General features: G+C 52.4%; 1 protein-coding gene across 2 annotated transcripts; it reads right to left on the bottom strand.

Moving 5' to 3' along the window:
* Positions 1-3,602: 3,602 nt before the first annotated feature.
* Positions 3,603-30,210, bottom strand: VSTM2B (V-set and transmembrane domain containing 2B). Of its 2 annotated transcripts, XM_057712057.1 has the most exons (6): positions 29,997-30,210; positions 28,961-29,583; positions 28,221-28,405; positions 27,181-27,210; positions 25,377-25,848; positions 3,603-4,308 (listed from the first exon to the last, which is right to left on the bottom strand). In XM_057712057.1, the coding sequence occupies exons 2-6, from the start codon at positions 29,040-29,042 to the stop codon at positions 4,220-4,222; spliced, it is 858 nt and encodes a 285-aa protein (XP_057568040.1). In that variant the 5' UTR covers positions 29,043-29,583; positions 29,997-30,210; the 3' UTR covers positions 3,603-4,219. The 2 variants fall into 2 exon arrangements, with proteins under 2 accessions (XP_057568040.1, XP_057568041.1); XM_057712058.1 differs by lacking the exon at positions 27,181-27,210.
* Positions 30,211-63,716: the final 33,506 nt, after the last annotated feature.

Genomic DNA, 63,716 nt, shown 5'->3' with positions numbered 1-63,716 from the left:
TACATTTTCTCTTCCCTGATGTGATGTCTCCTTTCTAATTTCCCATTATATTATTTGTGCTTTTCTTATTGATTTCTAGGAGTTCATTATGCATGCTCGATATTCATCTTTTGTTGGTTGTATTTGATGAATTCTTTCCACTTTCTTTATGGTGGCTTTTGATAAATGTTCTTAATTATAATGTGGTCAAAATTATCCATCTTTTCTTTTATAGTGACCACTTTTGATGTCTTATTTAAGAAATCCTCCCTGACTTCAAAATCTAAAAAATATCATCTGTATTTTCTAAGAGTATTACTTAGTGATAAGAGTTATCACATCACTTTTCCCTTAAAAAATCAGATTCAGGGAACAAATATGATTTTTGTTGTTTTTTTGCTAGTTGCTGGCAGATTAGACTTGGCAGAAAGCAATGAAGTCATGTTTTCTGACTTGACATGTATTTTTAGTGCTCCATGGGTCTTTGTCATTTAATAGGGGTCACCACCAGTGTTATTTCCAGACTTTACCTCATATTGTGTCTACAGCCACAAAAGAGGATGGGTTTCTCCTAAAGGACATGGGTTTCCCATGCATTCTAAGGCCCCTGGAGTCCCAGAGATGAGATCAAGTTTCTTCTGGGCTGAGGAAGGCAGGGAGCTCTGCAGGGCAGCAGCAGCTCCGTGCGGCCAGGTTGGCTGAATTGGCACATGGCCTCATTCACTCCGCTGCTGCATCCTTTCCTTCCTTCACCTGGAGGGAAAGTATTTAGAACAGCGGACCGCTAAGCCGACACACTCATGGACACAGGGAGGCAAATTCATTCAGCATCTTGTTGCTCGTTATCCAGGAAAAGAAGGGGTTGCACCCTCTGAACCCTGGCAAAATGGATGCCGATGTTGTCTGATGTGGAGGTGGGAGGCAATGCAAAAATAGGTAAGAATGAGAACGCCTGCCTGCCTGTGTGAGAAGCACCTTAGCTACAAGCTCAGCTCACAAATGGCTTAATTTGTTATAGTCCAACCAAGGCCAGTCTGGAATCAGTCAGATGGAGCTCTTTTTTCTGACTCAGAGCTGTAACTAAGATTGTGGGGTTGAGACAGAATCAAAACTCAGAATGCCACTGGCTCTGGTCACATCACCTCCTGTCAGAGGAGAATTCCTGTCCTTCCCTCAAGGCTGTGCCCTGAAACACTGCCTGCTGCCTGAAGGGCCCCCGTGGGTCAGCAACATGAGGTGCTGTCAACCAGGGCAGCCCTTATCACAGCTGCAGATGTGGGGGCTGCTCCCCGACATGCCTGGCCCCCCCCACCTCCCCTACTGCTCTCCTCTACCCTTTCGCTCCGCCTCCGGCTGGGGTGGAGTTTGCCCTGCCATCACCTCCCTCCTCGTCCCTCTCTCCTTTGCGCCTTCGTTTTGGTGTTGGGTGCAATGCTGACAGTGCCTTCCATAGTCCCTTAAAGCAGAGCGGGTAGTCCTCACAGGCTGGGACCAGAGCCCCTGAATCACCCGCAATGCGTTCTTCCCAAATTGAAACAAATTGTCTTGTCCTTGGATGCCTATCTGATCTGGGCTGGAACCAAAGGAAAAGGCAGTTTGGGTGGTGAGTCCAATCCCACATTTTCCCTTTTTGGTGGGTGCTTGGACCTCCTGGTTGGTATGCATCCCATAAAATTCAGCACAGGCTACTCAGTCTTTGTCCTTAGCTTGGAGGGCGGCATAAAGAACCCCAGGGAGCATGCGCCCAGATCCCCATCAGTCTGCTTTGAGGGTCTGCAGGGGCACACTTCTCCCTCCTTTGAGTCCAGGGTACTGAACCAGCAGGGATGCAGGTCCATGGGGGTCCCAGGGTCAGACGGATTTGCTGTTGCCTTGTATGGACCCTCATTCCTCTTTGATCTGACTTCCATTTTCATCTGCTGTGGGGGGCTTAAGCTCCCACTTGAGGGAACTTGCCAAGCTTCATCCACAACTTCCTTCCCAGAAGTCCTTGACCCCCAGGGAGAGACTTAAGGGTTTGTTCCTCTGGGTGTGAGGCGCTGCCTGTCTGTGCTGAAAAGGGCCAGCCCATGGGAGCAGTTCCCCAAAGCAAACCTGCCTCCTCTTCCCCACACACATCACGCCAGGGCCAGTTTCTTCCTGGCAGGAGGAACCTGGCTGATTGCACGTAGGCAGAGAGGTCTGGTATTGGTGATGGGAAACGGCTCCCTGGCTCCTGCCCCCTAGAGTGATGTGGCACAACGTCAGTCCATTACTGACACATTGTTTCCATTCACCATGGCATCCAGGAAGTTCCTTTTTCTTTTTAAGCACTGATGGTCTGTATTTAACATGACAGCCCGCTGCAGTATTGCATTGACTGTAAACAGAGATGATCCTTCTGGACAGAATCACTATCCACCAGACAAAATGATTAAATTTACCACTCGATTGGTGCTGATCGATATAAATGAAATGTGAAACAGCTTAACGTAGCCACCAGAGACAGCTGGCCCAAGGTCGTCTTCCTACAGGTATTCCAGTCTGTCAGCTCCACACTGGGGCTCTCTGTGCACGTGGGATTGTCCAAACACAATTTTATTTTCTCCTTCCTCTCAAATAAACATAGCAATACCTTGCCGAATCAGTAGGGATAGGCTAGATTATGCTGCAATAACAAATAACCCCAAAGTTCAGTGGCTTGAAACAGCAAAGGTTGATTTCTCATGATGCTGCATTGCTGCATTTCCAGCGCTGGCCAGCAGAGGAGGCTCTGCCCAGCATAGAAACTCGGGACCTAGGCTGGCAGAGCATTTACTGCCTTGAAGGTTGCCAGTCATCCTATCAGGGGAAAAGAATGCTTCTTGCATTAGCAAAACAACGTCTGGGACTGGAAATCATGCATGCCCCTCTGTTCACAACTCACTGGCCCGAGCTGGTGACAGGGCCCCACCTGCCGCAGGATGCCAGGAAGCACAGTCCTAGTCACGTGCCAGCCAGCAAAGAGATAGAAATGTTTGGTAAGCAACATCAGTGACAAGCACATTTGTTTAAAAACTGGCTAGATTTTAAACGAATCCATGAGATCTGGTGATTTAATGTAATCTTGTCATGGAATGAAGAATAACAGCCCCCACGGCTTATCTATTTCTTTAAGACATGTGTAACCTGCCCCAAACACATGCATTTCAGAGCCTCACAGCAATCTCTGGATGCATGAAGAGTGTGGAATGCCCCACCTTTCCCCCAAATTCTCTCCTCAAACTAGCATCCAACAACAGTAATCACACCTGGATGCATAATCTCTAACTGGGCGAACGCACTGCACAAGACATTAAGCCAAAAGGGGAAATCATGCTTCTTGATTTATATAGTACCTCTTCCCAGGAACTCCTTTCTTTCAGGACCCAGGCTAGGGTTGCCTTTCACTCCTGGTTCCATGAGGTTCCCTGTCCCTAGCAGAGGCTGGGTGAACACTCTGATCTACTCAGTGTGGCCTTGGCCGGGTGCCCTGGGCTGTCCTCCAGGCTGGGCTGCTGCCAGCCAAGGGGGCAGCTGGCATCAAAGACCAGGAGGTTGCACCATTCAGCATTCTGGCTGCTCTGGGCACTGAGGCTTCACATTCATACGTGTCTGTAGAAAGGTTATTTCAAAGTTGTTTTTTATTCAACTGTTATTCAGCAATATACAATACAGTTTATAAACAAGTGTCTGACCTTGTTTGCAGTCTTTATTTAAAAATAAATATTATTAACAGTGAATTTTAATTATGATAAGATGTATCTTTTTTTAATCAAAATGTGTCAAAAGAAATAATTTACCTTAATAAAAAAAGAAAAGCCCCCAAAGGAAAAAGTAAATTAAAAAATTTCCTAAACACAATAACCTACTAAAAATATTTTGCTTTGTCAGAAAGGCTTTGACCCAACATTTTTACACAGTATCCTAAAGATAACTGTTCAACAGTTCGTGCAAAATAAAGACTTGGAGGAAAAGTTTAGAAAAGAAAAATACGTTAAAATAGAGAAATCACTGATCCCATGCATACTGCATGGTCCAAACTCCATCTTATTTGGAAACTAGATGCATTATTTTAGGTGGTCTACATTTGTGTAACTTCCCCAAAAATATGATTTATTTATTTTCCACGTGGACTTGGTCATGCTTCTCTGAGTCTGTCTGTGTCCGTCTGGTGACGCAGTCCTCAGCCAGCGACTGGGCAGCCGTGTGGCCCGCTCAGGAGCAAAGGATGGCGAGTCTGTCAGGGCCCCACCAGCAGGCGGAGGAACTTATGCAGGGCTAACAGGAGCAGGGACAGGAGCGGGTCTGTGGCATCGTGAGGGCCGGTGCCTACAGGGGACGAGAGAAGGACAGGGTCAACACCTGACTCGCCAGAGCCCAGCGACCTGTGCGCAGACGGGGGAGGATGAGGCCTCCCGGCTGGGCTCTTGATGTCAGTGCCCTGCTGGTACTCAGCCTGCAAGCAGCTGCTCTGCGGCCGCTTCCTGTTTAGTGACCACACAGGAGCCCACCCTCGTCAGACATGGGGCGCCCCTGCCGGAAGGGCGTGCACGAGACAGTAGATCCAAAGTCCAAGCATTATTTTTGTTGAATAGGAAGACAATGTGCTCGCTCTCCACGCCTGCCCCCAAGACTATGCGGCAAAGTGCCCTCAGTGTGTAAGGCCCAGCTCCCTCCCTCCTCCAGAGAGACTCCATGGTTGCACACAACTCCAGCCCCTCCAGCTCCTGCCTGAACTGCCCAGCTTTACATTCACAAGCACCCCGCCCGAGGCATCCTGATGTCTGTGCGTGAGTCTTCTTTCCACAGACTGTCGGTCCAGCCCTTGGGGTCCCAGGGGGGTGCTCAGGAATCACCGGCGGGTGGAGGTGGGTGGGCTGGGGCCCCCCGGGAGTGACCTTCACACTATGCTGGTGGGAAGTCACTCCCATCTGCTCCTTCAGTGTGACTTCCAACCCAAACCCCTGGCCCGCGACTGGGAAGTAACATCATGCCTTCACCCTCCTCCCCTGGCTGCCTGCCCCCGCTCCCCGTCTGTCTGTCTCCTGGTCTTCATCTGTTTGGAAGTCCTTTTGTGCAACTAGGCAAAAGCCCACCCATGAACCCCAGGCTTCTCACCTGGGGGTAGGATGCTCCCTCCAGGGTTGCTGAGAGGAGCCAACACAGAAGCACTGTGTGTGCCCCAGGTACTGCCCAGACTCCGGCAGTTTCCAGCCCCACCCTGCTCACCTGCACCGTATGGAGGCCTCTCCTCCCTTCACCCCACCGAGCCAGCTGGGCTGGAGCTCCGCGCCTGGGAGGAGAGATGCAGACGGCCCTTCCCTGTGCCAAGCAGATGGTACAGAGGCTGTGGCCACCTCCACTTAGCTGCCTGCAGGAGCTGCTGCCAGGCCAGCCAGGTCTGTGGCTTCCCTGACAAGGCTGGGCCTGAACACATGACTTCCTCCCCTTCCCAGGTGGAAAAGCCATTTGTCTTTTCTATCCAAGGTGTTTCCCTCAGTTCCCAATCACATTGTGTCCTGGGCCCCAGTATCTCCTCTGTACAAGGAGGGGGTTGGACAAATGATCCAGGGCCATTCTGGAGATGCCAGAATTCCACCTGTTCATTTTCAGAAACGAGGGCTGTGTTCAAAGATCTGAAAAAAAAAAAGAGGGCAGAGGCCATCCGCTGTGCCCGTCTTATCCAAGGTCAATTGTTTCTAAGCATAGTTCTGAGCCTCCACTGAGAAGCACAAGAACAGGAGAATCCGAGCATGTTAACCTTCCCTTGGGGTATAAATTTTTCACACAGTTATCACTCCTGGCCCTCGTTGCAGCTTGGCCCCAGTTGACATCCTGCCTCTTGCCATCCATCATCGAGGAGGACCACTGTCTGGTCACTCCAAAGACTTGGGTCTTCTTTTGCTGCTCCTCACTGCCACGTGTCTCTGGGAAGGATGAGGTTGGATGCAGTGACAGACTAGTTGATGGATGGCCAGATGCCTGGGTGGATTCACTGAGGCTCAGATGCATGGAAACAGGGATGCAGCCGGCAGAGCACTGGCTCCTGGGCACACAAGGCTCATGTGGCCAGGTGCTCAGGCCCGTGCAGGCGGGACAGAAACAAGCATATGAGGCATTTAAAAGCAGATATGTGTGCAATAAAACTCCAGATCCTCAAGGCACGCAGGGGCAGGAGGCATGGCAAATGAGCTGTGGGCCAGGCAAGGAGAACAGTGCAGAACCGTGGGCACAGGAGCTGGGAGGAGAAGTTTTAATTTGCCTCCAAATACCGTTGACTTGTCTTTTCCACTAGTACGGTCTCATCTACTCACATCTGAAAGTTTTAAAATTGCACAAGACTTTCAAAAGACCCTGGACTGAAACAACCAGCCTGCTACTGTGCTGGGCCAAGGCGGGGAGCAGCAGGGGTTGGAGGGGCAGGCGTGGTGGCTCCCAGAGGCCAATACCTGGGGAGGGCGGACACCAGGGTCTTCGGTGTCTCTGCTGGTGGATGTCTGGGGGTGGGTGGAGTCAGGTTTGGCTCCTGGGTGGCACTCCCTGACCCAGCATCACCACAGAGGGGACTAAGGGAGGTGGTATGGGGCAGTGGGCTGGCACCAGGACAGCTTCCAGGCGAGGTTGCCGTGTGACCCAGGCAACACCCTTCACCTCTCTGGGCCCTGCAGCTCACTCCATAAAATGGGGACGTGCGTACGCGTGGCTCCATGAAATGAGTATGTGCAGGGCATGTCTCCCCAGGTTGGGGTCCCGATCAGCAAGATCGTAGTGGCAGATGGCAAAAATGGCTACAAATACCTCTGCGCCCTCATCTTCCTGCCCCCAGTGTCCACACCCTCTGATGGTGCCCTCGCACGCTGGCGCTGGGGCTGGCCACAGGACGTGCTTTGACCAACGAATAGTATCAAGTGTGAAGCAAGCAAAGGCTTGAAAAGTGCACTGAGGCGTCCCTTTCTCTGCAGCACTCGGAAACCATTGCCATGTGAAGAAGATGGCTGGCCTGCTGCAGGATGAGAGCCAGGAGATGTCCTAGCTGAGGTCCCTCCAGATCAACCAGGCCCCAAATGAAAGGGCAGATGACCACAGATGCATCAGTGAGCCTGACAGACACCAGCAGGAGGAACACCTAGCTGACCCACAGGGTCATGACCTAAATAGATGGCTGTGGTGTCACACCAAAGACACCAAGTTTTAGGGTCCTGTGTTATACAACAAAAGCTCACTGATAGACACAATCATGTAAACAAAAGTGCCTCAAACACAGTAAGTGCCATGTGAATAAAATGTTAATGAAAAGGGCAACATAGTTACTTTTCTGAAAGGTGAAGGAGAAGAACCAATTTTGAGGGTTGTCCTTCTCTTAAGAGAAACATTTTCCCAGATAGAATAAGCAGGGGAAACTATCTCCCCAAGCATTTGTTTTCAAGACAGACAGACGTCCCTGGATCTCTAGGGAAAGGAGGACTCAGGTCCTGGAACCCCTTCCTACATCACTCATCGGATACCCAAATAAGCCAGGGCAGACCAAGGAAGACTGGCTTCCAGGCTGCTCCCAGAGGGAGAGGGGTCGTCACACTGGAATGGGTTAGAAAAAACGAGTCTGGCAGCCCAGTGTCCCCTCTCCCCACGTACTGTCCACCTGGAGGGACGCTGACAGTTTTCTAGCACCTGGCTGCCCACCCCCCCAACATCTGCTGCCCTAGTCCCGTTCTCACTGTTCCCTGGAGCAAGCTGGGACTGCCCACCGCTGCCTGGGCGGGGCTCACCTCAACCCTCCAGGGCAGGGGCTAGGAGAGAGCCTTCGCGCAGTTGAGGCAGGACCTCCTATCCTGGCTTCTTTTATCATGTGGCGTGTAGAGATCGGTGTTCCTGAGGACGTGGAGGCTGCTGTGATGACAGGTTGCTAACAGTCTATTTTCGCCTTTCCTAAGGAGTATTAGGAACAGCTCTACAACATGCAGAAGTTTATGTCTTGGTTAAGCTGGAAAATCAGGCTGCTGGGGAGGTGAGGGAAGCACCTGATGGAGTAGGAGCTGATTCACTCTTTATATGAAACAAATATCACCATTTTGTTAATCATTCTTAAAGAAATCAAAGCTGCTCTGTGAATATTAACTTCTATCGTTTGGATGGTGAGTGGGTAAGACTCACGTCAGGGTCATTTAAAAGGGACTCCCAAAACTGTGGGCTCACCCAGACCCGTGGGCACAGCAAAGGCACCAGGCCAAGCAGCCACCACTGGAAAATCCTGCTTCTCTATTTACCCAGCAATGGCAGAAATCCAGAGGCCATGTCAGAGAACAGCGGGGAACCTCCGGGGCCATTTATCACCTCATAATGAAAGTGAAGGAGGAGGCTTGGCTCTGGCCACCCTCTGGGATCCTTACTTTGCCTACACTGTCTGGAGGCCAAGCCTGTATGTCTGGTTCCTGGGGGGGATGCAGAGGTGGTAGCTGGACACCCCCACTCTGGCCTGGACTCCTACAGGCCTGGGGGCACTGAGGGGACCACCCCCACTCTGCAGGCTTCGGTATTATGGTGGGCTGCTCCCCAGCTGACCAGCGGGGGCGGCTAGCCAGGACAGCCACCGCCCTCCCTCTACCTGCCCTGCCCACGCTTCCAGGATCATGGGTGGTTCTCTTGGTCTCAGGGGTAACTTCTCTCCCTGCAGTGGTCTGCAGCACCTGTCATGCTGGCTGTGGAGAGGAGAGAGCTGCAGCCCCTCCCCTTCCCCATTGCAGGCCTGCTCGTCGCCTGGGAGCTGCAGCGTCTGGGTCAGGAGTTTGCAAACAATGCCCCTCAGAGCCTGGTGTTTGTTTTGTTTGTTTCGGCTATAGCTTAAAAACTAAAAATTCATTTCAGGTTTGAGAAACGTAAGTAAATCTCAGACACATTCAAGGTCTGGTTTTACACACAAAAATGGCTAATAGGCTGGTTCTGGCTCTTGTGACCTGAGCAAAGTTAGAGGTTCACTCTGTGGGTTGACACTGCAATGCGTGGCCTTTCCCCCTGCAGCACTGCACTAGAAGATTCCCATGTTGAGTACAGCTAGCCAGAAAAGAACCAGTCCAGTCTCAGTGGGCAGAGCCACTCCACCAGTAAGCATGGATATGCCAACTTCAGGACTAGGAGGGTCTGGAAGACAAGTCCCTCCTCTGCGTCAAGCAGAGCAAGCCCACTTATGTCCGTTCAGCATTTTGTGCTGTCATGACATGTGCTTTGAATATGGGCTTTTTGGCTAAAAAAGTTAGAAAACCAACTGGAGTGCCCTGGATGAAGTTCTTTCAGCGTGGATGTTTGATTCTATTCCTTTTCCCCTTTGCTGCTATCTGAGAATGAGAGAAGAGGGCCACCTCCCAGGTGGCAACAGTCTGAGCTTGGCTGGCATTTATGGGCTAGACTTGGACATCCACTTACCATGGAGACCGAGGTTTGTCTGCCTGGGACAGCTGGGAACAGATCGGCTCTTACCCCCTGTTCCCATCACTGGCCCTGCACCCCGGCCCTGACCCAACACCCACACAGTAAACATGGTGATGGACAAACCCAGCCAAAGAGGAAGGCTCCCCTTGCAGTGCAAGGAGTCTCTGTGCATTTGCAGGGGCCTGTGGAGTAGAGCAAAGAGAACACTTAGGGGCCATCCAGGTCATGGCTAAGCAGCGAGCCGTTATCTGCAGGGGAGATGCATAAGGTCACAGAGCCCAGGGGCAACAGAAAGGCACCCGGTCACCACTTGAGGACTCAGTCTGGACTGCAGAAGGGTCTAACTTGGTGCACACAGAGCTCTAAAAATTATAAATTATAATCCAACATGTAAAACACCGGAGCATGCTACATAAAAGCACAGATCCGAATGTCTACTGGAAAGGCCCAAGACCCAGCAGTTCTGGGTCTGCTTAGTCACCAAGCTACACTACTGGCAGCTGCCTTCTCAGCAGGAATCTCCTTCTCACTGCTCTCTCCTGACCCCCAACTGCCAGTTACCTCCCCAGCCCCCTGTGCAGTCAGGCCTCCCTTCCCAACCCGCCTCACTCGCCTCCATCCCCCACACCTGGCCCTTTGCCATCTCTGAGCCAGCCCTGGTGTGGGATCCAGGGGGACTGGCTTTCAAGCCGCCTTCATCCCTACATCACTGTGTGACGATGGGGGGTTAGCCCTCCTTGCCCTGACATTCCTGGCTTCCTGATGGTCACCTGGACCCATTCTACTCTGGCTCTCTGCCCTCCTCTGGGTGCTTTGCTGGTTAGGCCAGGCAGCCCAACCAGCAAGAGGCTGCTTCCACTGTAGATATTTTCATTAAAGCCTCTTCATGGATATTTATTCAAAGGGAGTCAGCAAGGAATAATCAAGCACTAACGGAACTGGATAGAATTAATTTCTGCCATAAAATTAATGTGCACTGGTTAACCAGGGCAAAAGTGTGGGATGTGGAGATGCAAGAGAAGGGACGCGATGTGGGTCCCTCGGTCCTGCGTGGACCCTGCCCTGCTGGCCGGTCCTCCCCAGCCTCAGGCAGCTGGCTCCTGGGTTTGAGAACAAGCTGTCTTCCTGCTGGGTGACAGCACGTCCGCCGGGGCTGAAGCCCATGCGCGTGCAGCCTCCTTGTCCGGGCAGTGGGAGGAGCCTGGGTGGCCGGGGCGAAACGGGGGCAGACACAGGGGTCGAGCCTACTTTAGCCATGCCTCGTCGTGCCCTCGCCCCTGCCATGGCCCCAGTGCAGCAGTGACCTCCTGAAGTGTTTTCCTGCCTCCACTGCCACCCCGTGCCTACCTCCCGCCTTCCGATGCACCTGGATAACTCTCCCTAAGGGGCAAAACCTTTGCTGGGTGCCCTCCGCCCTGAGGAGAAAGTGCCACTGTGTCAGTGCCACAGCTAGGGCTGCTTCCTAATCCTCCCCAGCAACCTCACCCTTATCGCTCCTCTGCCACCAGTCCTGAACTCTGGTCCACTGTTCCCTGCCAGCACCTCGAGTGAACTCCAGACTCACCCTGCAGAACCACTGACTCCTCCTTTTCCTTTGTCTGGGTCTGACCAGTACCTCAAGGCTGGAACAAGTGCTGCCTCCTCCAGGAAGCCCTCTCTGAGCACCCAGGTACAGAGGGCTTGGCACAAATGAATGTCTCTGTTCATGCGGCCCTTGCCTGTGTCCCCTTCTCCCGCACCCCCATAAACAGCTTCTTCACACATCCTACCTTCTCCAGCCATGGTGGACCCCATGTGCCAGAGGGCTGGCCCCAGGCCTCCTCCCCTCCTCTGCTCCCAGCAAGCGGCCCCACCCACATCCGGGGCTCAAGCAGACAAAGCTGAGCTAGCGAACCTGGCTAGCTCCTGCTGGGGCCAGGCACTGTGGCAAGCACAGTACTTTAAATCCTGTCCTCTTAACTGCAGGAGTTACTATTTTGTTCCTATTTTACAGCTGGGAAAACTGAGATCCAGAGAGGTAAAGTGACTTGCCCAGAGCCTTAGGTTGATAGATAAAATACAGGATGTCCAGTTACATTTGAATTTCAGATAAACAATGGATAATTTTAAGTATATGTTAATCCCAAATATTGCATGGGCCATACTTACACTAAAATGCTATTGATTGTTTATCTGAAATTCAAATTTAACTGGGTGTTCTATATCTTCATTTGCTAAATCTAGCTCCTACCAAGGCCACACTAAAATAAATGGCATTACTTATAAGAAAAAAAAAATCAAATTGTATACTTTAAATACATGCAGTTTACTGTATGTCAATTATATCTCAATAACAGCTCTTAAAAAAATAAAATAAAATAAATGGCATATCTGGGACATGAACCCAGACCATCTGGCTTCTGTCTACATACCTAACCACCACACACACCAATTCTCAGGGCCGGAGAGCAGGAACTCTCCTTCCGCCAGTGCCTGGACTTAACCCAGCCCCAGGCTGCTTCTAAGGGAGAGAGCATGGCTTGTTTCTTTGTGTTTTTTTTGTATTTTAACATTTATAATGGCTTTTTAATGTGGCCAACTTTGCTGCTAGCTCCTTTCCAGCTTCTTAATTCTTTTGAAATGAAATCTTGCCCCAAACGATCCTTTAATGGTGCCACTTAATGAAAATGGTAAACAGATCTTTCCCTATGGTCAGGCGATTGGTGTCTGCAGGGCCAGGGGCAGCCCTGACCACAGTGTTAGGGTTCTTCCCAGGCAGGGATGGTGGGGGGCCTCCCTCAGTGCTGGGCCTAGTCTTTAGGGGAGGATCTCCCACCCGCCCATTCAGATTCTATAAACTTTGAGACTGTGGGGTGTTAATAGGCCTCTGGTTTTTGGTTCTTGGTGCCAAGAAAATTCTTTCATTTAAGCCTCTCAGGAGGCTTTGGGAGGTAGGAACCACTGTGCCTTTCCACAGGTGAGACACAGAGAGGTTAAGAGACTTACCTAAGGTTGCACAGCTGGTAGGTAGTAGAGAAGTAAGCTCTAGTTTACTCCCTGGTATTTTTGAATCAAGTCCAGGATTGACTCAGGGCCTTCCTGACTCTACCCCGAGGGAATGTTCTGCTTCACCTGTCTCCACACTGCTTCGGGTGCCCCAAGCTCCAGGCAAACTGAGCTGCTGCACAAGCCACATGTGCCCTCACTTTCCTGCCCCCAGGCCTTCGCTCCTGCTGTTAGCCCTTCCCTGTTCCCTCCTGCCCAGAGCCCACCCATCCTCTGTGGCTCAGCCCAGAGCCACCTACAAGGTGACCTCCAAGACAGCTCTTAATCCGTCTGCTTTTCACCCCCGACCCCCATTGCCTCAGGCCCACCCCTGCCCTGGTCCTTTAACCCTCTCACCGCATCAGCGCTCAGGTGGGCAGCAGTGGGGAGTGCAGTGTTCCTGACTGGCTTCTCCACATCCAGGAATCCAGCTAGCCAGGCACTGCCTAGCCTGAGGCCAGAGTGCCCTTTTCAAATGTAAAGTACACATCACCCCCCTCCCCCCACCCCCAACCCCCAGAGGCTTCACCTAGGCTGAAGACCTAATTCCTCACTGGGCCCCACCTCACCCCCCTGTACCCCCACTTCTCCCTTCTATGTCCAGCATCTGTCCACACTGCTCATCCCACGTCCTCTCACTCACCACCTCCCCTCCACGGGGCTCCCTCAGACATCATGTCCTCCTTGGCCCAGCTGGAGGCTCCCTTTGTCCCATGGGCTCCAGAGCAAGTCACATCTATGCCAGCCTGTGTTTGGGCGACCACAGCTGTTTACCTTTCGACCCCTGTCTCCTTTGCCAGTGAGTAAACCCATCATCACCTAGCACCCTGCCCAAGCATGCAGTCTCACAGAGTATTTGTTGAATGAATGAATGGGAGTCTTTCTTAGACGCCCCCAGCAGTCTAAGCAGGCATGATGCACCAGGCATTGGCCAGATGCTTCACATTTGTCATCTTAAACACAAGCTGTATCTTCAAATACACACTGGGTCTGGAGGCCTGTCGCTATCTGACCTTTCAACTGCCCAAGACTGTGTGCACACATCTCTGTCTACCTTTTCTCAAATTAATTTCACCATTTTACCTTCATTTTCCCTTTATTCCAATTTTTCATTAAAGAATTTTTGTCCTATTATGTTACATGCAGCTTTATAAACCATTTCAAAATTTTCCCTTAGGGGAAAATTTTTATATATATAAAAATATAAAAATGTATTAGTATAATTTTTATATTTTGAATAGTTTATATATTTATATATTTGTGTATGTGTGTATACACACACACACACACACACACATATATTTGTACTAAATCAGTTGTTTTAAAATCTTTTAAAGCAGTAGAACACTTTTTTAAGCTAATTGCTGCATAGAACCCCACTGTTTAAAATCTCTAGTGGGAGAACTTCCCTGGTGGTCCAGTGGTTAGGACTCTGTGCTTCCAGTGCAGGGGGCGCAGGTTTGATCCTTGGTTGAGGAATTAAGATCCCACATGCCAGGCGGTGTGGCAACCCCCCTCCCCCCGAAAAAAAAAATTAGAGGTAGAACTGAAGCTGGAGGTAGGGCTGGGGGCCCAGGGTTCCAAGGAACAAAGTTTGGGAACCACTCATTAGAGACTCTCTAGGGCCCCTTTCAGACCTAAAACTCATGGCCTTGTAGGTGCTGGTGTACCCATTACACAGATGGGAAAGGGAGACCTGTCAGGGCTTCAAGTGAGTGGTCCCTACTCCTCTTTGGGGCATTCTAGCCCCGTTTAAATCCCACTTGTCCCCTCCATAGCCTTTACGTCCCTTGAGGCAGAGTGTGCCCCAGATTCCCCAGGTCAGGCAAACAGTGGGCACTCAATTAATGCCTGGTCAGTGAAGTCTGCTCACTGTGTGGGTCCAGGCCTCAGTCTCCTCGTCCTACTCAGTGGAGCCGGGCCTGGCCAAGAAAAAGCAGGAATGACAGACCCAAAGCCCAAGGCCAGGGGAGAAGGGCTGCAGGTCCCCGAGGCCAGCACAGCCAGGACACAACAGCAGTTCCTTCCTCTAGATTCCGCCTTGGTGACACCTGGATATTTCTTTCTATTTCACACTGAGGACTTTTCTTCAGAAACACAATTTAACTGAAAAGGTTAACATTTTAATTGCCCAGGGATAGTGCTCTGAAAATTCTATAACATATGCTCATTAAATAAAATTAGCACAGAGGAACTGCCCAGCATATGTCACACATGAAAATATGACTCCATAGAATAGAATGCATTATGAATTATTGCCTTGTGTATTTTTTGTTACATTAGTCTCTAACTTGAATACAGTTATTCATCTGTCTACCTGGAGATTTGATTTTTTAAACACTTGAAAAAATGTAACTTTTACATGGGCAATAATCATCAAGCCTTGGCTAGGCTGCATCCACCAGGGTGCCCAGTGTCCAGCAGAAGGAGAGGTCCCCTGCTCCTGCCTGTCACCAGCGAGTGACAGAGGTACCTTCTGAAGATTGAGGGGTTAAGGGAGCTGGGGCAGGCTGGGGACTGGCTGTGTCCCCTTGCTCTACCTGTCCTTTTTGTGGCCCAGGACGGCAGGCAGAAGCATGAGCTGGCGTGAAATTCTGGGCCAGTCTGTGCCATGCCACAACCTGGGACTCTCTCCTTGTGGCCCCCCCCCCGGAGGACGTGCATTTAGTGTGCAGAGTTCAGGTGAGGGAAATGCCGACCCTAGGCACGTCTGCAGCCCCAGCCCCACTCCTCCTGCAAGGCCCATCTTGCATCCCGCAGGCACTCATCTTCCCGTCTGTATTTCATGCACAGATCCACTCATCCTTCTTTCTATCCCCATTTACCCATCCATCCACTCAGTCACACCCTTTTCCCATACATTCCTTCCATCCATCCACCCGCCCCCATGTCCATTCATCCTTCCTTCCACCCATCCCCAACCTCTCAGTCATCCAGTCACACATCCTTCCCTTCACTCACTCATCAGATACTTATTTTGCTACCCATCCATCCTGTCACTCATCCACTCCAACATTTAGTCCAAGCCCTGTCATCTCTTGGCTGGATTACTGGCTCTAAAGTGGTCTTCCCACGTCCACTCTGCTCCTACCTCTCCATTCTTCACAACTGCATCCAGGGTGTCATTTCGAAAAGCATCGTGCCCTGCCAGCCACTCGCTCCCCACCCACTGCCAAGGCCAAAGCCTCCATCTCCATGGGGTCTGACGCCTGAACTACTCTTGACTTAATTTCCCCCTGTGCCCCTTCTTGCTTTCCCTGCCCTAGTCAGAGTAACTCTTTGTCAAGCCTTTGTACTCCCCTGCTCCCTCTTGCCACAGGATCTTTGCACATGCTTTTCCTGGAAGGCCCTATTCTCTCTTTTTCTCAAGGCAACTCTTAACCATCTCCCAGATTATGGCTTGAGTGTCATTCCCTCAGGGACCCTTTCCTGATTGGGTCAGGTCTCCCCCCATTCTTAGTTCCCATAGCCCATGGGTCCCTCTTAGAGTGGCAGCAATGGCTGCAAATTTCCACTTGCTAGGTGACTATTTGATCAATGTCTGTCTCTTCCTCTTTTGACTCCCGGGACCTTGTTGGTCTTATTTGCATTGTATTCTCAGTGCCTAGCACAGTTCTTGCACATAAGATGCTCAATGGACATTTTCTGAATGAACAAGTAAATGAATGATTGAACAAATCAGTGCCAGGCCCAGCAAATGTGAATGTGGGGTGGTAGGGATACAGACATGAGAAAGAATGGGGCCTGCCTTCCCAGGGCATCTGTCTGGATGGGGTGCTCAATCAGGCACTGACCCCAAGACGGGAGGGAAATGTTGGGTGTCCAAGACAGCAGTGGGGCCCTTCTGGGTGCTCAGAATGGATGAGACCCCTTGGGCTGCAGGGTCAGGGAAGCCTTCCTCCCTCTGCGGAGTGATTCCCTGCTACCAGCCCACTCTGGCTGCACCTTTTCTGAGCCCCTTTTGTGTGCTAGCTGAGCCCTGAGTTCATTCCCAGAGTACCTGCTGCTCCATCTGGCCACCACTGCTGGGTCATCAGCTCCTCCCTGAGGAGGGGCTGGGTCTACCTGATGCCCTGGGCAGCCCCCAGCCCTGGCCCCAGTCAGACCAGAAATAGTTCGCTAGGAACGCCAGCTCAGAATGAGTCATGAAACAATGTCAGCTCCATCTCCCTGGGGGTTTATTAAAGATCTTTCCTCTGGGCTAAGCAGCATTTGTGTGAGAATCAATTGTAATAAGACTCCCTGTAAGGGGACTGACATTGCAGCTAGGCTTTCCTGGCTTAAAGAAAACCGAGACTTCCCCAAGGAGAGCCAATGGGCAGGTGCTGGGGGCAGCAGAGGGGGGAGGGGCTCTGGATGTTCAGCTATATCCATCTGTTAAAGGTGGGTGGACCTCCTTCTCGATGAGCCTGCAGTGCTGGGTGGGAGGGAGGCTCATGTGGGGCCTGAAGGGGTCCTGCCCTCCTGGTTCTGCATGCAGCCCCTTCATCCAACCCTCTCCCCCCGGTCCCTGGGTGCCAAGTAGCACCTTTATTGGCAGTCATTAGGCTCAGTGGGCTACAGTGAAGGCATTCAGGCAGGTAAGACTATGAAAGGCAAAATGCCCAGGTGCATGGAAGACAGTGCAGGCCCGAGCCTGCAACAGTGGCCCGAGCCCCATCACTTGACACGCCCATCCCTGCAAGGCACCTAGCCTCCCTGCACACGTGGCTCCATCTCGTGTGGTAAGAGTCCCAGTGAGGAGGACACTGGGCACCTCCTCTCCAGTCCAGGCTGGCCCTGGAGACTCTTTGGCTGCTTGACCATCACTAGGGGGCCAGGTGCGCAGATGTGATGGTGCAATGTGCAGGTGGGACACGAGAAACCATAGTGAACCTGTCCTTGCTCATCAAGGAGCTCCTGACTCATGCAAAATAGCGCAACCAGACAAGGATGAGGACGTGGCATCACCCTCATTTCCTTTCCTCCCTGCTCCAAATGGCACGGAGAGAGAAAGGACAAAAATAGCACCTCGCTGAGCCATTTGCAGTCTGAGGGCATTTTCTGTTCTGAAGCTCCATCAGCTTCTCTCCTCACCTTTAGCCCCATGACGCGCACAGTGTGTGGAGGGGGACTTGTCTTAGAGTGAAGTCTCAGACTGGAGCACCCTGTCCAGCTCAGCCCTCATGAAATGACCCTGGACACTCAGTGCCATTCCCACGAATACTGCTGATAATAACAGCCCGCATCTACTGAGCGTTTTCTCGGTGCCACGCCCTGTGCTAAGCTCCACTCTTTCTGTGCACTATCTCCTCTGATCCTGCCCCTCCTCGCCCTCTGGCACGGGCACTGGTGCCATCCAGTTGGTAACAAGCATGAGAACCTGCACCTGGGGGGCAGGAAGCGTTGCCATCAGGATTCGAATGCAAGCAGCTGGCCTCGTGTGGAAGATAAGCACAGTACTTATGAAGGGTGAGGGAATGAGGCATGTACTGTGACTTCTGGGTGACTGGAGCTCTGTAAGGCCCAGAAATAGGGAAATTGATTGGCATTCAAACCCTGGCTTGCCTATGAGCCAGCTAGCTGAACAGTAAGAAACATCTGAAATGTCAGAGGAAGAATTAAGTGGCTGGAAGAGTGGTGAGTAACACTTTCTCCTGAACTGTTGTCAGCCTCTCTCAGGTTTGCTTTGTCTTTTCCACCATAACGGGCAGCTCCTTTAAGCGATCTCGCCTAGGCCCTGACTGATCATGCCACCCCCCCCGCCCCCTTAAGAGTGCTGGGTGTCCAGCTGGGTGCACTCAGGAGGTGCCCTGTTCACAGCTGGACTTCACACGAGGAGCCCTCTGGCAGGGTGGTCGCTTCTGAGGTGGATGGAGCAGAGCCCACGGGCGTGGGTGAGCAGCTGGGGCCCCCAAAACACTATCCTTGAACCATAAAGACCAGAAGCCAGTCCGAAGTAGCTTTGATATTTCAGCCTGGGGAGCAGCAATGATGGAAGAGACCAACCAGTACTTTTCAGAAATAGCCTCCCCCAGGATGGCCAATGCAGGGACACGGCTTCGCCAGGCTTGCCTCTCAAGGGGCATCTCGTGAGGGTGTGGGAGAGGAGGCCTGAGTGAGGCCCTGGCCGGCCTCACGCCCTCGCCGCCGCTGGGCACCCTCTGCAGCCCCTTCCGCGGCTCTCTGCTCAGTGGCAGTTACACCCTCACCCAGAGGAGGCCGGACTAGGGAATCCGTCGTGTGTTTACAGCACACCTTCCCTGAGAACACCAAAGCCACCAACAAGCAGACTGTTCTCCCCAGAAGCCCCAGCCCAGGGGAGGAGGTCTGTCATCCTTCATAAGGAAAAGGTAGGGAACGGCAGTTGCAGGTGCCGGGACTGTTTGCTTGTAATCTTGAACTTTCCTGCAGCGCTTACATAAGACAAAATGAAGCTTCTCACTGCTTTGGAGTTTCCGAGAGATGCCTGCTAACAGTCAGCAAAGCATGGGGGAATAGAAAAGATGATACTTTTTTCCCTACACTGCAAAGGTGTCTTGAAACCAAGTCGGCATCTCCCGTAAAGCTTAGAGGTTTAGACCACAGCCAAGCCCTTGCCTCTGTCCACATGGGGCTGAAGTAATCAATATCGTATTACAAAAGCACTTGACCTCATTTATTCCCGTGTATGCTTGGAGAATTCTTAATATTCAGAGCTTCTAAAATGTGCGCCTGGCGTATTTAATGAGAAGCTCCTTGGTGGGTTCAGCTCCCGCTGACATTTAGAAAGCCTGGCTCTCCGCTCTTCCCACGGGGCTGCCACCCTGGCTGGGGAAAGGGTCTGGGCTCTGGGGAGGGGACTGTTGGATGAAGTGGGGCAGGAGGAGTCACGGGGAACTGCAGAAAGGGGGACACCAACGAGATGCATGGTGGCATATACCAAGTGCTCAGTGAAAGGCAAGTATTATTTATCATTATGACAATTCCCCTAGTGCAGCTGTTTCATCCTTAATTCGGGGTCTCCCTGATGCTGAGAGAACGGCTGCATAGTGAGTTGACTCCCCGCTTGGTGATGGACAAAGGCCCTTCCATTTGGTGTGACTTTCTCAATCCATGTGGCACAGAGTGGGGAGGAAAAAAGAGGCCTCCCAAAACTTCCCCAGGACTGACCTAGGCAGGAGGACAAAGGCCCAGGCGCCTCTTTCAAGCCTGAAATCACACACTGCCTACAGAAGGCCTCCACCGATTGCCTCAGCTGGGTTGGGGCTATCCTCCCTCCAGACTCCCACTGTCACAGACAGCTTTGCCTGGAGTTCCATGGGTGCCCTTGATGCCCTGAGCTGAGTCTGTGGCTGCCATCGCTGGTTCCTGCCCATGGCAACCATGGGACTGGCTGATGAGGGACAGGACACTATATAGTTGATAATCACATGCATTTGCCACTGATGTGGGCGCCTCCTGCCAGCTGTGAGGTTCAGCCATTTCCTTTATGAAATCCTTTAATTGTCTCTTTCAGGATGCTCAGAGAGCCTCACCTTCTCTTCTCTGGGACAACTTTTGCCAGATTTATTTTCGCTTTAATTATGATCCTTGTGTTACATCAGAGCTTGAGGGATGAGTAGATTGTTTATTTAAGGTGATGGTTTTCAGGTCCCCTTGGTCTGGGGAGATGGGAAGACCATATGACTGTCGCCTGGCTCTGCTGGCCTAGTTGGAGACTCTCCCCACTGCATGGAGATTCTCCCGTCACACTGGCATCATTTCCACCAGCTTTGTCATCCACCAGGGGCATGGGCTGAGAGGGAGTGCTTTCACCTTGTCCACATCCCCCTTCGGTCATGGTTTACGGTTGCCATGGTGACACCCAAGGATGCTCCCCTTGATGGCTCCTAGCAGTAACAGTCTCTCTAAAGCTGTCACACCTATGGCCTTGGTTGTCTTTCTCTCATTATTAAGTGAAAAATATTAAGAGCCAGTTCTCTGTGTGGGCACCAGGCAGCAGTTTGCCACATCCAGCCAGCTCTCTGTAGGGGCCAGGGTGGCTCTTCTTGGAGCTGGAGCCCTGAGGCTAATTAGAGGTTCACACACCACAGAGCTGATCCCCAGGTCCCTGCAGAAGGGAACCTCTTGCCAACATACAAGCCATTCAGTTGCAAACTGTATTCTATTGAAGCCACACTTGGCTTCACTGTGGCAACTTTCCAGTTAGAAGGGTTTGTCTAGAAGATACCATTTTGTTCTCCCTCTCTCTCTCTCTCTTTTTTTCTTTCTTTCTAGAAATGGCAACCAGTAACAAAGTGTTCATGAAAAATAGGTCAGTGTTCAGATTAATTAGGAGTCAGATTTATGAACATGGCTAAGAAGGAGCCCAGTCTCCTGGGCTAGCTCTGCTGTGCTAATCTAGCCCATGTTATTTTCAAGCACAAATATCAAAATGTCTCTTGACAAATGAGATGTGAAATGAATGAGTTTTTGCACATAAACTTTTAGTGCAAATATGTGTTTGGCTACACTGGGCATGTATGGGGCACAGGAAGGCTTTTCTGGCCTGGCTGTGCAGTAGCTAAAGTATGAAGTTTCGGGTAAGTCCCCCACCCCTTTCCTGGCATTAGCAAAGAGGCTCGCTTAAAAAACAGAGCAACACAGTGTTGTCTGGGGCTTCTGACTTTCTCCCAGAAGCAATCGCTTAATAGGTGACTGTCTGGGGAGGTGGGCTGGGACATCTCTGAGGTTACCAATCTGAAACAGCCAGTGTATCCACTCAACCCAGGCCTAAGATAACCTCTTTAACTAGAAACTCAGCTCTGGGGTTGTCCTGGAGTTGGGGTGGGACATAATTCATCTTCCTCCCCGGAGAAATGGGTTATTCCCTTTGTCCCTCCGGATCCACCCATCACCCTTCTCCACTCTGCTCTGAGCCCCTGGAAGCTGGCCTGTACAGCCTGCATCACCTGGGTACCCTTGCCCTCAGCTCCCAGGAGGGTTTGGCCAATGGGAGGCCCTGACAGGGGAGTGGAGGATAGGAGAAGAGGGAGGTTCTTGCTGGGCCACTGTGGGTCGGCTGTGTCCCTCTCCCAAGGCCTCAGCTCTTTCAGGGAGGCCTCTCAGTCCAGCTACCCTCTCTGGGTTCTGCTAATTGCTCTCTCCTCTTGCCCCTTTCAGGTCCTTTCAGACCAAAGGTGCTAATGGCTCCCAGTGCCCTGGGGACCAGTTCTCATCCTTGGCTGTCCTAACCTTGTTTTCACCTTTAAAAAGTATTCTCATTGCCTCTGCTCCATGACTCTGCTCGAATGCGCCATCTGCTTCGCCAGCACCCTCACTGCTATACTCTGCAAACACCCTTGCCTGGTAACCAAGTGGCAACAGCCCTTCCTCATCTCCTCCCCTTAAGCTGCCAAGAACTGAGAGTGGGGGGAGGCGGGGGGGGGGGGGAGTGAGGACAGTGTAGTGGGGAGCAGGACTGAGGTCACCGCCTCAAGCTCCCTCTCTGACTCACAGTGCTCTGAGTGATCGACTGGCCTGCTGCATCCCAGGGAGGCTTGGCAGGCCCAAGTGCTGCTCAACAACGCAGCCCTACAGAAAGGTTACTAGTGCTCAGGACTCAAACCACAGTCTGCAGTCTTCATCTCGTCCACAGCGCACAGGCTTGGCAGCCTTGAGTGGTGAGGCAAGGTGTGGCACTTAAGATGGTATAGGTCCCTCTTTGGGATCAAGACATTCAGGTAGGTTTGTGGATTAGAAGTCCTCTAACCCACTTCTCCACGTCCAGAGTGGGACACAGAGGAGTCCACAGCACAGTGATTCTCCCAAGCGCTTCACCTGGAGAGCACAGGGTACAAGCCTTTTGGTCTTCCAGCTGAAGGCCCACTTTCCTGGCCTTCCAAACAGGAACTGGAGAGTAACCTGGGGCTCTTTCTGAGATGTGTCTGCATGATTTCTGGCCTGTTGAGGAGCTAGCAATGGTTTTGGGACAACAGAGACCTTAGGGGCCACCATACCCCTATCCTAGTTGTGCTGCCCTATCAGCCCTGGTGGGAGCCCAGCTGGCTGTGTTTTCTGGAGGGAAATGAATGTTACTCCCCACTCCAGGGAGGGCAGAGGAGCCCCCCGCCTGGGCTGCTGCCTGATCCATGTGGGCATTAATATGCTGCCCCATGGCTGGCAGGCGCCATCACAACTGGGCTGACCTGAGGACCTCTAGATCTTCCAGAAAGAAGGGCACTGTCTGTGCTACCTTTCCTGGCTGGGTTCCTGCTATAGTGATGAGTTAACCTGGAGCCTCCTTGTGGTCAAGCCCAGGGATTGGAGATCTGACCAGCCATGCCAGGCACAGTCAGGTCAGCCTTGGTTAGGCTCAGGGGTCAGGCTCTGGCCAGGGGGAGAGGGAGATTCAAGCAAGAGTGATTTCTTTTCACATGGCGCTTCCTTGACCAAAGCCTTTAACGATCCCTGTTGCTGCACTCGGTGTTCAAGGCACTCCATAGCTTGGCCTCCAACCACCAGCCTACTCAGCTTCACCTTCCTCATCCTCTCTTCTTCAGCCAGAGCAGATAATGGCCTTGGTGATAATAAGGAACTTTATACAGCAAATTCCATTTTGAGTTCCCGCCAAGGTCAGGGATTACTGAAGTATTTCTGAAAGAAATACTTTCAGAGATGGTAAGCCACTTGCCTAAAGTCACATAGCCAGTAAATGAAAGAGGCACAATGCATATCTGGGCTTCTGGCCTTCCAAATCCTCTGCTTTGCCAGTCTACTCATGGTTTGTGGGACATCCCAGAGGAATGTTCCAGCCCAAGACGCACATGTTTACTTGCTAGCGCACAAGGGCATGGGGCAGAAGGGTGTTCTCTTCACCAACCAGCATCAACTAAGGCAGTCACCCTGAAAGTCAGTAAATGCTTTTCCAGTACATCTACTGTGCGCTAGGCAGAGATGGCTACATCCCCCATGATTCAGGCTCCTCTTCCACCCTGAAGAGATGAGGCTGGAAAACAGTTGTCAAGCAGAGGACATTTTCTAGCCTGTCTTGCATCTGTTGAACAATCTGACTGAGTTCTAGCCAGTGGATGAGGGTGGAAGTAATATTTACCACTTCTAGGCCTGGCCTTTAGAAACGTCCCTTGCCATTCTCTGTATCAGCTTTTCTCTGATAGGATTAAGCCCTATCAAACTGATCTGCGTGGCTATTTTTTTCAATCTTCCAAGAATGACAGATACCTAGACACATTCCAAATGCATAAGAAAGAAGTCAATTCATCACATGCAATGTGTACCTTAGAGCCCTAGGGCTTGGTTTGCTCAGGGAATGGGGTTGAGAAGGGCTGCTTCCATTCTCTCTTCCCTTGTTTGTGGGCTGTATGTTGACACCCAGAGTGAGCTTGGAAGCTGCCTCTTAAAGATGGTAAGAGTTTCTGTCAGCCTGAGTCCCTGAATGACTGCACAGAACAGAGTCACTCCTCTTACCCACCCCCCTCCCCCCGCCCCAGTGATGTAAACCAGAAATATTACATTTGAATTGTGTTAAGCCTCTGGCATTTTGAGGTTTTGCATAGCAACTGGTATTATCTTAAACTAATATGGGGGAAAGATCCAAGACAGGTGGGGGAGTTTGGGGAGAGGACCTCCACAGGTTCCCAGCTGACCTACCTTCCCCCATAGCCGTGTGGAGCCTAAGAGGGATGAGGGCTCCAGATCTAACCAGCAGCCTGAGCCACATGGAGAAGCTCCCACAGGGAGTATAACTTAGTGAGAAAGAACCTATCTTCCTCTGATGTGGAAGACAAACTGGCCGGGTCTAAACTATTTGAAGGCTTAAGAATCAGCCAGGGAGGGAGGCTAGGATGCCTGCCTCCTTGGATTCAACATGAGAGCCCAGGAGCCTGCATCCTTAAAAAGTGCTGATGCTGGTGGCAGGTGGTCTGCACTTTAAGAACCATGAGAGCAGGACATGAGAGTGTGCTCCCCCCACCCCCAGAAGGTCTATATAAGACTGTCCCAGAGCCCAGCCTCCCAGTGCTGCAGGGCCAGTAGAGATGCTCTCTATGGGGCTATGCATCAAAGAAGACTGAGAGGGAGAGACAAGCCTAAAATCAGACACAGGGAGTGAGCACTGGAGCTGAGCTCATCTCTGAGGCCCCATCTTTGAGTGGGTGTTGGGAGTGGGGGATGCCTTGGGAGGAGGGACACATTGGGCAGTAGGCCCTTCCACCCTCCATAAAACCCCACCGCTGCTAAGCAGCCCCTCCTTCTCCAGAGCGGATGGCCCTGCAGTCAGTCCATTGTCTTTACCCTCTGCTCTCTGACTCCCTTCTCACCTCGGCTCCCTTCTCCTTCCCCCTCCCCCAACCCCCTCAGTTCCCTAGGAGAGCAGGCCTTAACCTTTGTGTGCCCTCCTAACAATGGCAGGGCTCCACCCTCAGCCCCGACACCCTCCATGAGGGCCTAAAGGAGACTGGAGTGGCGATTTATAGCAGAGCTTGTGTCTACAGCCAGCTGGAGGTAGCGAAGAACAGCGCCTACACAGCCGGGCCCACCCGTGCTGGCTTGAACAAAGTCTGTTCAATCCAGTCAGGCAGCCGCCAGACTTACAAGACCTGAGCTGTAACAACCTTCTCTCACTCTAGACTGGGTGCCCACCCCTTGGGCGCTAAAGGTTCCAGGAGAAAAGCAGGCCCATTGCTGTCAGACTGCAGCCCCTAGGATCCAGCTCTCCAAACTCAAGAGAGGGCTCCCCTCACTCCGGCCGGCGTGTACCGGGAAATCGCCGGCTGGGCAGCCCCACATTCATAAACGCATGTCGTGAATGCTCCACGCGGCCAACGATAAAGACAGGAGAACGGCAGGAAGAGAGCAGGGCCGAGGCTGCAGAAAACGCGCCCCGGGCGCACCCGGATTAACCACCACCGACTCTGCATCCGCGACCTGAGCGGGGCCGCTGGGGCGAGAGCCACCCCCGCGCGAGCTTGCCCTCTGGGCACCGCCCTTACCGGAGCCGTGCCTCTGGCGCAGAAGGACCGCCTCACGGGGTGGCGGCGACGCCGACGAAGCAGCGGCCGCGGCCGCGACGGTGGTGGCGGCTGCGTGGGCCGCGGAGGCGGCGGCGGCCTCGGGGACGCCGGGACCGGGGGCGGCGGGAGAGCTCCTGGGAGGCGGGATCTTGTCGCCGCGGCCAGGCTCCGAGGTGGCGCGGCCCACGGCGCCTACGCTGTTGGCGCTGGCGGCGCTGGCGGGGCCGTGGCGACGCGGGCCGCTGCTCTGAATGTGGGACACGGCTTCGGCAGCCTGCATGTTGGGCGGCGCGAAGCGCGAGAGCACGCGCAGCAGCGCCTGGGCCTTGTGCTCCTGCGTGTCGTCGTCGCTGTAGTCCGACACGCGGCACTCGTACACGCCCTCGTCCTGCCGCCGCACGGCCGACAGCCGCAGCCGGTGCGAGATGTCATTGCCCTGGACGCGCACGGTCTGCAAGAGAGCGGGGGGGGGGGGGGGGGGGGGGGGGGCGGGGTCAGGGGCCGGGACGGGCAGGCCCGCAACTCGTGCGCCTGGCCAGCGTGGTGCAGCCGCGCCCAGCCCCGCAGGGCGCCCCCACCTCACAGCACCCCAACACTTCTCAAACCCGGCTCTGCCCATCATCACGATTCAGTTTTCCTCCCCCCCGCCCCGTGTCTCCCCAGGAGTATGGAGCTCCCAAATCTGCGGCCCCTGGGAGGCCTTGCCCATTACATCCTGTCTCCAGCTGCCCCACATCTTAAAGGCGTGCCTCAGGTTGCACCCATGCTCATACAAACCTATCTTCGCTTCTTCTCCTAGCTTTCCCTTCAGGGCCGCAGAACCCACCCCTCCTTCCTCCTTCTGGCACCTTGGAGAAACCTCAGGCTCGGCCTCTAGACGCTAACTCTCTAGGTCTTTCCGCAGCAAAACACTATCTCTGACCCCGCCCGCTCTGAGGCATGGCCTTAAGTCCGGTCCTCCTTAATTCTAGAATCAGGAGCTCCGGGGTGGTGTCCGAAGGAAAGCCGCCTTGCCTTGAGTACACATATATACCTGCTCCCGGCGCCAGCCCTTCTCAGCTAACCCTCCGCCCTCCCAAGGAGGCTGGTGATGTAAAGGATGCTGCCGGACCCACTGGGTCCCTGCTGCTTGTGAACTTGCCTCTCCGCGGCAGCATGAAGCTCTGGACAAAGCTCATTTCCCTGCGGGCTGCTGGAGACGCACGGGAGCAACGGCTTTGTAGCCCTTACCAAGCTCCCAGGGAGCCCTCACCTCTGAGCCGGGCAAAGGAGGAGCACTTGCTCGTCTCCAGGCCTTGATACTTCCACGCTCCAGCTAGGAGAGCTTGGGCACATCTTCTCCCCAACCCAGGCAAGACTCCTCTCCTCCCACCATAACTCCAAGCCAGCCTACAACACCCGGCACCGCGACCCGAAACCCAGGCGGAGGAGAGGGCTGCAGCGGAGGGAGCCTCCTGGGCGCCGGTGTGTGCGGGGCCGGAGTGGGGGCCACAATCCTGAGCACCGGTCGCCGCTAGGGCAAGGAGACTGAAGGAGAGTTTTACAGGTGAGCGTACAGAGAAGGAAGGAGATGCAGGCCTGGAGCCCTCGATTTACACAAAAGAGAACCCGATTCGCTGCCGGCGACAGAGGGCGGCCCGACAAGCCAAGCAGCCGACAATGCAAGGCTGCGAGCAGGGCCCTACACCGCACGGCCGCGGAGCCTTTCTAACAGGGAGGAAGCTGTACGGCGCAAAGCGGCCAGAAGGGGTCTCCCGCGGCCCGCGCTGGGCTCCACACTTACGCTGATTTTAGTTGCATCCTTATTTGTTACCTAAAATGCAAAGAGGGAGAGAGAGAGATATTAGGCTGTCGGCCTTCAGGCTCAGGGAACTCAGATGCGCCTCCTGCAAGAGGATCCTCCGCAGGCGGGCGGGGACTCGAAACCGCTTGGGATGTAGCCACGGATGAGGGCATGAAGGACATCAGGATTTTCAGGAGTTTTACCCGGAAGGAAGCAGGGCTTGGAGCTAGCATGGCGCCTGGCCAAGGAGGGGCTGCCCTAGCACACCTGTCAGCCAAAGAGGGGAGGATGGATTGCCACCCGGGTGGAAAGAAAGGCCAATTTCCCTCCGGAGGAGCATCCTCATTCCCTGCTGTGTTTCTCTAAACCCCTTGAAAAGCTGGATGGAGGGGCCGGTGTATCCCGACAGGACCCAGTGGGAGACGTGAGCAGTTACTAAGGGTGGGACTCTGGGTAGAGGGTAGGTAAGAGTGTGTGTGTGTGTGTGTGTGTATGTGTGTGTGTGTGTGTGTGTGAGAGAGAGAAAGAGAGAGAGAGGGCGCGCGCCAGAGCTAGAGACTGTGGTTTAAGAGGCAGATGGGCAGTGGGGGAAGTCCCTCTGATCCTGCCGGGGCTGGAGGTAACCTGTGCACCGTGCTCCGCCGGCCTCTGGAACTCAGCCCAGAGGAGCTTAACTCCTTGGCCCTGTGCCCTGGGGACCTCAAAGTGGCAGAGGGCAGGGAAAGCTGGGCCCCAGCTAGTGGTCTTCTCTCAACACCCAGCACCTATCAGCCTCTGGGCCCGCAGCCAGCAAAAGCAGGCCAACTGGATGAGGTGCGGCTTCTTAGGGGCTAGGAGTGGAGTTCGGGGAGGTTTCCGGCGAAGGGGATGAATTAACAGGATCTGGGGGTAACAACTGCTGCTGCTGAAGGTGCTGTGGGGATGGGGAGGATAGGAAATGGGTTGCACCACAGGGTGGCGCCCCGCCTTCCTCGCCCGGGTTACCCCAGCCCCCCGACCCGCGCCGGGTGAGCACTGGCGCCGCGTGGGCGGCCGGTTACCTTGCTCCGGGCGCCCGGCACGCTGAGCGCCAGCTCGTGCAGCAGCTCCCGCGGCGGCTCCTTGAGATACCACCACTGGATTTCCAGAGAATACGAGGTGGCTCCGCTAGCCCGGAACGCGCAGGGCATTTCGATGTCGTCTCCTTCCCGTACTGTCACATCTTTGGGGACTTCGGTAAATGTAGCTGGTGGCGGGGGAAGAGAGAGGCGTGACCAGCTGCGGGGCGGAGGCCTGGGGCAACCCGAGACGAGACGGTGGGTCCCCAGCTCGCTTGGCCGTGTGCTTCCCACCCTCCCAGCTACTCGCTTGGCCAAGGCGCTGGCAAAGTTCGGTCGAGCAGCTGCCGGGCCGCAGCAGAGACCGACTACCACTGCAGGCTGCTTCCCTCCAGAGCGGGCGGGGCAGCAGGCGCGGCTTACGCTTCTTCCCCGCGCCTGGCCGCACTACCAGAGCCAGGCCGGGGCGCGCCAACTCCCGGCGCCCCGCAAGACGCCTGCTCGCAGTCGGAGCCCCCGGCGGGCTCCGAATGAGCCGGGCGCGGGCGCCACCGATGCGGCGACCCTTCGCCGCTCTCCACCCCCTACCCCGCCAGGCCGAGGCTGCACACCGGGATTGCTGGAGACCGTGAAGCCTTCCCTTCTCTTCCTCCTCCTCCTCCTCGGCGACCGGGGCAGGTTGGCTCCGGCGGCCCCGGCAAGGACCCCCGAGCCCCCAGCGGCAGCAAAGTTCCCGCGCTCACCGTCGGCCACGAAGAGCAGCAGTGCGTGCAGCAACAACGGCGGCAGGTATCCGAGGGCACCGAGCCGGTTCCTCTGTTCCATCTCCCGCAGGGGGCGCGGCGGCGACGGGGGCCCGGGCGCGGACAGGCGGCTGTGGCGGCAGCACGAGCTCGGATCCGGCTCGGGCTCGGGCTAGGACGCCTCCGAGCCTGCCATGGCCCCGCGCGGCGCCCCCTCCCCCGGCCGCCGGCGGCCGCCAATCAGCCCCGCTCCCTAGCAGGCTTGCCCGGCGCGGCTCCGGCGGGGGGCGCTGCTCGGGGTGCGCAGAACGCGAGGTCCCGCCGGGAGGCTACTGGCGATCGGTCCGTGCCTCCCTGTATTTGGTCATCCACTGGGCGATGGGGACCTGCAATTCAGTCTTTGCCCGGCGGGCCGGTCAGGGGCTGGGCCGCGCCAGGACCCATTCCTGGCCAAGAGAGTGTGCGCCTCGGAGCCCTGAGCTTCTGCCTCCTGGTCTCCTTCTGGTTTGGCTCCCTACTGCCCCCTTCTCCGGCTCCCGCCCAGCTCTACCGCCGCTGCCTCCGCCGCTCCCTCCTCGGCTCTTTCCGCAAGGCGAGTGGGCGCTCAGCCGCGGCGCGCAGACCTGGCGTCCGACCCAGCGCCGCGCGGGGAGAGCGGGTCCGGTGTGGCGGACCCAGAGCCGGAGAGAGGCAGGAAAGGGGGAGGGGAAGGGGAAAGGGAGGGGGCGGTCAGTGGCTGGGCACTGTGCCGCCTCCACCGCTGCATCACCCCCGCCCTCCCTCCCCACCCCTTCCCTTCCCTTCCACAGCCGGCACCGCCCCCGCCCCGGAGCGTTCCCCCACCTCGGTGGCTCGGAGGGACCACAGTCTTTCTGGTTGGAGCGCAGCCCCGCCCCGCACCCGCTTTGGCTGGGGGTCCTCCCACCCAAACTCTCCCTTGCTTCTTTCCAGTCTCCATCGCACGAGACGGCTGCTTAACCCTGCGCCCCGCGGGTCCCAAGGCCCTCTCCGGAGACCCCCGCCCTTAACTTCTTACCCCGGTTTGGGCAAAATGCTACCCCGCTCTTGGTCCCAGGCCCAGGCCATAACGGGTGGGTAGGCGCCGTGGGCCTGGGAGAAGGGCGGAGCGCTGTGCTGGGCCAGGGATGAGGCCGGGTGACAGCGGCAACGCCGGAAGTCTGCAGTGTGCGTGCGAGAAGTGAGCGCAGAGCGCCCGGCGAGCAGGTGCCCGTGGCGCGGAGAGCGCAAGAGCGAGCCAGCGAGCAGCAGCCGTGAGTGACGGCAGAGGCGGCGCGGGGTGGGGTGGGGAGCGCCCGGCACGACTCAAGGCCCCAGAGGTTTCCGGGCGGGGCTGGGGTTCCTGTACCTTGATCTCTGGCCCCTGCGTACCCGCTTGTTCTTCGCGGGTCGCGGCCCTCGCTGTACCCGGTGCAAGGGGGAATCCCGAAGAGGCGGGAGGCAAAGGTCGGGTCCGCAGCCGCGTTCCGCAGTCCGTCCCCCGGCTTTGTATCCCCCACAACCCTGTGCCTTTCACAGCTTTCACCCGGAGCCTTCTCCCTCCTCAGCCCTCTGCGGGAGTGCAGTCTGGTCCCCAAAAGGAAACGTGGGGCGGGCTTGTGGTTTGGAGGGGCACACAGTTGTAGGGGCGAGTCCCGCACCTCGGCTCGGCTGCCTCTTGCTTCTCTTCCCGAAGGGAAACCCCAGCCAGTGGATTTCAGTATCTCTGTCCCTATCCCTGGTCTCTAACCTCTCAGCTCTGACCTGAGGTTGGGGTGAGAGCACTCCCCTGAAGATCAGGTGGCTGCTCCCCCTGCTCACTAGCCTCCCTGGAGGCTCCACCAGAGGGTTCCCGGAGAACTGAGGAGAAGGAAAACGACTGGGCAAATACAGCTGCTGACCTGGTCCAGGTCGCTTAGGGGGCAAGGAGCCTCAGGCCCTTTCTAAGCTATGTCTTTACCAGTGGGGTGCCCTGGGCAGGGCCATTTACCCCTCCTAGGCCTGGGATTCATCTCATCTGTACCCACGGAGTCATTCCTACCCCTTTAGGCCACTGTTGCTCATCTATTGAGCCCTTGTTAGCCAAGGTCTCCAGCCAGGAAGGGAAGAATGTCTAGGGCCTTTCTCTTCTTCTTACAGTTTCTCTCCAGGTGCCCCAAGGAGGCAGTTGCCGGCTGCCTTGTGTCCTTTCAAACCCCCCACCCCCCCACCCCCGCTGCCCACCCGGGGGACTTTCCCTTAATAATTCCACCTTCGTTTAGAAACTACCCTTGGATCGCGGAATGTAAAACCCTGCAGGGCCCCATTGCTGTCCCCAACTTCTGAATGGAGGGGGCAGACTTGCACTGTACTACACAGACTCAGGACACCGGTGGGATTCTAGAAAGCAGATTCATTTGGGGGCTGATTCCAAGCAGGGTTATGATGGCAAGAGCTAGCCTACTGTGCAGTGGCCTGCCTGGAGATGCAGCGATCTTCTGTCCTGATACCAGATCCGAGCAGAGCTGGATGGCCAGTGATCAGGGAGGCACCTGGGGAGAACTCCTGCAGCTAGAGGGAGTTATACCTCGCTTACCTTTAAGGTTGGTGAATCTTCTAAACCTGTACCACCTTGTGGGGTAAGGTGTTTCTTTCCCACTGCATGAGTTGGTGTTATTATTAATAAGAATAATAGCTATACTTTTTTTTTTTTTTAACATATTCTTCATGTACTAGGCACTTTCCATGCATTGGTTGTCAACATGAAAACCAAGCAATCCTTCTCAAACAGAAATCAGATTACTCTTCCTCTGCTCAAAACCCTGCAGTGGCTCCCCTTTCATTCAGGATAAACTTCAGTGACCTTGCAATGGCTGACAAGGTCAAACCATCTGCCTTCCACCTCCACCTCCTCTGTCTTCTGTCTTTTTCTTTTCACACTTCTAGCCACACTGGCCTCCTTCCTACAATGCCACCCACATGGTGTGCTCCCACCCCAGAGCCTTTGCACCAGGTATTTTGTCTGACTAGGATGCTCCTTCTTCTGACTTTTGTTACGAAGCCACCTCTCAATGAGGCCCACTGGGACCACCATTTTAATATTGCAATCTGTCCTCTTCCGCCCCCACCTCCAGCACTCCCAATGCCTCACTTTGCTCTTCCTTTTCTCCTTTCCTTAGTGCTAACTTCCTTCCAACATATGGTCCAATATCCTTATTTATCGTGTTTCTTGTTTGCGGTCTGTGGATCCTACTCAGGTGGGGCTCTTTGACTGCTTTGTTCACTGATGTATCTACAGCACCTAGAATAAGGTCTGGCATACAGTAGGCACTCAATAAGTATTTGTGGAGTGAACGAATGAGCTCATTTAACCCCTGTAATGTTGGGTACCTACCCCTGTGGGGTGGATACTGTATTTTACCCGTCTCAGAGATGTGGTGGCTGAAGCTCAGAGAGCTGGAGGAACTAACCCAAAGTCACACAGCTTAGTAAGACTTCAACCCAGGTCTGTCCTACTCTGGGGTCCTAACTCTTAACCCAGACACCCCTACCCCAGGGGAGACTGTGGTCCCTGTACCTGGAGTTGGTGTAGAGAGTAAGGCCCCTCTGCCCTTGACTGATGGCAGCCTGGCGAGGCCTGAGCTAGTTGTGCAGCTTCTTCCCTGCTTTTCAGTGGTGCACAGCAGCTCTGTATCAAAAGGGTCTGTTTGCTCTTCTGTCCCGTCTCGTACACTGTGAGGCCACAACTGCATCTTTCTTCTCTGTGTCTTTAACTCCCAGCTGGGCCTGACCCACGCTTAGGGCTGTGTGAATGTAGGAACTAAGAGCACTCTTAGGACTTTGAGAAGGCCCTTTGCTTCTCCTTTCCTGGGGCTCTCCTGGGGGGCAGGACAGGGACTTCTATCTCTCTGACCTAGCCCTTTGGCTATTTGGAGGATCGGTGAGCTGAAACCAGGCAGCAGCGCCTACCAGTCCTTGCCAATGCCTGGCTGGCCCCCGTCCTGCAGGGAAGCCAGTTCCTTCTCACTGAGTCATGGTGGGACGTGGTCTCCGTTGGAAACTCTAAAGAAGGCACCTGTGACAGAGCATGTGTGTTGCTTCCCCCAAGGAAAACTACTCTCTGGGGACACAGCTACTCAGCCCTACCAATTGCCATGTCCCTTGGGTTTCCACAAAGATGCCCTGTTTAGAGGGAATGTTAGCTATGTGAAATGAAGCTGGTTTCCCACAGATGGATTTGTGAGAGCATTTCAGAACTGTTGCATCACCAGTCCTGAATGCTTATCAGTAGGTAGTGACCTCCCTCTCGCCATCCACAGGCTCTGCAGGTTGCCTGCAGGATCGCTGTGTGCAGGGACCTGGAGGTGAGCCCTCCTGTAATGTGACCAACAGGCACTCAAGCCACCTGACCTACCGGCCCGGCTGTGCCTGGGGGCTTGCTCGTGCCCATCTGCAGCTCTAACTCTCGCCCGCCGTCAGCGCACGCTGTTCTGATCGGGCTGTGAGTTGAGGTATGCAGCACTTGTCAATACCATTTTGTGGATGAATTCACTGGACTCTGAAAGATGCTTCAAAAGTGCTATTTAGAAAGGCTGCCCAGCCTCTCATGAAAGCACCCTTAAATTACAGCCCTAAGCAAATGTTTTTACTGGAACTCACTTTCAAAATTTATTTTAATGTTCAGGTCCTCTTGGAGTTTTGGTTTCGATACTCTTGTCTCGGCTGACCTTTCCTGTCATCCCCATACCACACACAGCAACACAGATTTTGGGTAATGTATTTTGATTTTAAGATGCAATCCATCCATAAACTTTTCTATCAATAATCCTGACCACACTCTGTGTACCCTACAGCTTAAAGGAAAAGATTAGATTTATGGGGACTTTTATTTTTGGCCAGTTTAGTCATTCACTTGCTATTAGTGTCAGGGGATAAAGGCCTGAAGTCCAGCCCCAGGAGACTCCCTTCCAAGGGTACGCGTCAGGTCAGCGGCTTCAGGTGTGGGGCGGTGGAGGTGGCAGAGGCGTGGCCCGCTCTGTGCCCTGGTGGTCTCTGTCCTGGATGATGAGAGGGAACTAATGACCGAGTGGGGGGAGGGCAAGTGGAGAAGCTCACAGTTTGGGTTCCTGGTGACCTTTTCTGCCCTGCATTCCAGGAGAAAGACAGTGGGGCTTCGGCCCCTGAATGGCACAGAGGCAAGAGTGGGCCCTCTGCTCTCACAGGCCTTGTGGCCGCAGGGAGGCGAGCCGCCCCCCGTTTGCCCTCCACAGAACGGGTCTGGCCTGTGGTCAGCCTGTGCTGGGCTGCTAGCATCTGGGGATCCACAGCTGTTAGGCCCCAGGGTCTGGCCCGTCAATGCTGTGTCCGTGTCACCACCCTGGGTCCCCTGAGCCTGGGCTCTTTGCTTTCTTGTCAGAGACAAGGTTGCTGGAGCTTAGGGACTGACTGGAGGGATGGAATCAGGGGGAGAAACCCCAGGCAGAGCTTGTTTCACCTCAAACATTTATTCAGCCAGCGTGTCCTGAGGACCTCTCCAGTCCTTTATCCAGCACATGTCTGTGGGCACCAACTTCACCGTGTGCCCTGTGCTGAGGAGCCCTCGGCATCCTGCCCGCAGAGAATCTGCATTTCAGCCCAGAAGGGGGCAGAGACACACCCACAAAGAGGAAACAAAAACTAAGCCCGATCATCTCAGCCAGTGGTGTGTAACGTGCAGCCCACAGCCCACACACACAAACATGCTCACGTGCACAGACACATACAGTGGGAGTCCCGGTGGTCAGGGGAAATGTGAAGTGTTAGCCAGGCAAAGACCCAGGAGAGGAGGAATGCTGCAGGCAGAAGGCATGGCACGTGCCAGGGCCGAGAGTAGGGTAAGGGGGGGGGGGGCTGGAGGGTAGAAGGCGGCAGAGTGTGGTGAAAGAGGGGCTCAGGTGGGACCAGGAGGCAGGGCAGGCAGGTGAAGGCCCATGGGGCCTGTAGCCACAGTGAGGATTTCCAGGCCCAGGAGAGTGGGGCTCAGAGTCCAATGGGAATGCAAATCCAGTCCAGAGTGACCCCAGCCCTGGCAGGGGAACTGCAGGAAGGTGGATCCCACCTGGGAAGACCTGAACTCCTCAGCCCTGAGTGCAGAGCGGGATTTTTGACTGCGTATGGAGGCAGGGCTCAGGTGTCTCAGCATCCCAGAGCAGCTGCCTGTGCAAGGGTGGGCAGTGGCAGATCTGGGGACAAAAAAGAGTCCAGTGTGACAGGGTCATTGGGTGGAGTTGAGGGACAGGACAGGCTAAGGCTTTGGGCTTGGAGGTGACAAGGAGGAAGTCTGACCCAGGTGGTAGCCCGAGGTAGGGGTGGGAGCAGGGAAGTTGGAGGGACATGGTCTGGAAGCTGGCAGCAGGTGCAAGGCAGTTGTCACAGACTGCTCCTTGTTTGGACGCAGCTCCAAGGAGAGGCCTTTTGATGAGTCCTCACTTGTCACTGTTCTCTTCTCTCCACTCCTTTTGCCCTTGAGAGCTGGCTGTGACAAATTGCAGCACGCTTGGCCCAAAAATGGTGTGAGGGTTTCAGGTGAACTGCATGGTGCCTGAGTCCCTGACAAAGTGCCTTGCCCTATGCTTCCTGGGTCCTTGACCTGCTGAGGTCCTTGGACCTCTGGGCTTGGTTGGGAAAGCCCTCGAGCTTCAAGTTCCCCAACTGCAATATGGGTTCTAATTCCTGCCCTATCTGTTCACTCTCCCCCCCCTTCTGTGGAGATGCCCATGGTGCTAGGCCAGGGTTGGCAGGAATAGTAGGTGGGCAGGCTCCAGGGCCTCTAGATACCATCTCTGATTAGCATCAGCAGAACAAGATCCTGCCTCATGGCTTGGGCTATCCATCGCTCAGTGGAAAATTAAGACAAATGCAAAACAAAGCAGAGCAAGGTGGTGTCCAGGGCTATGGAGTCAGATGGGGTTTTGTTCAGATCCTGGTCTTGCCTTGGCCTCTTGGAACCTCAGTTTTCCCATCTGTTAAAAGGGTATACCAGCTGTGCTGACTGCGGAGGGTGAATGGGAGGATTGATTTTAAGATAAAGTGTTTCCATTAGATCACTCAGCACCCGGGATGTAGTACTGACAGCAGCAGTTCACATTTTAAAGTGCATGCCTAGCTGACTTTGGTGTTGTGGCAATGTAAGATGGGGGATTTCAGGGTCTTGACTGGCTTTCCTTGAGCCTGGGCACTTGGGAGGGATGGTGTTATTAGGGGGAGGTGATAAGTAGAGCTGAGTGTCGTCTAATGGATTTTATTATAGCTTTTGTGTGTGTTATGTACATAATTATTTGCCGGAGTAAATCTTACAGACCCATGGAGAGTTGTGTGTTTTTTAATATTCTCAATACACTTGGGGTTTTATTTCCCACTGGATCTATTAGTTTAATTTAGTAGAGGACAGACTGTATACTTAACCAAAAATTGCTTTGACATTATGGAGAATTAAGAGGCTGGGGCAGACGGATCTGAGTGGATCAATTTGCTTGAGATAAAACTCTATTTCCCCATGAGTGTTCTTCACCTTAATGGTGAGGATGGTGATTAGAAAACATGGAGCTGGCTAATAATGACCAGAGGGTCTGGGCTCTAGCTCCAGTGCTTTCTCTAGACCCATGAGAGTCTTCCCTTTGGCGAGATGTTGCTTGATGTTTCCACACTGGAGATGTTGTTGGGGCCAGAGGCATCTATGGTGACCTCCCGGTGTGTTTGACCAGCCAGGCTTCTGAAAAGCCAGTGTCACGTGGTCAGGGAACCAAGGTAGACACAAAGCCCAGAAGCCTGGGGCACAGTGCTGCGGAGGCAGCGACGGGATGGGCAAAGCCAGGAATCTTGGCTGTTTCTCTGCCATGCTGAGCTGAGCCTCAGCTCCCCCTGGCAGAGGGCACCAAGACCCCTACCTCCCGGGGCTGCTGTGGGATTAGATGAGCTGATGTCTGGGAAGTAGCTTTGTGAATTGTCACGGGGGGGCACTGATGCTGATGATTATGGCCCCATATCCTTTGCATTTCTGGGTCTCAGGAGCTGCTCAGGAAATGCCAGTCGGGCTTACAGATGGCTGCATTTCCGGGTCCCCAAGGTTCTGGCATCCTTCCACATCTTTCTGGGCCGCTACTTAGAAGTTTCTGCCCAGATCATCCCTATGGGGGCCTTGGGGCCAGTGAGAGGCACTGGGGCCCACAGGAGGCTCCCAGGCGCTTGGCAGTTCCCTCTCCCTCCCTGAAGGGTGGGCTGAAGTGGTGCTGGACTGAAGTGTTGTAATTGGCTCTCACAGGCGAGGGGAAGCAGAAGGGCTTTCCACCCACTGCAGCCATCCTGGGCTGAGGTGGACCCTGCAGGTCTGGGGAAATCCCCACCTAGAAGCCCCAAGGCTGGGCTTAGGATGCTGACTCGAATCCCATGTCACAGCCCCCTGTGGTCCTGCCAAAGCAGCCCCAGGCTTGTCACCTGCCTGTCCACCTCACTTTTCTGGCTAATTGCAGCCAACCAGACCCTCTTCCTCCAGTAAGCCTTCTTCGTGGTCTCTTCCTCCCCCATGTTTGGCTGCCCTTGTGTTTTGTTCTACATGTGGAGCAGCCTTCGTGCCTGGGTTAAGCTCTTGTCTCAGGAAGGCCGAGACCGGCTCTCATCTCACAGGCTGACTCCTGTGCGGTGCTGGTGCCTGCTGGGGCTCTGGCTGAGGAGGCCTGGGACACACAGGGAAGCGTGCTATCAGGGCTTAGTGATGTCTGCCATCAGCATGGGGGCACTGAGAGGGAGCAGGGGGTCTGCCACCTCTGGAGTGAATTCCCGGGCTCCCTGATCTCTGGACAGAGCTTCCTCTTCTTGCTTGCCCCTTGAGGCCAGCGCACGTAGGTCTGTGCCTGGGGTTGTCAGAGCCTGGGAGTGAACTGGAGGGCTCACCTAGTGGCAGGGATAGGTGCTTGTGTCCTGACAGCACTGTATTTAGGGCTGCCTCCCTGCTTCTGCCCCAGTGGAGTCATGTGCAGGGAAAGGATGCTGGTCTGTACCTGCCTGGACACTTTGCCTGGCATATGGCAGCAAGCTCGGGTAGTTGCACGGCTTCCAGAGAGTTGCAGACCCAGGCTATTTTCAAAGGACCTCTGTCTTTCCTGGTTTGATACTGGATGGTGGCCCCTCCCCACTGTGGGGCTACAGTAGGTACAGTAGGGAATGGGCACAAGCTCTGAGTTCAGCATCATCTTTGGCTTCAGAGCCTCAGAGTGTCTGGTCTGGGAGGCTCTGGAGGTTAGCTCATGTCCCCTGCTTGGGTGCACCTGGACAAGCTCACAGAGTCCAGAAGGGACAGATCCATCACTCAGGGGCCCCCATCCTGGCCATCTAGGCCCCTACCTCCTGGTGCTGATGCTGGGCCTGGGAGAGGCTCTGTGGCACTGCCGTGACCTTCACGCCTGACTTGCCCGTTTAGAGTTCCTCCTGCTGTTAGATTGGCAGCTGCCAGCGCTGCTTAGTTTGTGAAATGTCAGTGGTTTAATATCAGTTCTGGAGGTTTTATTGCCTCCTCCTCACCCTGTTTTCCGATGGGATTTTGATCCAATCAAGGCTGATTCAGAGTGATGGTAGGTAGATTTGCGGTCCTGTCCGAAGTTGACAAAAGGTCACTCTGCCTGGGGAGCGAGGGGCTGCCATGGCGTTGCACGTGTGTGATTACTCTCCTGTCCCCCTGGGCTCTGGAGTCAGGCCACGCTTTCCGCAGAAGAGCAGTTTTGGGTGGGTGCGGCTGCTTCTCCCCGTAGGGACTGATGGCTGGGCCAAGGTGCCTGGGGGTTAAACTTAGGCAGTGGCCAACCACAACAATGCCTTGGTTTTGTTTGCAAAATGTCTTTGATGCTTCAGACCTAAATTAATTTTTCACCGTAATGTTTCAAAATGTTATTTTTCCCTTTTCAAAAAAACCCCCCCAAAACCAAAAAACCGTTGAATGAGATTCTCGGTTTGGGAAGAGGTCTGAGTTCGGGAGACCCCAGGCCCCAGGCGTCACTGGCCTGTGCCCCTCTCCTCCTCTCTCTGGTTCGGCCCCTGCCCTCTCTGGTCCTGTTCATTCTGGGGTGGAGTATGGGTGCAAGAATTTTTGTAATGTTTTGATCTTGTTCCGTGGTGCTTTAGAGAGGTGTATTTAGAGACTCAATCCAACCTGGCAAGCCTTTAGTGAGCACCTGCTGTGTGCATGGCCCAGTGAGGGAAAATCCAGCCTAGACAAAGAGGAGCAGGCGCGGGGGCTCTGAATGTGTGTGGAGCTCCCTGGTGAGGGGACGGGGAGGTCTGGCCCCACAGGAGCATAGCAGCATCCACTGTGGGCCTTCTCTGAGGTAGGATGGCTCCTACAGGGCCCACCGAGCTGAGGATGGGTGGAGGGACACCAGGGTGGCCAGGTTGAGGGGCTAGTACAGCTGTGAAAGGTGACCGCTTGGGGTGCTCCATGGTAAGAAAGAGAGTGGCAACGTGCACCTGGGGTAACCCTGGGGGGTGATGGAGGAATGTGGCTCTACCCACACCTGCCTGCAGTCCGGGGCCTGGCTTCCAGACCAGGGCAACAGCCCGCCCCATGTCCACCTTCAGCACGGCCAGGCCCTAGTGCTTGTGTGCACCCTCCCACATCCTGCAGCCCCCTCTCGAGCCATCTGTGTCGGCTCCACAAGTCTCCAATGGGCCCAACCTCCTGCCTCAACCCTTCTTCCTTGGACTGGAGTCCCAGGCTGTGCCCCCAGGACATGGGTGGTAGGCACGTGCTGAGTATGTTTACGTGCAGGGAGGATGTGTGTGTGTCTGTGTGTGTGGAGGGGGTGCTTGTGCACAGACAGCATGCCCTCTGTGTGTGGGTGTGCACAGGCAGTGTTTGCCTGAATGAATGACAGCTGGTGTAAGCAGACAGCATAGGTGTGTGTAAATGGCGTGCGTGTGCCCAGTGTGTGCACAGTGTGGAGTGTGTATGTGTACACACAAAGGCAGGGAGGCAAATTGTGGCCAGCGGACTGGCGAGCAGGAAGCAGGAGACTCTGCTCTCCTTGTCCTCCCTGCCCGCGCCTCCCTCACTTCCTCCTCTTCGCTCTCCCCCTCTTTCCCTTGACTCCAGCTCACTCCTTTCTTCCCTCTCCCTCTCTTTTTCATGGCTGTCCTCTCTGCTAGGACTGCAAATCTGAGCCAGCTTCCCTTCCTCCTCCTTCCTCTGGGCCATTCCGGCTTCTGCCTGGCTGGCCTGGGTGGGGGGAGTAGATGGGAACTCGGGACAGGCTAGGGGTGGCCAGAAGAGGCACCACCTACCTGCACAGCGTGAGTGCCACCTCTTCCCTCATTCTGAGTCCCAGGGCTCTCTTGGCGGCCCGAAGCCCAGCATGTAGGTTCTCTAGCCTATGGGGCCGGGCAGACCTGTGAGGGGGCGAGGGGGTCGGTCCCAGAGGTGCTGGGGCGTACCCGGGACAGGGCAGCCCTCGCTGTCACACCGTACCTTGGGTGGGAGTGGCTCGGTGCAGACCCTGAGAGGCCTGATGTTCCAAGTGTTTCACATGAAGCTGGTTTTTATGAAAAATCTAATATTTACATGTTGATTTCACTACAAAAATAAACCTTACCAGGTCTGCAGGCTGAATTTGACCCCAGGGGTCCAGTTTGCCCCATTACCAGTCCCAGCTGTGGCCCCAGGGGCAGGACACTTTGAATGTGGCCCTCATCCTCCCTCTGAAACTGTGGAGACCCTGACACAGAACTGACACTGACACCCTTGTGCCAGCTGTGGGGAGGGGACACTTGTGAGACTGGAGGTATCTATGAGGTATGGCTCTCATGGGTTTTTCAGACTCACCTGAGTTTTCCGTCCATTTCAAGTTCAGGTGAGAATGTTATGCTTGAACCTGGCTTTTTTCTTTTTTCACTTTCTTAGGTCTCTTACCAGTGCTGGTGCCAGAGTGTTTGAGCCCAAAGACTGTCTGCGGTGGTGCCGGCTGCAGGGAAGCAGTGGCCTTGGAGGGGTGGGACGTGCAGTCTCTGTGCCCTTGTTTCAGCCCCCCAGCAACACTGTGTCTAGAATTTCTGTCCCTTTTACAGATGGGGAAGCTGGGTTCACAGACAGAAAGGAGGGACTTGGCCTGTAGGTCCTGCACTGCCTGGTTTGTCCCTTACTCCTGGGATGGAGGGTCTCAGGCCGGGGAGGGCAGATGGCATGTCTTGTTCCTAGGCCTTCCTGTAGAGCCCACAGAGGCCACCGTCCACCTCTCTCTTCCCTTCCTTGGGGGCAGGTCTGTGTCAGTGTCCTCGTGGCCCAGTCCTTCTTAGCATGGCCTCACCCCCTTCCTTCATTGCAATGGCTTCCGAAGAGATACCTCAGTGCCTCGAACTTCTCCAATGTAAGGGACACTGTTGGCATGGCTGGGTGTGCGCTTCTCTCTAAAGCCCTGGCTCCCTTGGCTTTTGTGATGCCATCTCTTGGCTTCCTTCCCACTGCTCTGGCCACACTCCCTCAGTCTCCTTGTTGGCTGGTCATCTTTGCCAAGCTGCTGAGTTGGAGTCCTCACAGCTTGGTCCCAGGCCCTCTTCTCTGGCTCAGATGGAGGTGGTCCTTTGTCTTTGTGGGCTTCGACGTAGATGTCACAAAGGACCCTTACAATGTTCACCTGAAGCTCATGACTTCCCCCACAAGTCTGATCTGCTGTGAACCTGATGGTTATCTCTGTCTCGATAACTGGCCTGGCCATTCCTGGGCCATGCTGAGGTCTCCCGCAGCCCTGGCACCTAGCACTTGCCTTTTATTGTGAAAGAAGCTCTGTGAGGTTGCTGGGTCTTTGTGCTGAAGGGTAGTCCTCTGGCTCTTTCCTCCAAGGCTCCATTAGTCCTGAGATGTGTTGTCACTGAGGACGAAGAGGCACCCACCAGCCTGGTCTGTTAGGAAGTCCAGTGTGTTTCCTTCTTTTCCACCTAATCATCCTTACCATTTACTGAGTACCGACAGAGAGTAGATCTGCAATAAATTCTTCCTGAACAAATAAATGAATGAAGGCATAAATGTGTTAACATCCTATGGGAAAGTTACTATTATCATTCCCGTGATGCAGATGAAAAGTCTGTGTTCTGGAGCGATTTAGTAACATAAGCAAAGGGCACAGCACTGGTAGCCAGTAGAGCTGAGGGAAGCCTGTTCCACCCGCAGAGGCCAGGAATTGGAGCTGCCCAGGGTCCTGGCTCAGCTCCACGTGTCCTTGGTCTCCTCCTCCTTTCCCCGTTGGGGGATTTCCCCTCTTAGTATTTCCAGTTGGGGGCCGTGTAGATGTAGCTACTGGGTTAGTCAGTGCAGACTTTGGTGAGCAACTCGGCAATTATTTCCAAAAATATTGACTTGTAATGTGAAGAAAGCTCTTCTCCATGCCACCCGTCAGCAGAAAATTGCCTTTGGTATTAACATTTCATCAACCGCATAATGTGAATTGATGTAAATGCATAATTAGAAATAATAGGCTGGGAAAATTCACTCTTATTTATAAAATTGGGCTTGTTGAATTAACATGGAAGCTAACGACTTCCATCTCACTCTTAAAACATGTCTGAGGCTTTGCTGCCTTGCTTTGTAGGAGCCCACGTCAGTGGGTGCCTGCGTGCACCAGCAGCTCAGCAGGGAAACCCTGGAGAAGGGGTACGCTCTGAGGAGGCATGGACACCACCTGTCCAAAAGGTGGCTCTCTAGTAACGTGAAAGGGCCTCTCCGAGATATTGTTATCAGCACACAGCAAATGACAATCGCTGAGGAAAGAAGGCTGGGTGATTTCCTCAGCCCTCATTCTTCCTGTAGAATGGGCACCAGGCCAGCTGCCCCACCTGAGTCCCAGAGATGTTGTGGGGACTGGGAAGGATACTATATGTCCAGCTGCAATAAAGTAGATAAACATGCTCTACAAATTCTAAGAGTTTGTAGAGGACAGTGAGAAAAGAAATTTCATCATCATTAATCATATTTATTTCATTCAACAAACACTCTTTAAACATCTACTCCATGTCAAACCCTGTGCCTGGTGTGGGTTTACAGAGATGGAGAAGATATGGTTTCTGATCTCTTGGAGCTCACCATTTAGGTGGGAGGGCCAGGCATTTCAATGTGCTTTCATTTTTGTTGCAAGTGACAGAAAAACAAGTCACACTATCTAAAACAACCAACCAACCAAACAAAAAAACAAACAAACAAGAAATTATTGAATCACATAACTGGAATGGCTTTCAGGCAGAGCTTGATCCAGGGACTCAAATGAATTTAACAGGACTCTGGTCTGTTTCCTCTAGGCTCTTTCTCTACACGTTAGCCTCATTCTCTCTATTCTTGCAGGTTGTACCCCCCACCCCCACCCCTCCTCCTCCACATGGGGAAATGCATTCTGTTCACATTTATAGCCAATGGCTGATTTTTAAAGGAAAAAGCCTGCAGCTTTTCTGCATGGAGATAAGCCCTTCCCGCACACCTCATCCTTATTGGATGCGTGGAGCTAACCTCATTCCCCAGCTCCAAAGGTAGAAATGTGACTCAGACCTTGCCAATCAGAACACTCTGTCTCCTGACCACAGGAATAATTCCGGGGAGGCACAGGACCCTGGCTGGAGGTAATGTCTGTGTCATGACTAGGAGTCTGGCTGTGCCACCAGGAAGACAGTACTTCTTGGTCTCCAGAATGGTTGGCTGTGAAGATGGCCAGAGCCACCTCCTTCTAGGGGAAGCCAGAGCTGACTCACAGCTGATCCTACAATGTTGCTCGAGTCTCTGGTGCAGCCACACCTGGAAGGAGGTTCACCCCCAGACTCCTCAATTCCATGGCCATTACCCTCCTTGTACACTCCAGTTGGTGTGCAGTTTTCTGTCAGTTCCTACTGGAAGAGTCCCGGCAGTATCTGCCCAGGTCTTTATCCCTGATTAAAAATTATTCATTAAATAGAAGCTACTGCTGTTTTTAATAAGGCTCAGCATAAATGAGCCTCCCTTTTAGAAGCCCTTGCCTGTGTGCTCACAGTTACATCTTTCAACCCCGTGGGCATGCTTTCTGTCCCCCTTTTGTGGCCCCAGTCGGGGCTGAGCCCACAGCCGTGGGGAGGCTGGGAAGCCTGCTGAGGCTCCTGTGCTGCCTTCCCCTTCCTGGCCCCGCTCCAGGGCACAGTGGGGACCCCGAGGAGGGGTGTTTACAGCCCCGCCTGGGTCTGCCCTGGCCCCTTCCATTCCGCTCCTCTCCTTCCCCCAGGGGACACAGGTTCCTTTTTCATGTGGAAAGAAAGCTGCCCGCTTGTCTCCAGGAACAGCTGGGCTTTGTCCCCTCAGCTGTGGCTCAGTGCCTGCAGCGGGCTGGACAATCCTGGCTGTGTCCTGGGGAGCCAGGGACCAACGGAAGTGCCTTGGCTCTGACCCAGGACCTGCAGGGGGCTTTGGGCCTGGGAGGTTGGAGGTGGGGCCCTCAGGGAGCCCATTGCTCTAGGGCCTCTGCTTTCTCTCACAGCCCTGCCCGTGGGGAGCCGACACTGGCTGAGGGGGAGGCCCCTGAGCCTTCTGAAAGGGATGCTGAAGGCTGTGTCTGAAGTGCTGGGCCTGGCCCCTTTCTCGCTGGTGTCTGTGCTCCCAGGGGATGTGATCACAGATGAGACGGCTGTGGATCTGCTCCACGTTAGCCACCTTCCCCGAGCTTGATGACCCAATGGAGTTGAAGCTCTTCCAAGGGGGTGGAAAGGAGAAGGGCAGGAAACAGATGAAGAGCTCGGGGATGGGTTCCCAGTCTGGGTGGCACTGATTTCTGGCTCTCCTACCCTCAGCTCCACGGGCTGCATAGCTCCTCCCACTGCGCTGTCCTGTCTGCACTGCCCAGCCCAGCCTCATCAGACTCCACAGCTCAGGGCTCCTTGGGCGACCGATGCTCTGACCCCAGTTTCCCCCACTGCTAACCGTAACACCATAGGTGGAGAGTTTGTTCTGAACCTGTCATTTTGCCAAATGCTCCCCAAACACCACCTCACAACATTGGGAGGCATGTGCTGTGACTGTCCTCATTTTGCAGGTGTAGAAGCGGAGACTCAGGATGGTCGAGTAACTTGCCCAAGGCCACACAGCTGGCTAACCTGAATCTCGTTCCAAAACCTGTGCTCAGAGTCAATAGGCTCTATGGTTCTCTGGGCGCCTTGGCTCCAGCTGCTGTTTCTTCTGCCTGGAAAGCTATTTTCTTTATTCAAACGACAACCATTTATTGAGTTCTTACCCTGTGCTTATTCATGGTCTTTCATTCTAGAGGGGGAGATAGATAATAAACATGTGAATAAAAAGGAAGAAAAATAAAAAGATAGTGTTCACTGCTATGGTTGAGAATTAAAAAAGAGGGGTGTGCCTGGGCATGATGGGGGGTGCATTTTAGCAGGGAGCTTGGGGAAGGCTGCTTGCGGACCTGGGACCTGAAAGATGGCAAACAGCTATGTAGAAACTAGAGAAATCAGGCTATGTGAAGAGAAGGGCTGGCGGTGTCCCCAGGTGGGAGTGAGCATGGCGTACTGGGAAGGTGAGCTGTGGGTCTGGAACTGCAGGAGGGGTGTAGAGGGGGGACACATGAATACTTGGGGTGCTGCCCCCAAATGAGGCAGAACCGCTCTGTGGCTTTATGTCACTAGACTCAGTTGTCCTGTCTGGGCATTGGGTCCATAACAGCCCCCTGCTACCCAGGTATCAAAGCTGGAGAGAAGTTATAGTGACAGGCAGATTTCTCTCCTCAAGTAGCTGAAGGGCTATCATAGGAAGAAGAATTGATCTGCTATATGTGGCCCCTGAGAGCAGAATTAGACCTACTGGGGGAGATGGGTTTTAGGTGTGTTTAATAGTCATAGATATTCAGGGATGAGAAGAGTCACCCTGAGAAGCAGTGAGCTGCACTTTTCTGGTGGAGTCCAAGGGGTGGAGTCCAAGGGGGGCTATACTCGGAGTGAGGATCTGGTGCACCAGCCCACTCTTGGTGATGGAGCAGAGGGCTCTTGGGTACCGAAGGGGGTGGGACTTGCTGACACTGAGGTCTCTCTTAGTGGTCTCTGCACTGCTTGAGAGTGCGGGATGGAGGGTGCCGGGCTGGACAAAGGGTACATGCTCCCTGCAGACCTGGGCTTTTGGGTGGCTTGGGTCAGACTGCAGACTTAGCTCCAAGCTCTGGGCCAGAATGTGCCTGTTGCTTGATAAATTTCATTGTTTGATTGATTTCATCCGGGCCCTGGAGGGAAGTGAAGGGAAGATTTCTTGATTTCTGAGAAGACCAAATTAGGAGCAGATGTCTTTTCAAGCTATTAATAGACAGTTGGGGAACAATGGGGCTTATTTTTAAAGGAGCCCACAGCATGCTGGTTGCTGCTCACTGTCCATTTGATTACTTTGTGTTGGAGCATTTCATGTTCTTGGTGGTGGAGGGTCATTTGCAGGAAATGGCTGAGCCCCCATTTATGCTTGATTCAGGTCATAAGCCAGAAGGTCTAAATTTAACCTCTTCCCCCAGACTGTTCCACTTCCCAGTAAAGGTCCCCAGTCACCGCATGATTCTGAAAAATGGGTACAGCACAGAATGATCTTCCAGAGAAGGGTCAGTGGGATGCACAAGGCAGTCACTGAATGGCCCAAGTCATCTTTTTATTCTTCAATATGGAAGTTTGGGGTTTGGCTTTTAGGCAAAAGAATATGAACCACTGTGGAAGCCATTAGTAGCATTAATCACAATCATAATTTTTTTTTTTTAATATGGAACCACCTTTAATTCCCTGAAACAAACCCTACTTTGTGACAATGTTATTCCCTTAATATGCGGTTGTATTTGTCTTGCAACTATGTTATTAGAAACTTTTGCATCTCTGTTCAGAAGCAAAAATTAGCCTACACTATCCTTCTTTTTCTTCTTCTTTTTTTTTTGGCTGCCCCACGCAGCTTGTGGGATCTCAGTTCCCTGACCAGAGATTTAACCCTGGCCCACAGCAGTGAAAGCCTGGAATCCCAACCACTAGATCACCAGGGAACTCCCTACTTTCCTTCTTTTATATTATCTTTGTGACCATTTTCAAATGCCCTTATAAAATGAAATGTGAAATGTTTTATCTTTTCCTATACTCAGAAAGAGCATAAGAATTAGCTATTCCATGAAGGATTTGATAAAATTAGCCATAAAACCACCTGGGCCTTGTGCCTTCTGGTGAAGGGACTACTGACAACCTTTTCTAGTTCTCTGATGGTGACCAATTTTCCAACTATTCTCCAACCACAGGAAGAGGTTGTGGCCAGTTCAGGGGAAGTATCTGAAGAGGAATGATCACCGGGGATGTCATGGGGTGACTGAGGTGGGGCATGGGCAGCTCTTGGGTTTGGAGGGCTCTCACAGGTTGTGATGTCTGGGGGAGCATAGCTGTCACTCAGGTAGGCATTGCTGGGCTTGGCCACCTTTAGGTAGACAACATCATATGTGTTCTTCAGGGCTGCCACCGCATCCTCATGCATGACGTCCTCCAGCCCCACACTGTTGACCGCCAGGATCTTGTCTCCAATCTGCAACCTCCCATTCTTGTGGGCAGCACCCCCTTCAATAATCTTGGTTACATAGATGCTATTATCTCCGGGAATGTGCTGGTTCCCTACGCCTCCGGCGATGCTGAAGCCAAGACCTTTAGGCCCCTTGATGAGCTTGATCTCCATGAGCTTCTCAGCCGGGGGCTTCCGGCGCATGATGTAGAGGCGGATGATGGAGCCCACCTCTTTGAGGGCCTCCACTGAGGCTGAGTTGGGTCACCTCCCGAACATCCACTTCATTTACAAACAAGATGCTATCGTTGACCCTGAGACGGCCATCCTGAGCCGCAGCCCCACCGGGAATGATCTTGCTGATGAAAATGGATGGGTCGTCACCGATGTGTGGGTTATCAGTGCCACCTGCGATGCTGAAGCCCAGACCTGAGTTACCCCTTTCCAACGTCATCTCCTCGTATTCCATTTCCCCCTCCGTCCCGTTCACATATCCCAGGGCTTCTAGGGTATCTGTGTTGACAATCACAGGGGGAGAATTGGCCTGGTTGGGGAGGTGGGCCGGGCTGTGCTCCAGAGGGGGCGTGTCTTCATCTTGGTAGCGGTATTTCACGCAGAGGCACATGGAGGCGAATCTGTTCCCAGCTGACATGGAGAAGGGGTGGGGGAGTGAGGGCCATAATTGTTGAAAATTAAAATTGTCATCTACTCTGTGTGTGTGTGTGTGTGTGTTCTCTCTTGCAATTTAAAAACTAGCACCACTTAGCTCATTAAAAATAAAACTAGTGAGGAAAATGGCTTTTCTTTGAAAAAAATCCCCAACATTTTGCCGTAATGTGTTCCTCTGAAGAAAGTAAATTATGATGCAGACAGGAGAACTATCTGATTTGATTTAACTTGGTAGATTGAGTCTCTGTCCCAGTCCCACTGCATGTATAGACCAGGGAGGGCAAAATTCACTTCTGAGCAGCCAATTTGACGCACAGCTTCCCACACTCAGATGGGGCCAGCAGGAGTCCTCGGGAGGCGCCCAGCTCCCCATGGTGGCTTTTGGTTATTTTTGAACAAGGCCTGGGCTTGTGCCTAGAGACTAAGCCCTGTGGGGTGCCCACCCTCTCCCCACAGAGGTGTCTGCTTGGAGAGTGTAATGACCGGCCTGTAACTCCTCGTCACTCACAGTTGCCGTGCTCATCAGCAGCTTCTTGCTGTGGGTACCTCCACTCTGCCTGCTTGTCCCTCTAGCCGTGGAGCACGAGCCTGGAGATACGTGGGAGCTGAGCCCCCAGGAGCAACCTTCAGCGGTGATGAGTGGGTGTTGATGGATGAACACCCAGCTTCCTCACCTTGTGGGTAGGATGGCTCTGTCGCGTGGTCTGCCGTCTCCTGGTGGGCTGCCCACAGCAGCAACCTGCGCACTCCCGCCTCCTGCAGTGTGCCTTGCCCGTCCCTAACAGAACTACTGGAGCGTGAACGCTGGCTCAGGTTTGCCTCCTGGGTGGTCAGAGTGTTGGAGAGGATGGAGGACAACGTGTAGGGCGGGGCCTGAGTGACCCTATGCCTGGAGGTGTACCCAGAGGTGCCCCGGCCCTCAGCCTGGTGCCAGGGCTGGGCAGTGCCTGGGACTTGAGGGGACTAGGGAACACACTGCCTGTTTTCCGCTGCTCCCACTCATCACAGTGCCCGGTTTGCTGATGTGGACACAGCTGCGCCCCCCAGATTCACGTGTTGAAGCTCTAATTGCCAGTGCCCAATGTGACTGTATTTGGAGATAAGGTCTTTAGTTGGTAATAAGGTTCAATGAGGTCATAAGGTTGGAGTCCTAATCTAATAGGGCTGGTGTCCTTTTAAGAAGAGGAAAAGAGATCTCTCTCCCCGCCCTAAACACACAATAAAGGCCGTGTGAACATATGCAGAGAAGGCGGCCGCCTCAAGCCAAAAGAGGCCTCCGCGTGAAACCTACCTTGCTGGCACCTTGATCTTGGACATCTGGCTTCCAAAGTTGTGAGAAAGTAAATGTCTGTGGCCCCCAGTCTGTGATGTTCTGTCATGGTGGCCCCAGCTGGAGAATACCTATGCTCAGCGAGCCGACTGTTTAGCTGACACTGAAGCTTTGAGGGCCTTGTTCAGGGAGCCTCCCGCCCACCCCCACTGCTGCCAGCCACTCCACGGATAGGGATGGAGCCAGGAAAATCTCCTAGTCAGATAATAGAGGGTGTGTAACTGCCACCCAGGGCCAGCTCTTGCCAGTGTGGGAGCCCTGATGGAGATGGTTTCCCAGTGTCGCTGGGTCTGGTCCTTGCGGGCATCCTTCACATCGCTGGTTGGTACCTTTGCCTCTTCTCTAACAATAGCACCCTTCCTCCTTGGGGGAACTTCTCCCCTTACTTCATCGTGCAGTTCCTGGGGTGAGAGTATGTGACCCAAGCCAGCAAGTCAGATGGAGAAATGTTCCATCTGGAGCCAGGGGAAGAGCCCACCCCCACCCCATCATCCCTACAAAAGCTGGGAATTTTTGAGCCCGGGAGCTGTGGCTGCCATGATCTAGCCATGTGGAACTGCGTACCTGACAGAATGCTGCTCACCTGGCAAGAGGCAGAGTGAGAGAAGGGGCAGAGTCTTGAGGACACAGGTCGTCCCCAAGGCCCCATCTGGGCTCACACCTTTCGTGGGGTTTGCTGTTGAGCCTACACATCCTCCCTCTGGGATTGTGTTTCTGTCGCTTGTTACCCTGGGTCCTGACTGTCAACCCACACTGAGACGCATGTGTCCAGCCGCCACCACCGAGGCCCCTGCTCACCGTGCCCTGATGGGTGCAGCAGTACTGCAGCCTGTCCTGTGGCAGACCTGCTCCAATTCAACCATTCAGCGAATATCATGTGTCACCGAAGGGCTCTGCCTAAGGCAGCTCCCAATCCAATCAAGGACCAAGGCAGTCCTCAGGGAAACCAGGCTGAAAAGAGAGCGCAAGGCCACTTCAACTGCCATGGGACGCATGGTTAGAGGAAATGGTGTCGCGGGGAGCTGTCGGCTAATCTTCCATGGCCATATGGGAGAGGAGACCGTCATCTGGGCAGAGGGAGGAGGTGGGACAGTGGGATGGGGATGCTCTGTGCAGCCGGCCAGCAAATGTCACTGACAGGCAAGGAGGCTGGAGCACACACAGCTGTGTGGGGCGTGGCTGCTAGATGGTCCATGGCCGTGATGAGAACACCCATGGGCTGGAATTCCCTTGATTTCAAACCTGCCCCTTGCTCCCCATTCACATACACCTTGCCATTGTCACACCTTACGTGCCGTTAAGGTCTGGGGCATGGGGTCACCAGAGACAAGATGTACCTGAGTAGCCACGATGCCAGGGAGGAAGGGAAGTCATTCAAGAGGCTCTGCAGTCTTCAGGGGCTCCAGAGTCAGAGTGGCTACATCCACAGGGAATCACAAATGCTTGCCTGAAAGGACCACCCTAGGAGTCTGCTATATACTCCCCAGGGATCCTGCTGATGGCTGACTCAGTGGTCACAGTGTGTCCTGTAGCCTGGACTTCTGGAGGCACCTTGGCCCATTTCCCGAGCCCAAGTGGTTCTCTGGTGAGTCTGTGAGTCTTTTCTAACCATCCCCTCTGCCTGAGTTCCCAGAGCTGGCTTCTGATTGTATAGCTGCTGGACAGCCTTCTAAGAAGACTTGGCCTCTAAGTGCAGTGGCCCTGGGAGGCCATCGTGTGCAGTTCCCCGCCCCTGGGCTAATGGGCATTCACACTGATAAGCCTCACTGGTCGACTTATTCCTGAACTCCGCTTGTCTTTACTGAGGAAGTCTCTCCTGATGTCTGACCACATGCCACCCTGCTGCAAAGTGTGTTGAATGTGTTATTAACTTATGTTTGAGCTGAGGATTTTAAAGAAGGAAGAATCATTCAGAAATGGCCTAATCTCACTAATTTTGTTTTTAACGATCAAAGGAGGATTTCTCTTAACCAGAAATGGATCTGTTCCCTTTCCATCTTTCCCTATTTCTGTGGGGCTATCACTCCTGAATCTGCTTGCATCAGGCTTCTCTGATGTCTGGAATCTCGAGTAGTTTCCTGGAGACAGATGGCATTGATTTTGCATTTGTTCCACTGTGCCTGTCTCTCACGAAATATTAACATCAGCTTCTGACATGGAGCTCCTGAAAATATCAGAAACAATTTGATCTGTAACTTTAAAAAATATTTGGGAACTTTAGGTGTGGGGAAGTTTTAGAGAAGGGTTATTTTTCAAGTAACTAGAGAATTTTGGAGAGTCACCAAATTTTGCTCCTCTTTGTATGTGATCTTCTTGCCTCTTCTTGTATCTATTTTCGACAACTGGGTTGTTTTAGTGACTTCAGTATGAGAGGAAAGGATCCACCATCTTCCAGCTTGCAGCATAGGGAGGAGAACTGGGCCAGGAGTCCACAGGGCATGCTCTCCATGACCTTGGGGAAATCACTTCCCCTCTTTGGGCCTCAGTTTCTCCATTGGTGAGATGGGGAGCAGGATCCCTTCCCCCACTACATCTCAGATCCTGGATGCACAACTCACTTTTTAAACAGGAGAGTCAGCCAGCTGTCTCTCTCTCTCTCTCTGGATGGACATAAAAATTCCTTGAACTTATTTGACCTTGCACCTGAGTGGCTGTCTTATGCAGAGAATGAGGGGGATCCCACGGCTCTGGAGAAGGGGTCCCCGAGGACCTGCTTTTCTGGCCTCATAGCCCTAGGGCTGGTTGCTGGGGAAGAGGGGACTTATTGGCATAGACCACCCAGCCCTAACCCCCTGAAATATCACACCCAAGTCTGGCCGTAGCAGTGGGTTCTAGATTCCAATAAAATGGATCGTGACTCTCATCTCTACACGAGGACTCTGGGAAAGCCCATTGCAGAAATGGACAGTTGGAGACCAGATTGAATTGTCACTGTAGGAACACAGGAGAAGAGAGGGCTGCTTCCTCCTGGGCTCCTGTCCCCACGTCTCTTCCTGGTGTTTCCCTGCATCAGCTCTGCTACTCGGGAAACCACAAATGCCACGCATGGTGCAGACACTTGAAGAAATAGGCTTGGACAGGAGACACTTAGCACTAGTTAGAAGGTTGGGCAATTCTAACTGGCAGAGATTGCCCAAGGCAGTCTGATGTCCTCAACGCCAGGCCCCTGTCCAGATGGCCTCTTCTTTCTCTCATTTGGATGTGCAATATGAAAGAATGTGAGCATCATGGAGCAGGGATCCTGCCTGCCTTAAACTTCTGAAACCTCCAGAGCCAAGAATAGTGCCAGGTACAGAGAACTTGCTTCATTCATTCACTCATTCATTTTCTCATTCAGTTCTGAACACTGGGCCAGGCTGAGGCTGGGCTGATAGGGTTCAGAGATGAACGACAGTTCAGCTCTCCACTCCAAGGGAGAGGTAGGCCCCTATGACAAGTCAAGGAAAGCAGGGAGGGGGCCAGGAATTGCAGTGCAGGGCTCAGCAGGCCACAAGAGAAAGTTCAGGCTAGTGCCTCTCACCTACACCCCCACCTCTTTCTCTGGCACCCTTGGGAGGCTTGAGCTCCTAACTCACCGTCCTCACCAAGAGCAGCCTTTGCGGCTGACTGCACGCAACAATTCCACAGGACCGTCTTCCTTGGGGAAGTCAGCCTGGATCTTTATCAAAGTCACCTTTAAACTGATGCTTGGCACAAATTCCTCCTACTTTTCACCCCAGCATTTTCTTCCTGGGAATTGGTCGGAGAGCTGAAGTCCTCCCTTGAAGTTTTTCTGAAGTAGAGTAAGGCCTGCCAGGGCCGAGTCTGGATGAGGCTGGTGAGCTGTGTCTTGGTCGTGTGGGAACTGTCACATATGGCATCCTGTTCCACTTCGGTGTCAGCTCAGTGGGCCTCTGCCACTTGCTACTGCTCTACTTGACAGTTAGCCTTGGGAATAGGATGTGCAACTGAGATTTAATCAGGAGTACTGGCAGGAGCTTAGCAGGGAAGTGTTTACAGGATAAAGGGATTCCTAAATTTCAACTAGAAGGGCCTTTAGAGGCTGCTTTTTGGAAGGCTTGCAGTTGTATATGATAGAAAATCATTATTTGCCTGGATTAAGCAAAGAGGGCAATTTATTGACTCAGTAGCCAGAAGGCTTAGGTTTCAGGAATGGCTTGATCCAGGGGCTCAAATGCTTTCTATTTTTATGTGTTTATCTGCCTTCCTCTCTCTGAGCTTAATCCCCTTGCAGCCTCCCCCATGTGGATGCTCCCTTTGTCTATGTGCTGTCATCTGACCAGTTTAGGTGCTCAAGCAGAAAAGGACCCCTTTCCCCTTGCCGAGTGGTTCTAGCAGTACTCGTAGGAGTGAGTGCCATCAACCAACTTGAGTCACATTTCTGTACCTGAACCCTTTCTCCCATCCCCTTTCCCTGCCTTCCTCCCTCTCTTTTTCTCTTGCTTTCTTTCCTTTAAGGATAATGGCTTTATTGATTTCATAAAGATAATACATGATCACAAACAATTGAAGCAAAAGAGAGAAGCAAACAGAAAAGAGGAAAAGAGAAACTCCATTTGCGAACTAAAATCTCATCATCCAGACATAATTGTTAAAATTAGGTGGTGGTCATTCTAGGTATCTCTCTAGGAACATGTACAGATTCATAAATAGAGTTTTATAAAATGAGATTATTTCAACATGCTATTTAAAAATAAAATTGTCAAATGTTGCTTGAATTTAATAGAGGCAATGAAAAACCTGAAGTGAAACGGAAACTATCTCTTCAGCTCATAATCCATCATTCCTAAAATAGTGCCTCAGATTAAGGAAACAAAGTTATGAAAAACAATATGAGCTGAGAGTCATTTTATTTTAAGGATGTTTCAATTCTAGGTAATTTGACCTGGCTTTGGCTTCTAAAAGATGAGGAAATTAGCAGGTTTTTATTTTTCTTCTGAAGATTCTCTGCCAATTTTTATTCACAAAGTTATTCTTTTACTTTGTGTAAGTCTATAACTTTTGGATTCTCTTCTGCAGGGTTCCTTTTTTTCTATATTTTATTGCATTTCAGTGCTTGTTTTTTCATGACTTTTCCATTAAATTTTTTTTTTCTATTTTGATGCTCTATTTTATTGTGAAATAGTTTTTTTCTTCTTTCCAATAACCATAGGTGGTGTTGTGCCTGAGTTCTCCGTGCTAAAAAATGCCTGTCTCTTGATTTTTATATTTCAAGGACAACTTGAAACATATACAGTTTTGCTTTTAAAACTGCCTTTCCTCAGCTATGCTCTACAGACTCCCAGGTTACACCAAACCCCCTCCACCTCTCTATTTTTTCCCCCTAATATCACGATTTCTCCAGTTTCCTTTTCCTTTGGGTATATTTTGCCTGGATATAACTGTCAATTAGATTTTTAAAGAAAAGTTCCTGGGTGCTACATTTACTGAGTTCCTTCATCTTCTTTCATAATGTTGCTTTTTTTGCTCAAATGACAAATTGAATGGTCATAGCATTTTAGGTTCCTATTTTCACTGCAGTTTGTGGACATTTCTCTCTTATCCACTTGATTGAAAATTGCTGAGGAAAAGTCTGAACCCAGTATGATTTCATACTCAACCTCTCTCCTTCTGAAAATGCCTTTTTCCTGTGAATGCACAAAGAATTATTTTTTATTGACTATGTTTCTTCATATCTGTCACTTTTAACATAATTTTTCCTGAACATGTTGTGCCTTTTGGATGCAAAAATTAAGTTCTTCACCTTGAGGAACATTTCTTGTACTATATTGAATATCTCTCTTCTTTTGTTTTTCACTCATGTGCTCAGACTGGGCAGGAAGGAAGTGGGTGTGAGAAAAGCAGGAAGGTTCCCAAGCTCAGCTTACAAGGTAAGTCTATTCCAGGCACCAACATCAGACACAGGCAGCAAAAGAAAACTGTAGATGAACCTCATTTAGAAACAAGTTACCTACAAAATATTAGTACATCATCAAATCAAGCATGAGATCATAAGTAACATATAGTGTGTTCAACTATGGCTTATTCTGGCAACAAGGGACCACTTAACATTGGAAAATATATGAATGTAATTATTTCACTGGCAGATGTGAGTCTCTTAACAGAGGCTGAAACAGCACTTGATGTAATTCACCACTCGTTCCTGATCCAAAAGAAAAGATGATTAGCCATGTTAGCAGACACCGAACTTAAATCCATTTGGGAAGGAGCTGTGATAAGTCACAGTGGCTGAAGGAGTAATGCAGAGGGTGACCAAGGGTTCCAGTTTGCTCAGGACAGAGGAGTTTCTAGGATGTGGGGCTTTTAGTGCTGCAACTGATGAACTGGGATGGTGGTCGGCAGCTGAGGCAACAGAAGAATAAAAGAATGACTAAGCTGTTCCACAGAAGAAAATGAAACTTGTTTGTGTGTTCCAGAGAGGGAGGGGAAATAGCAGAAAGAGGGGCAGAAAACAGGAGTAAAGAGGCAGGGGGCATGGAGGTGGAGTCGTGTGGATGAGGGCCACGCTGAGGTGTGGGCCTGGGACCTTGTCAGAGCTGGGTGCCTGATGCTGAGCATGGAGCTGTGTTTTTGTGCCAGAAGCCTCAGAGCACCATTCTACCTCCTCGCCGTCGTGGGCACTGGTGGTGCCCGGCCAGATCCTGTTAGAGGGTCACTGGGCTGCTGCTTCACGTGCCCTCCCCACAATTGTGAATGTTAGCCGCCGCCCCCTCTCCGGGGAGTGGCCCCGGGCTGATTCCCACCCCCAACCCCCCACTGCGCGACCCCGACCCCGCTCCCAGAGCAGATGACTGAGCGACAAAGAGGGTTTAAAAGCCTGGCTCCCCTCTTGTGCTGCTAGGGAACCTAACCTAAGAGGACTCCCTTCAGCAAAGCCTAGCACATTTGCAAGTGGGTGTGTGTGCGTTAGAGATGGGCCAGACGTTCCATTGGGGTTGTGGAATTAAAGAAACCCCAGCTAACACTGGAGTCAAGGAGGCCTGTAGGGGGAGCTCTGGCACCCCGCCATGCGTTGGCAATTACTCCAAACAGGAAGTTACATCCTGACAGGAAGGTGTAGCCCACCTTGTTACCCAGCAGGAAGAAGAAAACATCTCTCCACCCTGACGGCCCGGCCAATCTGAGACTGCAGCAGCTCAGCCAATGAGAAGCCTGCATACTTTGGGCTCCCAGCTTCCTTCAATGGACTCTGGTTATTGCAGCCCCGCCCACCTCCCTCCTTCCCCTATAAAAGCCAGCTCCCTTCCCTTGTTCTCGGAATCTATCTGTGGTCTACTATAGTTTGCATATCCTGAATTGTAGCTCTTCTGGCTATTCCCAAATAAATTCGCTTTTGGTGGTAAAATATCTGACTATTATATTCTTAAAGTTGACAGAGCCAATGCAGTAGGAACACAGGCTGCGCAGTGAAGCAGGATCTGCAGAGATCTTGGGGAGGTCACGTCACAGAGTGTGGAGCTGGCGTTTGCACCAGTCTTATCTGGACCTCAGAGGGTGGGGAAGCTCCAGACTTCATCTGCATCACACAGAGGAGCACACGGAGACCAGGAAGAGACAGAGATTAGAACCCCAGTCTGTGTGAGGCAAAGCTTGAGGTGCGAACAACTGGGCGGAACTGCTGGGGGTGCGACTTTGGGCTGCTTCCTTCTCCTCTCTGGGTCTCAGTGGATCTCCAGGGGCACATGCTTTTCTTAAGTCAGTGTTGGAGGAAGCACTTGTGTGCTGGAATGGGTGAGGGACCTGGAGTTCCAAATTCTGCAGTAGGAGCTTGGTTGATGGCTAAAGTGAAGAGTGAGCTGTGAGATTAGGACTCCCAAGAAGGCACAGCTTAATGTGCACCTTTTTCTTTAAGAACAACATCTGCTTTTAAGTAGGTTATGCTTACTGTGGCTTGTTTGCATCCTTCTTTGCTTAGAAAGCAAACTCTTTCTTCAAAGCTAAGCTTTCCCCTAGGCCTGTGGGATTAGCACATACTCCAGATTAATGGGGTCCAAATTAATGTGATTTATTGTCATGGTTTTCAAAGCTGTGGTCTACTTATACATCTACATTTTTTTTCTGGGCCAAAATTTAGGACACTTGGACCAACAAAGGATACTTTCATTAGTTGTACATTTAAACATATTAACTACCTTACAAAGTTCTGGAAATCATGGCACATTGAATAGATATGAATAACGCACGGCAGATAGAATGAAGTGATACGAGGTCAGGACTTCTCAGGAAACCCAGGTGTGTGGTGACCTTGTTGATCTCGGTTATGAAATAGGAACAATCCGGTATCTTCAGCTAGACAATGCTTGAGACTCTCCAAAGGGTCGAATGCTCCCCAGGCTTCAGGAGAGTGAGACAACAGATTCTATGCACCTTTCCTGTGCGACCAGGTGCACTGCACTTGCAAACATGTTTGTCACAGACAGAATTTCTATGAGCCAAATAAGAAGCAGCTGATGGATGTTAAAACATTGTCTCTTTCTCGGCATGTTTAACGGGAGCTGGTTGAAAACTCCAGCTTGGGTCATGTTTGAACATTTCCCCATTATGACTGAGCAGGAGCCTATGTGGTCTTCCTGGGTCAGACCCCTCCCCCATTCCTCTGCTGTAGCTCCCCTCTGAAGTGCCCAGGTAATAGTATCTCACATATATTTCCTGAGGTTTTCAGATGCTAAAAACCACCATCAGATGGAAGAAGTTAACTACTTGATGATCATGGGCACGTAGCCCCCAGACCTACAAGTGCCTAAGGGTTAATAATGTTACCCACCCTAATACCTCACCCTCAACCAATTAGAGAATTGCGCACAAGCTGATCTCATACCCTGGGGTGCCACTCCCTCACCTGGACTTTAAAAATGCTTTGCTGAAACCCTTTGGGAAGTTCAGGGGTTTTTGAGCAAGAGCTACCTGTTCTCCTTACTCGGCCCTGCAATAAGCCTTTCTCTGCTCCAAACTCCATCTTTTTGCTTTGTTTGGCCTCACTGAACATAAAGTACATGAACTTGCATTCAATAACATCATCACTGAGAAGTCTGTGGTGGACTGATGCCCAAGACAAGCCAGTTGAGGAGTGAGGGATCTTCAGATTCATCTTCCACTGTCTCTTGGCTCAGTTGGCATCAGGAAGGGGCTGCTCGACGAGAAGCACCTGTACCTTCCCTCCCTGCATGCTCCTGTGAAACTCTGTCCTCTCGGCGCCATTTACCTCTAAATGGTTACGCAATTATATTTGTGAATGTAATCTTGCATGGCATGGATTATAGCCCACAATTCCTTTCAACAGCTTTCAGAGAAATAATTTGTGCAATGGAAAGGGGCTCTTCAGCCTACAAGAATATCTGAAATTCCTGGACACACGCATCTGCCTCCTGGACTCCACACGCCCTTGCTCTTTCTCAGGAAGTTCACCAGAGGGTTCAGTGCACAGAAGCTGCTCTTCAGGGAGGGTCCGATTCCAGGCGTGTCTGAATTGCAAGTCCCCAAACAACTTCACAGAGCTCCTTTTCGCCCAATAACTTTGCTCAGCTCCTAATTGCTTGTTATGCATTCTTTATAAGTAGTTTCTGTGAATTTAATGGTATGTGAATTACACCTCGATAAAGCCATTAAAAAATAAAATAGTTATTAAGTTAATTATAATCAAATACAGAAATGTATGTATCATAGAGATAATCATTGCTGTGGGCCCAGGCCAGATCTCCTGGGATGAGAATGACCTGGGAAAGTCTGGAGGTGGACTCTGAATGATCCTAAGATTTGATTGGCAGAGGTGTCCAAAGTAAACGCTGGTGGCCATTTGTCTATGCTGAGATAAATTGTTTCCCTTCTTCCCTCTTTTCTTTCCTCCCTACCTCCCTGTCCCTCTACCTCCACCTCCTCTTCCTCTCCTTCTTCCTCATCACCTCCTATTTTTTGTCTTGTTTATGCTAGGGGTGGAATCTTTCCAGTTGTGCTAAAGTTTTACAGAATTTATTCTTTGATATGTACATACATTAGGCTTAACATAATAGTAGGCTTCCTGGAGGGTCCTATGAGCCCCAATTTCTGGCCTCTGCCCTTGGCAGTTCATAAGCTGCAGGAAGAGGAGCCATTATCACAAACACTGAAGCACAAGAGGAGATGCATGGTCTTTAATCATGTGACTTATGGGAGGGAGCCAGCTTGCTCTGCTTTCCTGAGGGCGGGGCTAGTGCTGGGGGTGGGGGATGCCCTTGGGTGAAGCAGCATTAACTTGGTGAGGTCCTTCCTCAAACTCATGCATGCAGCATGCTGTGTTCTCCCAAAGTCAATCATTTTGGACTTTCTGTAGAACCTGCTTCAGAATTGCTGCCCTTATTATAGTCTTTTCTGCCCATAGACATTTTTGTAAAAAAAAATAATTTTAATATTTAATCATTATTAGTTACTAGCATGAATTCATCTTAACATTTTCATCATCAATTCACCTTTTCAATTAATCTGTATTTGTTATAAAGAACCATATATGTAGGGCATTTTAGTTTTTGAATAGCTGAGTTTCTGATAGCTGGAGTGAAAATGTGGGGAGAGAGAGAGTGTGTAAGCAAGAGAAAGCACTGGAACTGGGTCATTCTGGATGTGGGTCAGTAACCTTCTTTCACAAGATCTGGTCTGGTCCTCATATTGAAGGGCTGCATTTATTTAATATTTTACAGAGAAAACAGTTTTAGTCTAAGAACATATCCCACAATGTGTATTTCAACAGATTCTATTAGTAAAATCATATACAAAATACTCTCAGGCATCCATATTGTTTTATTTTATGCACACTGTCCATATTTACATGAAATGGGAAACTGGATGTCCCTTCTTCTCAGGTTAAGACAGAAGCCTGCTTATTGAAGCCTCTTCCTTTCTCTGACTTTCTTATGCTACATGTTATCTATTATTTTATAATGTGTAGAACTGAATGCTCAGTTCATTTACTTTTATCCTTGTATAATAATAAAACCAAGCAAGACTATTAATTTTCCTGAGTCTACTTTTGGATGGATCCCATAGCTTGGGATATGGTGATATGAACAGTTTTGTTGTTCTCTTCCAAGTAGCATGCAGAAGCTATTAATATTTAATCCAAGAGTTTTGTGGGAGAGTTTTAAATTTAAAAAAATTTAAAAGTTCCAAAGGATTAGGTTTTAAAAATTAAACATTTATTATTCACTTTCAGTTTTACTGTGTTTTTCATCCTTTCTTCCTTGCAGTTCTGTGTGGGAAAAGAGCTCAGTAGTCAGATGACCCAAATTTGAATCCTGGCTCCAGCTGTCTCTCCATCGTGGCCATTTATGGAGGGAAAATATGAGCACAGCTTGGCAGGGCTGTAGGGAGGATCAGGTGAGAGAAGGGTGAGGGGAGAATGTCTTCCCTCTCCCCCCATCTGAATGGTCCCCACTCCCATCCTCTCTGGGGGCTGATTCTTTTGTTTTGCTGGATAAGAGACACCACTGGAGGCCTCCTGCTTGAGGGGGCCTGGTGGCTCATGCATAACTCCAAGAAATGATGCATAGATGGTGCATCTCAGGTGTATTTAAGTGGTTGTGGGAGCTTTTCTGGGAGGGCCTCTCAAATTCCACCAGGCAGGATATTTTCCATTGGCCTCTGACTTAGGGAGTCCTGCTCAGGCTAGCCGGGCTGGGCCAAGTATTCCAGTCTGCTCCTGGAAAACCCACCGTGCAGATGGGTGCAAGACAGGACTTCCCATCTGGCAGCCCCTGCACTGTTGGGGAGTATGTGGGTGTGGAAACTGGTGCAGCCAGCTGGCAGTCCAGGAGGAACAGGAGCTCAAGTTCCCAGTGCCCAGGCCCAGGGGCTTGGGCTATTCACACTGCTTCTCCCAGCCCCACTGTCCTCCCTGGGTACCCCCCAAGACCCAGGATGGGCAAAGGTGAACTGCTCAGTGGATGCTAGGTCCATGAGAGGCCTCTCCACTGCTCCACTTCCCTCTGGGGCATCTGAGAGCTGGAACTGGCAGCACCAGGTAGATTAGAGTCCGTCAGTCAGCAGACCCTAGGAAGGTAAGGAGCACAGCTGACTTAATGGTCAGGCTATGGGGAAATGAGACCAGGAGAGAGGCTGGGAGCACCTGGAGCCCCCACCTGCCAGGCTCCCACCAGGCATCTCCACCTCCGCTGCCTGTGGCCTCGGGCTCCCACCCCACTTCCCACCAGGCCAGGACTCACATGGTCCCCCCACACCTCCTCTCCACTACCTGGAACCAGAGGCCTGGCATAGTGTCTGCTCTGCTGGAAGGCCCTGGGGATCCCCCACATCCTCTGTGAAGTGGGTCTGGACAGACCTTCTTCCCTTCCTCAGGATCAAATGTAGTGGTGGCTTAGAATGGACTTTGGGAAAGGTTAGATATGACGTGGAGGGGCTCTGAGTGACAGAGGAGGTGCCTGCTTGTTTCCTGCTCCCCTCACTCAAGCATCCATCCTGACCCAGGGAGACTCCCAAGGACTCTCAAAGGTAAGGGTCTGAGAAAGTGTTTGGGGGAAATCTTTTGCCTGCAAAGTATTAAAAAAGTATTTGTTTATTCATATTATATATATATATATATATATATAAATGTAAATATATGTATATATACATTAAAAAAAAAAAGGGAAGGGTCCTCATCCTGGGCCACTTTGGGCACTGCTGGGGGGAGCCTGGCACAGCACTTCGAAGAATCAGTTTGCGGTCAGATGAATCTGAGTAAATTTCTTAACTTCTTACAACCTCAGTTTCCTTACCTGGGAAATGGGAGTAATAGAGATGCCTTCTTCAGAGCGTCCACGTGGGCAATAAATAGTAGTGTGTGGGAGCGCTGAGCGCGTGCTGGGTTCTGCAGTGACGTGATCCTCAGTGTCGCCTCCCCTGGCTGTGGAGCAGCCAGGAACGCTGCACCGAGGGGCCCTGGGAAAACAGGCTCTCTGGGCTTCTATTTTTCCAGATTTTGTGAGGACATGGAGGAGTGTCCCTGGGAACACAGTGGGAAGGGAATAGGCTGGTGGGAATTATTTAGTATATTTTTTAACTAGGGCCCTTTTCTGTTTTCAAGAAATTTTCACAAATCTCTTCTGATGCCCAGCTCTCTCCACACACCTCTCCTGGTCCCCTCCAGCCTATAGTTTATCACAGTCCTTGTTCCTGTTCTTCTTGGAACGATAAATCTGTGCACTGTGGCCCAGCCAGTTAAACACCCTGACACGAAATCGTTTTCTCCTGAGAGTCCCTGTGGCACCTCCAAGACTCCCCCCACTCGGGAAATAAATCAGTGTTTCTCTTGCTCACATGGAGGAGCTGATGTTCTCCTTGGCTTTGTCTCTGCAAACCTGAACTCCCTGGGCTGGCTCTGAGCTGGAGCCATGTGGGGAGACCAGTCCAATGGGAAAGAACCAGACCAGAGGCACATGCATGCTTTTCTGGGCACTGAGACCCCAAGGAACATGTGGTCCAGAGCTCCAGCTAGAACTCACGCTGTGCCACTCAGCACCCGATGGGGTCTGGCCTGGGTGTTCTGAAAACATTTGTCGAATGGATGTGTGAAAAATCAGGTGATGACCGGGGCACACAGGAGGGATGGACGAAGCATCTGGGTGTCAAGAACCTGGGCTCCAGGCCCAGCTTTGCAGTGTGGCCCTGTCTGACCTCAGGTTTTTCACCAGAAACACGGGGACAGCACAGCAGCCCTGGCTGCTCACAGGGCCCCACCAAAGTGAATGTGAGTCATTTGTGTGAGCTGATGGTTTTTTCCTCTGCCTCCTCCCTTTTCCTGGACTCTGGGTACAGTCCTTTCCCTATTGAGGCTAAGATAACAGGTAATAGTGTAGGGCAGGCTGTGGAGGGCAGAGTTCTGGGCCCCGAGGCAGAGAAGGGGGATTCTAGCCCTGTGGTGAGGGCCCTTGTGAGGCCTTAAGCCCCTCCCCACCCTCTTAGAATCTGTACCCACCCTGTGGGGGAGGGGCCAGTCAAGGCCTGGAAGGACTGACACTCTCTCCACGGGCTGGACCCCAAAGCAGGTGGGGGGGGGGGGTGTGTCTTGTGAAGGGATTAAAAGGCTCGAGTTGTGTGTGTAGGGGGGATAGTGAGGTGGGCAGAGAGCAGCGGCTGTGCTGGTTTCTCTCCTGACTGAGGTCAGTGGCTGCATTTTGGGCCTTGAGAGATGGCAGACGTTGGCTGGTGTGGCTGCAGGGGTGGGATGAGTAGGAGAGGCTGGAGATGTCTCCCCTCCCATGGAAAACAGGCACGTAGGTCACTCA

This window comes from Hippopotamus amphibius, chromosome 16 (genome assembly GCF_030028045.1).
Source record: "Hippopotamus amphibius kiboko isolate mHipAmp2 chromosome 16, mHipAmp2.hap2, whole genome shotgun sequence".
In the NCBI taxonomy this organism is placed as follows: Eukaryota; Metazoa; Chordata; class Mammalia; order Artiodactyla; family Hippopotamidae; genus Hippopotamus; species Hippopotamus amphibius.
This window is presented reverse-complemented; position numbering and strand designations above follow the sequence as displayed.

What these genes read in the sequence shown, in the direction of transcription:
- VSTM2B (XM_057712057.1), bottom strand. Translation starts at nt 29,042, where the DNA reads ATGGAACAGAGGAACCGGCTCGGTGCCCTCGGATACCTGCCGCCGTTG. An exon ending in GCTGCTCTTCGTGGCCGACG is followed by an intron (nt 28,406 to 28,960) that starts GTGAGCGCGGGA and finishes CCCCGCCACCAG; the next exon opens with CTACATTTACCGAAGTCCCC. An exon ending in AGGATGCAACTAAAATCAGC is followed by an intron (nt 25,849 to 27,180) that starts GTAAGTGTGGAG and finishes GCTCTCTTGCAG; the next exon opens with ACCGTGCGCGTCCAGGGCAA.